Source organism: Drosophila bipectinata, chromosome XL (genome assembly GCF_030179905.1).
Source record: "Drosophila bipectinata strain 14024-0381.07 chromosome XL, DbipHiC1v2, whole genome shotgun sequence".
Taxonomy (NCBI): Eukaryota; Metazoa; Arthropoda; class Insecta; order Diptera; family Drosophilidae; genus Drosophila; species Drosophila bipectinata.
Genome location: NC_091734.1, coordinates 11,595,633 through 11,664,025, shown reverse-complemented (window position 1 = coordinate 11,664,025; position 68,393 = coordinate 11,595,633). Strand labels below are relative to the sequence as shown.

General features: G+C 42.6%; 9 protein-coding genes across 19 annotated transcripts; 5 read left to right on the top strand and 4 right to left on the bottom strand.

Annotated features, from left to right (window-relative positions):
- Positions 1 to 4,800: 4,800 nt before the first annotated feature.
- LOC108128465 (myelin transcription factor 1) lies at positions 4,801 to 20,230 on the top strand. 5 transcript variants are annotated; one of them, XM_017246072.3, is made up of 13 exons: positions 4,801 to 4,820; positions 5,807 to 7,051; positions 9,088 to 9,160; positions 9,300 to 9,340; positions 9,950 to 10,114; positions 10,387 to 11,947; positions 12,397 to 12,674; positions 12,772 to 13,000; positions 13,958 to 14,215; positions 14,285 to 14,397; positions 14,481 to 14,561; positions 16,351 to 16,664; positions 18,718 to 20,230. In XM_017246072.3, the coding sequence occupies exons 2-13, from the start codon at positions 5,851 to 5,853 to the stop codon at positions 19,615 to 19,617; spliced, it is 5,214 nt and encodes a 1,737-aa protein (XP_017101561.2). In that variant the 5' UTR covers positions 4,801 to 4,820; positions 5,807 to 5,850; the 3' UTR covers positions 19,618 to 20,230. The 5 variants fall into 5 exon arrangements, with proteins under 5 accessions (XP_017101561.2, XP_043065814.1, XP_043065815.1 ...); XM_043209879.2 differs by lacking the exons at positions 4,801 to 4,820; positions 16,351 to 16,664; positions 18,718 to 20,230 and adding an exon at positions 15,437 to 15,580 and having other exon boundaries at positions 5,721 to 7,051; XM_070278643.1 differs by lacking the exons at positions 4,801 to 4,820; positions 9,950 to 10,114 and having other exon boundaries at positions 5,728 to 7,051.
- A 14,311-nt stretch (positions 20,231 to 34,541) lies between these two features.
- On the bottom strand, positions 34,542 to 37,691 carry Cmtr1 (Cap methyltransferase 1). The gene is made up of 2 exons (XM_017246078.3): positions 36,866 to 37,691; positions 34,542 to 36,695 (listed from the first exon to the last, which is right to left on the bottom strand). Exons 1-2 carry the CDS (start codon positions 37,512 to 37,514, stop codon positions 34,978 to 34,980), a joined length of 2,367 nt encoding a protein of 788 aa, XP_017101567.2. The 5' UTR covers positions 37,515 to 37,691; the 3' UTR covers positions 34,542 to 34,977.
- Positions 37,692 to 38,935: 1,244 nt separating this feature from the next.
- Xpac (DNA repair protein complementing XP-A cells homolog Xpac) lies at positions 38,936 to 40,202 on the bottom strand. Its single transcript, XM_017246080.3, has 2 exons — positions 39,955 to 40,202; positions 38,936 to 39,891 (listed from the first exon to the last, which is right to left on the bottom strand). Exons 1-2 carry the CDS (start codon positions 40,179 to 40,181, stop codon positions 39,162 to 39,164), a joined length of 957 nt encoding a protein of 318 aa, XP_017101569.2. The 5' UTR covers positions 40,182 to 40,202; the 3' UTR covers positions 38,936 to 39,161.
- Positions 40,203 to 40,271: 69 nt separating this feature from the next.
- On the top strand, positions 40,272 to 41,441 carry brn (beta-1,3-galactosyltransferase brn). The gene has a single exon (XM_017246079.3). It carries the CDS (start codon positions 40,272 to 40,274, stop codon positions 41,235 to 41,237), a length of 966 nt encoding a protein of 321 aa, XP_017101568.2. The 3' UTR covers positions 41,238 to 41,441.
- Positions 41,442 to 42,966: 1,525 nt separating this feature from the next.
- On the top strand, positions 42,967 to 48,260 carry cib (thymosin beta cib). Its single transcript, XM_017246086.3, has 4 exons — positions 42,967 to 43,192; positions 46,838 to 46,976; positions 47,040 to 47,153; positions 47,303 to 48,260. The coding sequence occupies exons 2-4, from the start codon at positions 46,838 to 46,840 to the stop codon at positions 47,440 to 47,442; spliced, it is 393 nt and encodes a 130-aa protein (XP_017101575.1). The 5' UTR covers positions 42,967 to 43,192; the 3' UTR covers positions 47,443 to 48,260.
- A 1,698-nt stretch (positions 48,261 to 49,958) lies between these two features.
- Nsun2 (tRNA (cytosine(34)-C(5))-methyltransferase Nsun2) lies at positions 49,959 to 52,513 on the bottom strand. The gene is made up of 3 exons (XM_017246081.3): positions 52,331 to 52,513; positions 50,440 to 52,267; positions 49,959 to 50,381 (listed from the first exon to the last, which is right to left on the bottom strand). Exons 1-3 carry the CDS (start codon positions 52,388 to 52,390, stop codon positions 50,074 to 50,076), a joined length of 2,196 nt encoding a protein of 731 aa, XP_017101570.2. The 5' UTR covers positions 52,391 to 52,513; the 3' UTR covers positions 49,959 to 50,073.
- Positions 52,514 to 52,555: 42 nt separating this feature from the next.
- On the top strand, positions 52,556 to 53,787 carry dgt4 (dim gamma-tubulin 4). The gene has a single exon (XM_017246084.3). It carries the CDS (start codon positions 52,667 to 52,669, stop codon positions 53,216 to 53,218), a length of 552 nt encoding a protein of 183 aa, XP_017101573.1. The 5' UTR covers positions 52,556 to 52,666; the 3' UTR covers positions 53,219 to 53,787.
- On the bottom strand, positions 53,256 to 55,395 carry Tip60 (Histone acetyltransferase Tip60). 2 transcript variants are annotated; one of them, XM_017246083.3, is made up of 5 exons: positions 55,248 to 55,394; positions 55,056 to 55,182; positions 53,793 to 54,999; positions 53,459 to 53,671; positions 53,256 to 53,393 (listed from the first exon to the last, which is right to left on the bottom strand). In XM_017246083.3, coding segments are annotated over exons 1-5 (1,608 nt in total). In that variant the 5' UTR covers positions 55,308 to 55,394; the 3' UTR covers positions 53,256 to 53,392. The 2 variants fall into 2 exon arrangements, with proteins under 2 accessions (XP_017101572.1, XP_017101571.1); XM_017246082.3 differs by lacking the exon at positions 53,256 to 53,393 and having other exon boundaries at positions 53,455 to 53,671; positions 55,248 to 55,395.
- A 378-nt stretch (positions 55,396 to 55,773) lies between these two features.
- Positions 55,774 to 67,930, top strand: tyf (twenty-four). 6 transcript variants are annotated; one of them, XM_017246067.3, is made up of 8 exons: positions 55,774 to 55,994; positions 57,108 to 57,573; positions 57,663 to 58,372; positions 59,358 to 59,486; positions 59,708 to 60,511; positions 60,579 to 61,061; positions 61,127 to 64,754; positions 64,822 to 67,930. In XM_017246067.3, exons 3-8 carry the CDS (start codon positions 57,731 to 57,733, stop codon positions 64,884 to 64,886), a joined length of 5,751 nt encoding a protein of 1,916 aa, XP_017101556.3. In that variant the 5' UTR covers positions 55,774 to 55,994; positions 57,108 to 57,573; positions 57,663 to 57,730; the 3' UTR covers positions 64,887 to 67,930. The 6 variants fall into 6 exon arrangements, with proteins under 6 accessions (XP_017101556.3, XP_070138485.1, XP_070138478.1 ...); XM_070282384.1 differs by having other exon boundaries at positions 59,708 to 60,520; XM_070282377.1 differs by having other exon boundaries at positions 59,708 to 60,523.
- The last annotated feature ends 463 nt before the right edge of the window (positions 67,931 to 68,393 follow it).

Below are 68,393 nucleotides of genomic sequence, written 5' to 3'. Positions count from 1 at the left end.
TAAAAACCAATTCTTTATGCATTTTACTTCAAAAATGCCTTGAAGTTGAAAAAGTCCAGTGATGAACACAGGAAAAGCCCATAATTTTTAATATAGGTTTTAGTGACGAAAGAAGTTTCCTTTAATATTTAAAGACTTATCCAAAACTAAAGAAAATAAAACTAGACTTAAAATCTTTTTTTTAATTAAGCAAAACAATATATAAAATTAATATTTTCTTAATTTTAAAATTAAAAAATAAACAATACCACTGAGTTTCACCATTAAAATTTCAAAAAACTCTATACTTAGTAACTCCTACTAATTATAATTAAAAACCTAATAGTAGCCACATAAGCATCCTAACTTTCTTTCACTGTAAGACCTAGACATGCAAATTTTGACTGATGCCTGGAATAGTAGTAGCACCCCCTCCCCCCAAGGCACCCCTTTCCTGGTCCTTTTTTTGGAGCACCCTTTTTTGAGATAACCGCGACCGCTTGGAAATAAGAGAAATCATTTGCGTTTTCGCGTTTACGAAAGACACTGGGGGCTCCAAGCTGCTAATCCCCACAGCACCCACAGCCTTCACCCACTAGCCTTAACCCCTTCTTTGAGGATGGGTTGCATCCCTTTCCTGATCCTGTATAGCTGGAGATTCTCATCAGGATTGTGTGCGTTTCGTTCGTGTTGACTTTTCCATTTGCCTTGGCAATTGCTGGCACTGTGTGTGGGTGGCTTTTTTTTCCTCTTTTTCTTACTTTCTTTATTTTCCGCTTCTTCAGCGGGTTTTCTTCAGATTTTCTATATGTGTATACCCTAAAAGAAGGTATATCTAAGAGGTCCTTTAAAGTATTTCGAAACTATTGAACTTTTTTCCATGTCAGACATGTGAATAGAGATATATAAAAACTGAAAGCTATAAGCTTATTTTAATACCTCATCTCTTAAGATATCAAGCTGAAACTTGGTACATGCTCTACTATACATATATTCTCTTTATAATATATATCAAAATTATCCAAATCGTTCCACTAGTTAACCCATAACTAAAATTTTTAGAAAACTCTTCCTTAAGAGCTCATTTTAAAAAAAGTTTATGTATAGAACCTTCGGTTTTTTTTCTCATTTATTTTTCTTATATATATACATATATACATATATTTTTTTTTTGTGCCTGGCTTTCTTTGAACCCGTCGTCTTCAACTGGTTTTCTTCAGTATCCTGTGCGCGTATCCTGCGGGCTTTGTTTGTGCGCGTATTTGTTTAAGCTACACATGTCTATATCTATGTGTTTCTATGGGTGTATGTGTGTATATGGATGGTGTTTGCTTACATGTGTAAATTACTTTTCAATCTTGTGATTACTTTTTTCCACATTTAATTATTTTAATTACGGCCCAGTGCACACACACACACAGTGACTTTGCATTCGCAACCAAAGCCCTTTCCTTGGAAACTAGTTGAAAGAACCTCTGTTCGTCTGTGGCGGCAATATCCGCTTTTCTTTTCTCCAAACTGGATACCTCGGAAATTAAGAAAGTCTTACTAAAATCGCAACAACAAAAAAAAGCCAAAACAATGTCAAGGAATTATAAAAAATGGAGAAAAGAAACATGCGGATGTTTTACAGGATATCTTAGCATCAATGTCTTGAGAAGAATTAACTTTTTATTTTTAATGAATTATTCATCAACTTCTGAGGAAGGACGTTCCAGGAATATTACATTAAATATTAAATATTATACCTTCTATATTTTATGCGATATATTAAATATAGAATAAATATATTAAATATATGTTGGTGTTGTATACCTTTTTGTATCAAAATATTAACTACATAAGTATTAAAAATGAAATAATACGAAATCCCTTTAAAACTTTAGTGTGTCATAGGCCTTTTTTCAAAAATTTCTTAGCGAAAAGTTCACTTTAATTTTCCATAATTATTTATTTTTATTAATTATCTATATAATCTATGCAATTTATAATCTCCTTTATTATCTATATTTTTTATAAATTAAGTAAGCAAATGTTACTATACTTTTATGTAAAAATAAATGCAATAAATAATATTTTGAGTAAAACGATGAGCTATAATATCTTTTGAGGAGGAGAATTTTAGTGTTTATAAACCTTTATTTTAGTAACAAATATATTCTATAATTTTCTTAGTTTATTTTAATAAAATTAAATCCCCCTTTTCTTATTAATCTCTATCTCTAGTACCTTCTTCGTCATTATGGGAAACCCCTATCGCTGAACTCGGAAAAGTTTAAAAGTTGGAAAAGCACTCCATCGATGATTCCTAATGGCCATGATTATGCGGATCGGACAGCTGCTTCGCGGCTCCTGAATCATCAGATATATGTATATTTTAAATATATATATAAAATGCGTCAGGGCACTGATAAGGCACCTGGAAATGGGCCAGGCGCCACCTGTCGCAGAACTGGGCTTTTGGGTTCGGTCTTGGAACGGCACTTGCGTCTGACATCTGGCTTTCGTTTTTCTACTGCGATCGTGAAAGTAGAACGGACAGGTGCCGATTTGATAATTTCTTAAAGAAAGTCACTAGTTGTTACAAAATATTTACCTTTTTTATGATATTTTTGTAATATTTGGTTTTGCTTTTAAAATCTTAAGTTTTCGATCATCGACATTTGTAACGATAACGAAAACTTAGTGTTGAATAACGTTCACAGGACAACGGACAACTTCAAGTCCGTGCTTGCTTTTTCCCCCAAAAAATCGATGTCTATAAAAAAGATATAGCCTATATAGTTCTTCTTCTTCTTCTATATAGCCTTCTTTTGAAACAAGGACCTTTCCAGTAACATCCTTAAACCAACCCAAGTTCTTTAAAGCGATCGTTGGCGGACAGCGGACAACGGACAAGTGCAAGTCTGTGCATGTTTCTCTGTCTTTCTTCTCCCAAAATCTCTAGATGTAGATTCCTCTGGTTTTTTATACCAAGTCTTTAATATTATTCTTGCAACTAAGCCAATATTTAAGAAAAAAATGCGATCGTTGACGGACAGCGGACAGCGGACAACGGACAAGTGCAAGTCCCTGCACTTGAGATAAGCCGGATTCTGCTTCGGTCAACGTCGCAGCCTGCTCCGAAAAATCTCTCCCTATTTTTTTTTTGGGACCCACCATTTTTTTTTTTATTCAACGAATTTTTTTCTGCTGTTGGCTTTTTTTTTGGGGGGAAGGAGCCCACAAATGACGGAATGCCGCCCTTTTTTCGGACAAATTGTTGACCCGAAGCTCTGCCTCGTCCTCGGCCGCTGCCGGCGTCGCAGTCGGCCGCGGGGGTGGCAGCGATTGCGCCGACTCGTCCAACTGTTATACGCCCTCGTTGCGAAACTGTAACTGTTCTACGTGAATTTTTCGGTGAAAGCCGAAGCCAGCGACTCCGAAAAATGACGACAGCCGGCAGCGACGTCGACAGCGACGCCGGACGTACTTTCGGCTGCAATTCTGCCGCTGCCGCCGCCGCTGCCGCTGCGTTCGAGAAAAGTTCGACAACTTTGGAAAACTGTCAGTTCGCAGCGAACTTAGAACAGGTAGAGACGCTCACGTTCCGCCTGGAAAACGGGAAAACGTAATAAACGGAATAACGGAACAGGCTGAAAAAGGAACACTGACTGAAAGCCCCCCCCCCTTCCGGCCCGCTAAGGACCCGAAGTTGCCACGAAGCTCGTGGGAAAAACCGAAGCTAGTATATACCGTACATGTATGTGTGAGCGTGTGTGTGTGTGTGTGCGTGTGGTTTGGATACCAAGGACCTGGGCACCGATTTGGCCGAAGTTGAAGCGTTGCGTTGACGCTGGCCGAGGGCGCTGCTACCGCCGCTGCTGTCGCCGCCGCTGCCACTGCCACTGCCGACGATGTAAAATTTTATTACCCCAAACGCATCGAGCAGTCGGGTTTTGGACGTCCGGACTTCACCGCCGCCTCGCTGCGACGCCAGAAACTTTTCATCCGACTTTTTCAGTATTTTGTACTGATTCTGCTACAACAACCCAGAGCTACACATAGCTACCCAGAGAAGACAGCCCATAAGCCGTTCTTTTTTTTACAACCCAAAAAAACAACAACAAACAAACAAGAAACTTGGAGAATCGCAAAAAGTGAGACACAAATAAAAGTTTTCGCGGAAAAACTAAAAAAAAAAAACTTTCTAAGGTCGCGATTGTTGTGCCGGCTCTAAACAATAAAAGTGCAACATGCAACATGCTATGTGCAACATTGCAAACAACACGAATCCAACAATAATATTTTAAAAAAGAAAGCTAATAGTGCGCGTTTCAAATATCAAGTATACGCCACATAGGCCAACCCTAAAAAAAAAAACTAGAAACTGCAACCTGCAACTAGCAACTTGCAACACTCTTTTGAAGACAACGCCGTCGTTAATATTTTAAAATAAAAAAAACGTGAGTGGCTAACAAAAAAAAAGTTAATTGTTGTTGATTTTTTTTTTTTTTTGTTTCTATTTAGATTGTTATTGTTTTTGTTTTTTTGTCGTGCTGTTTTGTATTGGTGATCTCCGCAAAACGGTAAACATATATACATGTATATACATATAGATGCACATGCCAGTGTGTGTGTTTAATGAGTGTGTGTGTGTGTGTGTGTGATAGCAACTTGCAACCTGCAACCAGCAACCTGCAACATCAAAACCCGAAATCCGAAAAAAAATTAATGGCATCTCAGCCACCAAAAAAAAGTGGCAAGTGTTTTAAAAATAAAAATTAAAAAAAATATATATATCAAAACGCTAAACCTTGAAACAAAATCGAAACTAAAGAATACAGATATTCAGCAAATAGGTAAAGTTCACATATAAGTTTTAGATTCTTCTTTATAATCACTACCACTAGTTCCTCAAATTTAAGTCTCTCTTTAATCTTGAAATCTTAAAACAAAATTAATAAAAAAAAAAAAAAAGACCCCCAAAATTTCAGTATTTGTATATATCCACTGCTGATCCTTCTCACCCAGACCCGACCCCTGCAAAAACCAAACAAACAAAAAAAAAATATATATATATATATTTATAAACAAAAACCCAACTTGCAACAAGAGCTACTGAAAAAAAAAAAACAAAAAACAAGAACTAAACTATAAAAAAAATATACCATATTTGTTTATACAGATAAATCGAATATAATTGAAATTACAAAAAAATATTAACAACAAACTAGAGGAATTAAAAAAAATATCAATGTACAAGTATAAGAAATTCAATGCAACAAGAATTAATCACATTGAGAATTTAATAAACAAAAAAATTATTGACAAATCGAGAAAATCGAGAGTCGATATCCATTATATACATTCTAGATCAGAGGTACTATATATATTAGAGGGTTCTATATGCTTAGGGTCCTTTAAACAAGCTTACAATTTTTCAAAGCCTACTTTTAGGCGTAGGGTTTAGTGATTTCAAAACTCCAATTGTAGGAATTGCAGAAACAAAACTCCAAAAACAAAACTTCATTAAGTTGTCTTTATTGAGGTAATAAACTATATATTTTTATGAGGACATTTTTATGAGGATCTAGGTGAGAAAACTTCTACCTTTTATATGACTTCCATGGTGCACTAGTTTCGATTTTGTTTAGTCTGGTTTCTCAAAGATATAGGTCCCTGAACTCTCGCTTTGTAGTTTTGGATTTCGGGAAATAGGTTCTTCTGATTTTTAACTTTTTTTTTTTTATTTTAGTTTTTTTTTTTAGTAGAATTGGACTATTTGTGTCGTCAGACATTGGATGGATGATTTTTAGTTTCAAAACAAAATTTCTTCATTGTACAGCACGCTGGCTTTGAAACAAAATAACAAGAGTAGAGAGTAAAGCCATGGCGCTATCGAAGCGTCCCCTCACCAAGGACACCCCCCTGGTGGAGAGCAACATGAACACCAATAATTCCGGTAGTAATACCCATGGCGGCGGTACTGGCACCTCTGATCACGAGACATCCATCAAGCGACGCAAGCGTTGCAGTCGCGACGAAGAATCTAACAATAATAACAACAACAACAACAATAATAATATGAATAATAACAACAACAATACCAACAGCAATAATAATAATTTACCGCAAAAGAAGAGGAAACAGGGTCATATAACCGATAGTCCCGATAGCCCCATGTCGGGGGGACTGCTGCCGAATCCCAATGCCCAGGCGGATCAGGACGATGAGACCCTGATACGGGAAACGCAGGCGGCCCTGAAGAGCCTGTCGGGCAGCTGGCCGGACTCGGGTCGCGGGAATCTGTACAGATTGCAGGAGCAGGACGAGAATCCGCCTCCCTTCCAGAACCTGTTCGAGGAGAAGCAAAAGTACGAACTCAACTCGGCCAGCACAAGTCCCAACTTTTCCCGGTTCCACCGACAGAAGGAGAACGATCAGGCCCGTCTCAATGCCAGTGTCGGTCTGGAGCGGAATCGCAAGCCAGTCGCCGGAATCGCTGCCTCTGGCCTCAGTCTCAGTCCCGAGGAGCAGGACCTCGAGGACTCCTCCATATCCAGCGGAGGCTACGCCCAGGCGGCCTCTGCCTTCAAGCCTCCCATTGATATTATCAAGAGGAACTATTATTACTCTGCTGCGGCGGAATCTGCCGCCGGATTGGCTTACTACGGCTATGCAGCAGCTGCAGCGGCAAGTCAGCAACAACAACAACAACAGCAGCATCAGCATCAGCAGCAACAACAACAGCACCAGCAACAAATGCAACAGCAACAACAACAGCTGGCCAGTCTTGAGGCCACGCCCCGCAATACCGCCTTCGATATTGCCAGTCAGCTGGGCGAGAAGCCACGTACACCCGGAAAAGAACCCCTCGCCGATGGCAAGCAGTATACCATATTGCAACCGGCGGGTGTGGGCAGTCGGGCGGCATCCGTAATGCAGGACATTGCCTCCAGGGAGGGCGGTGTTGTGGGCGTGCCCCTTGTATCAACGCCACCCACAACGGCGGCCAACAGTCCGGCGGGGCCACCCACAACTCCGGTACCGGCACCGGCGCCCAGTTATTCGCCCGGCAGCCAAAATCGTGGTAAGTTTCACCAAAAAAACAAAAAACCTAAAAAATAAAATAAAAACAAGAGAGAGTGATTTTTTCCCCAAATGACTGTGAGTTGGTGTGTTAAAAAATAAAAAATAAAAAAAAAAAACTTAAAAACAGGCTGTGATTTACTGCGATTTGCTATAAAAATAATTAAAAAGCTATAAAAACAAGACTAGTCACGCACTGTACTTGAAACAGTGTTGTAAACATGTCTTATGTCAGTGTTGTAAGCTGGCTTTTATAAAAACAGTGCTGCAAAGCACAAATCAAAGTACAGATCACAGTAAGTCCTGCAAGAAAATAAAACAAAGACAAGTGTTGTGTAACGTTGTGTGGTTCGGTTTTTGGTTTCCGGTTACCGATATCCGTTTCCGTTTCCGGTTGCAGTACGATCGGCTGATGTGCGAGACTTCTTGTTGCATTGAGTTTACCACTTCAATTGGCAAAATCAGAACAGAACAAAGCCCTCTAACCCTTGACCCTCTATACCCCCCACCCTCTATATATGTTTAGCCCCCCCTGAGACAGAGACAGAGTGCATTTGTTGATCTACTGTATGAATGAGACAGAAAATGCCGACCAAACAGTGAGACAGCAAAGAGAGAGAGACAGTAAGACTGTCTTTTGAAGCAAAAAAAAAAACCTCGCATTTCCTTTAAAATAAAATCCTTTTCAGCAGCCAAAAAGACATTAAGCGATTTTGTCGTTTATGAAAATGGAATCGGAATGGGGGAAAGGGGGGTGGCAACAACTAATGGCTTGTAAACCCTTTATGCCACACAGCAGTAGCAACAGCAGCAGGAGCCCCCATCCTCGAGGCCAGACACAACACTCACTCACAACATAGACATCTTATGGTTGAGTGCCTGAGACACTGCCTTTTACTAATTTTCCTCCACTAGAATGGTTGGATGGTTGGCTTGATGGTTGGGGGCATGTGGCATGATTAGATATAAAGCATTATGAGCACGTTTTCCTTCGAAAAACCACTTTTGCATATTTATTTTGTCATTATGTTTTGGCATTAATATGCTGTGTGGTATATGTGTGTGCTTGTGTTGTGTGGCTTTTGGTATTCATATAATTTGAATGACTTTTTAAATAGTTGACACACACACACACACACAAACATACAGAAGGATATAACCCGCCACAGGATCTCCCTAAAAACTCAAGTGTGTGTGTGTGTGTGGCATAATAAGTCATTAGCGTGCCTCGTCCTTGTTATTGTTATTATTTTAGCTAATGTGGCTTATTAGGCTTAGTCCTTAGTCCTTAACCCTTGTGTGCTTCAACTCTACTATAGTTCTATGTACACATCCTTTATTTTTTGTTTTTTTTTTTGCATTATTTTAATTAAATTCTAATTAGAGACATACTCCTGGAAACTCTGCTACTGCAGCTTGACATTTCGCCCGGCCACGTAATAGACAGGAAACACACGAGGCGAAATATTTCGAAAAATATTTCATTAACCAACCCCCCTTAACCCTCTTCTTTGGGGGGGAATTTTCTCCAACATATATCACACACGAGTAAGTGAGTAGGGGGGGCGGGGGGAGTCTATCTCTATCTTTCGAGGAGTAGAGCTTAGAAAATGGCCAAGTTTTTCCACTGGGTCTGGTTTTTGGTTTGATTTTTGAAGCTGTCTGACAGAAAAGCCCTTCTTCTTCTACCCGCCCCTGGCTGACATGTGTGTTCATATTCGTGCGTGTCTGTGCGTGTGTATGTGTGTGTGCTTTTTAAAGTAAATAATGCAAAGCTGTTTTCCATCAAATTTTAATTAATTATTTAGGGTAAAAGAAATTCCATTTGCTGGCGTACTTTCTTTTTTTTTTTTTGATTTTGTGATTTTTTGACAAGGGCCTGAGGGAGGGGGTAGGGATACGTCAAGTTGTCTCTTGCCATATAATTAATTAGAAAATATTCACGCACTTACTCACTCCCACTGTCTCCCCACGCTGTGTAGCGTCTCGCTCACTCTTCGTTGAATTTTACTTTTACTGTTAATTGGTTAATTGTAGATGGCGCCAAATGCCCCACACCACACTGCACGGGCCAAGGACATGTCACTGGATTGTATTCGCACCATCGCAGGTACCCCAAAAAAAAAAACAAAAAAAATAACAATCGAATAAGATCCATTAAAGTCCAGTTATCGAGTCTCTTGTCTCTTTTACTCCATCTCACGCTCTCTCTCTCTCTCTCTATAACAATACATGCATTTCGATGACAGTTTATCGGGTTGTCCGAAGCGCGATAAAGTCACCACAGAATGTAAGTTGCCCCCCAAAAAATGACATTCCGCATGCCCCATGTATGCATCGTAGTCGATCTATCTCTGTCTGCCACTCTACGGCTGTCTCTCTCTATCCACTCCTATCTCAGACTGTCAATCTTCTGTCTCATTTCCTTTCTGTGATGTGTGTGTGAATGTTTGTGGCAAACTTTCAACAGACTGTCAGTTCTTTCTCTTTTTTAGTTATATTTTTTAATTATTTATTTTCTAACTGCACATTTAATAGTTATAGATCATAGTTATAGTAGATTTTAGGAAAAACAAGACAGATAGACTACTCTTTCCACTAACTGCATGATCAAACATGAACCTAGAAACAAGTTCGATCTTGTTTAATCCTGTCTTACCAAGTAGAAACTGGTGTGTGATAGAGAACTCTTCTTCCTGTCTCTGTCTCTCTCTCTCTCTCTTGCTCTCTTACTCTCTCTCTCTCTTCTTCACTCTGTCTCTCTCAGTGTCTCTGTCTCATGACTGTGGAATGCCTTGTTGTTGTAGTCGTGAGAACCTATCGCTGAAAGTCGTTAATCGATAATCGTTAATCGCTCGTTTCACATCCCTTTTGCCTTCGATAACACTTCGATTTGCAGTGCTGGCTTTGCACGAGCAGATCCTGAAATGCCCCACGCCGGGCTGCAACGGTCGTGGCCACGTGCAGCCGCACCGCAGCGTGCACCGTAGCCTCTCCGGCTGTCCGCGTGCCGTAAGGCGTTCCGGCGGAAGACTGCGTAGCGTCGTAACCGTGAACCACACAGGTGAACCACCGAACCACTTAACCACTCAATCAATCAATCAATCAATCATTCAATTGTACTATGAAAACTCTTATAATTATGATATACTGTGTGAATGTTACTTGAAGACAGCTCTTCTAATTCTTCTCAATATCATTTCTTCTTCTCTTTTACACAATCATTCTTCTGTTCTGCCTCACTCTCTCTCTATCTCCCTCACACACACACTCTTTCTTCTGTGTGTCATGTCTCGCTCTTTCTTCTATCTTTACCTTCTATCTTTGCCCAACTAGCCGATCTGGAGAACAAGCATGACAAGGAGCTCCATCCGCTGGACAAACTCAAGCTGGCCTCCAGTCATTATCTCAACAACAACAACAACAATTGCATCAACAACAACAACAATAGCACCTCCAGTAGTGCTGCCAGTGGCGGGAGCCACAAACTGAACTCTGCCCCGACAACGACAATGCCGATTATTAAGTCGGAATACAGTCCCGTTGCCAGCATCAAGTCGGAGTACAACAAAAGTCCCATGCACTCGTATCTTTCCAGTGGCGACACGGCCGCCACCACGCCCACCGCACCCTCTGCCTCGGTGGCCGGTGGCGGGGGTGGCGCCTCCGGTCGAGGCTCCTCCGGCTCGGCCAACGGCGCCGCTTCGGTGTCAGCCGCCTCGGCCGGTCCCGAGAATAATCTGCACGCCCCACATCTCAGTCGATTCGTGGGTCTCCAGAGTCCACCCGAATCCCATCTCAATCCACATCTTGCCAACCACCAGCAGCAGCAGCAACAGCAACAACAACAACAGCAGCAACACACGCTGCACCAGCAACGCGGTCCGTTCATAGAGGGTAACGATGTGCCCGATCCGACGGCCAGTTACCACTCGGAGCACCAGCAGCAGCAGCAGGCGGACGAGCGGCAGCAGTACGAGCAGATGCGCTACGCCCAGAGCCACGAGCTGATGGCGCCCAACGGTGTTACCGGCGTGGCCGGAGAACTGTCACCGGGCACGGCGAGAAGTGCCTACGAGGCGCATCCCGGCCATCCGGGTCACCCGGGCCATCCAGGACATCCCGGCCACCCGCATCCCATACCCAGTTCCCCGGCCTTTGCCGTGGATGCGGTCACGGCGGTGGGTTACGATCCCAGCGGCGTCTGCTGTCCCAGCAACGGACAGAGACCGACGGCGGCCACAGCCGGAGGACCCGGCGCGGGAGCGGGCACCGGAGCCAGTTCGGTGAGTGCCTCGGCAGCGGCGGCGGCCTACCACTACCTGCCACAGACCACTGCCGATGCGGAGATGCAGGTGCAGCAGCAGAAGTATCTGCAGGAGCAGCAACTGATGCTGGCCAAGGCCGAGCACGAGGAGCAGCTGGCCAACGGAGGACAGCCCCTGTACCCGCGGCCGATGTATCACTATGACCCCACTATGGGTCCCCTGCCGCCGGGCTTCTCGGCCATCAACCTGTCCGTAAAAATGGCCGCCGCCCAGGCAGCCGCTGCTGCAGCAGCCTACCAAAACCAGCAACAACAACAACAGCAGCAGCAACAACAACAACAACAGCAGCAACATCATCAGCAACAACAACAGCATGGAAAGCAAAGCACCTCACCGGCACCGCCGAACGTTGGGGGTGTGCCGGCGGTGGATCTGAGTGGATCCACATCGGTCACCAGCAGCAGTCCGCATCATGGTTTCAACTCGCCAGCCTCCCACAACCAGTACACCGCCCAGCGGATGGGGAACGGCAGCCCGCAGCCGGGCGCCAGTCCGAACATCGCCAGTCCCCAGGTGCCCAGTCCCCAGGGACAGACGCTGGATCTCAGCGTTACCAGACTGCCACACAGGTGAGGCTGCCAACTGGGCGTTAACTGACAAACACACACTCTCATTTAAGATATATATATTTTTTTAAAATTTAAAGAATTATTTTAAGTCAGTTTAAAAAATAAAGTGTGGAAAGTGGGTGTTTCTTTAGGGAGAAGTTGTATGAGAAACGGACACACGGACATGCGGACAGGGAACTAGAACTAAAATATGTTTGTATGTGTATATAGTGGATATAGACTCCCGATCTGAGAATCTTTACAAAATAGAACCAAGAGACAAGCTACTTACGGACAGGCGGACAGACGGACAGCCTAACGGACAGGTCCTTCTTCATTTTAAAAATTAGTTTTGAGGCTTAAATATTATTTTTCAACAAAACAAACGACAAAAAAACAAATTAAATAATTAATATTGAAGTTATTTAAATTTTTTAACTAAATTTAAATATTTTTTCTCTATTCCGTAGTATTATTACCAGTCCCCAGTACGGTGCGGATGGTTTAGTGGTTGGCGTCGGTGTCGGTCACGCCCAGGGCTTTGGAAGTGGAGCGACCGGACCTCTGGGACCTGGTAACGGTGGTCCGCCGCGTTCGCCCCAAATGGAGCCAGTGGACTTCAGTGGACCGCCCCGACCCCTGGGCTTCGGTCTGGTGGGTCACATAAGCGGACCCCGGCCATATAGCCGGGAATCGACGCCGGATAGCGGTGGTTCGCACTACATCGAGACTTACAGGGATCCTAGTGGTAAGTCACCTGAAACCCATCGATGATTATAGTCTTTACTTATAATGGTATTTAATATTTTATTAATTTTCTTAATTTTAATTTGATTTCTTTACAGGCTACTCCCCGCATCCTGGGTATGGCATGGTGGTGCAGTCGGACTACCCACCCGCTGGCTATCACGGCTATGGACCAGCCGCCTATCAATGCAGCAATCCCTATGCCACGGCCGTCGGTCCTGGTGGCTATCCCACGCCCGTTTCCGGCGGCTACTCCCCCAGCCCCGCCACCTGCTACTCGATGCCACCGCCACAGCACATACCGCAGCACGACAAGACCAAGGATGGGTAAGTTCCACCAAGATATATCTAATTTTACAAAAAAATATCTTTTAAAGGTAACTGATGGTGTGATTATTGTCTTAAATCCATCTTTGTCTTGGGGAGGTGTCTGCTCTGTCCGCGTGTCCGTGTGTCCGCTAACACAGATGCTCATATCTCAGAAACCATAAGAATTATAGGTATCAAGGTCTTATAGGTCTCTTTATATTAATTAATTCTTCAAAAGTAGCTAAAAAATATGTTAGAAGCCAGCTTTAAATACTTTCAAACTTCATAATCTGTCCGCGTGTCCGTGTGTCCGCTAACATTAATGCTTATATTTCAAAAACCATAAGAGTTATAGGTTTTAAGTAACTTTTAACTTAATAAATTATACAAAAGTATTTTAAAGTATGTCGCAAACCTCCTTTAAACACTTTCTAACCTGTCCTAACCTGCTTTCTAACCTGCAAAGAGCAGACCTGGACGTGTCCGCCTGTCCGTTAATTAAAGTCTTCATATCTCAGAGACCCTAAGAGTTAAACCTCTCATTTTTTGTACATGGGCTTTATTCTTCAAAATAGTTTAAAATACAAGTCCCTTTCCACCTTTAAACACTTTCCCATTTTCCAACCCACCATATGACTAGTTTTTACTTAAAAAAAAAAATCAAAGCCTGGGCCTAAGCTGGCGAGTGTCCTTAGCCTGGCCAGGGTCGAGAGACTTTAATATTTATGATTACGGCTATGAGTGGACGCAGAGCGGTCATAAAACCAGCCCCAAAGCCACTCAACCACCCGGCATTAGCACCACACACCACACACACTACCTACACACATCATCCATCTCTGAGGCTTTGGGCCTTTGGATTAAATGAAACTTTAAAACCGAAAGTTTCAAGTCCGAAGAAGTCTCTAGGCCGGTACTCTTATCTGGCCAAGACCACTTGGCGAACAGGACTAATCCTGGGGAATCCTTTTGCAGATTGACGGGCTGTTCGCGTTCGGACCGCAACCATTTGCAGTCGCACTCGCAGGAACTGAAGTGCCCCACGCCCGGATGCGATGGCTCCGGCCACGTGACCGGCAACTACTCCTCGCACCGCAGCCTCTCCGGCTGTCCCAGGGCCAACAAGCCCAAGAGCAAGCCCCGCGATGGCCAGGACTCGGAGCCGTTGCGCTGCCCGATACCAGGATGCGATGGCTCCGGCCACTCCACCGGCAAGTTCCTTTCCCACAGAAGGTGAGTGTCAGGCAAACTAAGGGCTTAAGTTTTAAGAACCAATCTAAGAAATATCCTTATCCTTTCCAGTGCTTCGGGCTGCCCGATTGCCAATCGCAACAAAATGCGAGTCCTGGAAGCCGGCGGCACTGTGGAGCAACACAAGGCCGCTGTGGCAGCCGCCACGGCCATGAAATTCGATGGTAGGTTGACGAAACCCTCTCTCTCTCTCCGAAAAAGGACCCTAAAGGACTCTAAAATATTTTTAATTCTTTAAAAATTATAGCCTGCACTACGGTGGGTAGCCAAGGCATCAAGAAACCAAAGTTCGACGAGGTCACAATGGTCTATCCCAAGGGCTATACAGGTGAGTCCAAGTCTATATTTTTTGTAAATCCCAGTCAGGATTGTATTTCTATATCCATATCTCTATCGCGCTGTCTCTATCTATCTCTCATTTTCTGTTATGAACTGGGCATAACCCCTCCTATATATTTTATAGAAAATAGAAAGGGGTTGGGGCACAAAGTGTCCATTTTTTGCAACAAAGAAGAAAAATATTTAAAATCAAAAAAATAATTAAATATTATTATGGTTTTCCTTAAACCAAAGCCCGAAATCATTTCTTCATCTTTGATTCGAACCTTAAAAAATGATGTAAAATTTTTTGGAAAAATTTCTTAAAAATTCTATTCTTCTTCTATGTTGTTGCTTAAAAATTTTCGGTTGGAATTTTGTGTGCGTGTGCTAAAGTCTAAAAAAAAAAGTCTTAAAAAAAAAACTTAAACAGAAAGTCAAACAATAGACAAAAATATTCAACAAGAAGAACCTTTATTTTTGGTTTTGGTTTCGGAAAAATCCAACACAAAAAAAAATAGATGAAAATTCAAAAAAATTAAGTCGAAAATGTTAAAAATTTTTGCGTTCAATTTCCAAAAATTGAAGACGGAGCCGGAGCTTTAGGGAGAAACCCCTTCTACTTCCACCAACACACAACCCCAACCCCAAAACCAATCCAAAATCCTCAATAAACCCGGTACATAACAAGAACTAAACAAGAATGAACATGAAAGAACACGCACAAATGCGCAGGACATTTGTGGGTGTGTCTACTTACACAAGAGATATAAAGTAAAGAAATTTATAAACAATTCAATTCCTAGTTTTAATTCTAATTTAATTCTGTGTTCCTTCTTTTCCGTTTCGTTTCATGTCTGTGTTTTTGTTGGCGTTTTCTTATAGATTACGCAACGTTTTGTATCGGTGCCGAGTATCTACTGTAAATAGAAAACGAAACCACTGAATCGCAGTCAAAACAGTCCGAATCGAAACCACTGAAACCACAACCAGCAACCAAAAATAAATGAAATGCAAAAAAAAACAAAATACCAAAAATGATAAATCGAAACTAAAAATGGTGCAGCAGAACCCAAATACCAAAATACAGAACCCAAAAAAAAAAAATATTTATATAGATATAAATAAAAACAAAAATATCGAATAAATGGCAGAAAATACCAAAAAAATAACAGACCACAAATTGTCATACAACTCACACAAATCAGAGATACCAAATATACAAAATGTACATACAGTAAAAAAAAATACCAGAGAGAGTCTGTTGTGTCGATCAAGGTAAGCCCCCGAAGATAAGTGATTTAAGAAAAATAAATACACTAAGCCACTGTCGAAAAATATACAAAACTCACTCACAATATACACAATAAACTATATTATGCTTTCGTGTTTCAAATACAGCATTGGTCACACTGTGGTTTACTTTTGTCCAAAATTGTTCTGTGATTTGATTTTTTGTGTTTAAATACTTTGGTAACACTGTAATCGGTCTTATTTCAGTTAGTTTTAGTTTTACTTTACAATCATTGCTTAAATCATTTTATTATAAGTTTCTTTTTATTTCTAAAGTTTGTTGCAAGCATTAACCTGGTCACACTCATTACAAAACACAACTTAAACACAGCCACACTAGTGCCAATTGAGTTGCTAGCACACGCGCACATGACAACCCGCGAAATGATCAGATTTGAATCAAGTTTGAATCGAAGAGACAAACAGCAGTGTAGTGTATACAAAGTCTATGTCCTTTCGAAGGATCAAAACCCCGACTAAATGGCAACCGTAATTGTGATTCGCAGGCGGCAGCGGACTGGACATCGTGATGGGCGGCGGCGTGGGTCTGGGCCTCGGTCTCGGGGTCACCAGCAGTAGCAGCAGCAACAGCAGCTCCACCAACAACACCACCACCGGCCCCGAAAAGAGTGTGACCGGGAGTGCCGCAGGCGGTGGTGTTACCTCCGCCCCGGTCGGCGCCACTGGCAGCGATGACCTGAACACCTTGGAGGCCGAGATCTCCGAGCTGCAGCGGGAGAACGCCCGCGTGGAGTCACAGATGATGCGTCTGAAGTCCGACATCAACGCCATGGAATCGCAGCTGAGCACCAGCGATCGGGTACGTAGGCTCAGGTTCGTTGACGCAAACAACAAATTATGAGAACAACTTATATTACTACCCTACTAGACTAAGTGCACTAACTTCCCAGACGATGGTCACACTAAAAAAAAAAGTTTTGCACCTCCATCACCCCCCCACTTCCCTCTAAACAAAAAAAATATACCAAAGTTGAGGCTGAAAAACTTTCAACTCGAAACGAGACTTTTAGTGGAGTTCTTTTGTCCGTGTTTTCATGTCAGAGCCACTGTCGTCACCTGAGTTCCGAGTTCCGAGTCCCGAGTCTTGAGTCTTGAGTCCCGACTTGCCACTTTTCAAGGACGTCTCTAAAACTCGGCGGGCAAAACGGCAACAAAATAAAAAGAAATCGAAAACAATGAACAACAAGTGAAACACAAGGTACTATATATACTATAAAGTATAACCCAACTGAAATAAACTTGGGCCGAAACTTTGATTCGAAACTGGGCGCGAAAAGTTTTATCAGCCAAGGGAGACATCATCGAAGGATCAAGGGGTTTTTTCTGCTCTATCATTGTATTTCCCTCATAAAATAAAGGGGGGTTTCAAGGGGAAATTTTATTAAAGGAGAACTAAGTGAAGGTTAGCTTTAATGATTCCATAATTGTGGGAAGTTTTTGGTTTACAAGAAATGGGGCTTTTTTTGAAAATATAGGTTAGGATTTAGGTTTTAAGAAAATACTGGATATTATACTAAAGTAGAGTATAACTAGACTATAGAGACTATACTATACTAGACTATACGCTACTAATACTAGACTAGATATACTAGCTAGTGTTAGATATAGTATTATATAGACTACTAGAGGATACTATACTATACTATCTTGGTTTTAGGTTAGGTTAGAGCATATTTTAGGTTGTAGAGCAGAGTTGTAGTGTTGTAAAGGGGTATAAAATGCTTAAATCCTATATAAATATAGGCAATGGATTTATAAAGAGAAAACTTTCTTGAACATCAAATAATATATTAGGAAATATATTTTATGATATGTTTTAAAGATTATAGATCCTTTTAAAAATCAAAGCAATAACAAGAAAACTCTAAGCAGCTTTATAAAAATTAGCCAACAATTTTACTCTCAGTGTAAATAGTGTTGAAAAGCCAAAGGTCCTGTGTGGAAAACCACCCGAAATGCAGTTTGCAACCCGCATTCGCCAGTGAAGGCAGCCAATCGGTGACGTTGCATCCTTGCTGCATCGGGCAGCGAATCAGAAGGAGGCAGGACACCCCTAAGCCCACTCACACACGCATGACCCTAGAGTGTGAGTGCGTGTGTGTGTGTGTGTGTGTGGGCTGGTCATGCGCAGGCAAAAGCAAACGAGGCGCCAACAAATCGCAGGACTCCATTCGATTTGCTCCTAAAACTCGACAAAAGAAAAACAAACGTATGGGGGAGTGTGAGGAATGTGGGGTGTGGGGGGGCAGGGGCAGGATACAAGGGGGAAAAAAAAGAACTGTTGGGCGCCAACTGTGCTACAGCGACGTCGACAGCGGCAGCGCAGTCGGCAGCCCGAGGCCCCAAAGCCCCAAAACTCCGAAAAGCAGTAGGACACAAACGAAAAAAAAACCGAACCACCCAGCCTCTCTCACTCGCTTGCTCTCTCTCTTCGACCGTGGTCTCCACCTATAGCTTACCCCCTCTGGCGCCCATAGGCCGTCCCCCTCTGGCGCTTTGTGTCGGCCTCGGTGTGTCTGTTCCGTTCGCTCTCATTGTGTGGTGACCCCTTCGTGCGAGTTCGTTCATGATTCGTCTCTGTGCTTTGGTCCTTTTTTCTTCCTCCTTTCTTTCACCTTCCCCATACCTCTATTTTTTTTTCCTTCTGTTGGCGTGTTCTTATTGGAATTTCAATACACATATGTATGTGCTTGTGAGGGGAGGGGGGTCATGTGTAGAAAAAGAAAAAAATAAACACCATCCCCCTTTTGTAAATTGAATTCCAATTCGTAGACCATTGTCTGGGTTTTTTTTTTTTTTTTGATTCTGATAACTTTACTAACGAACTGGTAACCCCCCCTATTTGATTTTAGGAGGCTTCTCCACTGAGTGCCCATCAGCAGCAACAACAACAACAGCAACAACAACAACAACAGAGAACTATGACCTCGCCTAGCGGTCAGTCGCCATTCGCCAGTGTTAGTTCCACTAGCGGTGGTGCTGCCACAAATAACGGTAATCCCAACAATAATGCCAACGATCTCGGTCACTCGATCAGTAATCTTGCCCCAAGCTCCACCGGCAATAACAACAACAACAATAGCAATAACAATAACAACAACAATACCGATCATAATGGCACAAATCCTGCTAACAGTAATCTGAATAATTACTACGAGAGCTTGAGGAATAATGTGATTACATTGCTGGAGCATGTGCGTCTGCCGCCGCCACCCCCACCCCCGGCCGGATCATCCTCCACGGCACCGGGAGCGCCACCACCGCCAACAGCCACATCGGTGTCGGCGGCCAGCAGCTCGACTGGCGGTCTGGAGGGATGCACCAGTCAGCTGGGCGGTGTGGTCACTGGCGTGGCGGAGCATGCGGCCGCCTACTCCACCCTGCTGCCACCGCCTCCACCCCCGACCTCGGTTGGCCAGCAAGGCGGAGGCGGGGGCAATGGCAATATGTATGTGGGCAACCATCAGACGGGACAGCCCGTACCGCCGGTGCCCACCCATCATCATCATCATCCGTATACCGTTCATCATCCGGTCAGCTACGGGCATCCGCACACCCATCCGCACGCCCATCCGCACGCTCATCCGCATCCGCACGAGCACTTCGACTCGTACATCTCGAAGCTGCAGTCGCTGTGCGTGCCGCCCGACGTCTATGCCCTGCCCGGCGATGATGCGGAGAGGCCAGTCTACAACTCGGTGAAGCCGAGCATGCACCAGGACTACGGCAAGCTAATGCCCACACCCATCTAGAGAGAGGGAGGCTCCCATCCGTACCACCACCACCACCCACCCGTCCATGGGCTCGAAACAAAAAAGGAATAAGGATGTAAATAGTAAAAAAAATTAAAATATTAAAAAAAATAATTCTTGATAAATCGGGTGGGTTAATCCATATATAGTATATATATATAAATCATAGATGATAAAAAAAATAGAAGATAATAGAAAAAAAGAAAACCAGAAGCATCTGAAGTTAGTTTCTAGACCTTAGAGCTGTTCCACATCCTAGATCCTAGACGCTTTCGTCGTGTTGATAGCCACTGTATAAAAACTATAAAAAAAAAAAATACACTGAGAGAAAAACAAAAAACAAAAAGTATAAATGTGTAATTGGTTTAAAAAATGCAATTTTTTTTTTGTCTGTATCAAATACTACAACTAGAAATTAATGAAATACGAATATGAAAAAAAAACCACACATATATATATATATACGTTTAAATGTAGGGCATTTGTTTGGTGTTAATGTCTGGTCAATTTTTTGCATAAAAATCGGAGAAAACTACTTAAATATATATGTAATCCCCAAAGCTCCCCCAAAAAGCTAAGGTTAGTTTAGTGGCAAAGTCAAAGAACACCAAACAAAAAACAAAAAACAAAAAATATATATAATACATAAAATACATGAAAATATAATCAATATTAAAATTAGTAGATGTAATCGTAAATAATTTTTTTTGTTTTTTTTTTTAAATGTGTAACTGTAATACTAGAATGGAAATTTAGTAATATCAGATGAGAATATCGGAAACTAAAACTGGTAAGGGTTAAAAGACATATACTATACTATATGTAGGTAAACTCGATAGTAAACTCGAAGCAGACACACACAGACCCTTGTATACCCTTACGCGTATCTCAGCGTATATCAGCATGTGTGTGTGTGTAGGATCGTAAGTTTTAATGTTAACCCTTAATGAGATCGGGAAAAGAGGCATTAACCATAATACCAGATACAAATTGAAACATAGATTAGACTTCAGTGCAATATAAATTCAAAAAAAAATTAAAATTAAAATAAAATTGTGTAAGAATAAGTAAACCAAAAATAAAACAAAAAAAAGAAAGTAGTTGAACATAAAGTCACCGTTTTTTTTTTGTATCATCATACGTCTAATCTTAAACTTAATTATAACTCAATAAAGTATGGGAGGGTGAGAAATCCCTCTATGAAGGGGCATCCAAGAACATAAAAAAAAAAACACACACACACACACAACCGCAAGGTAATTTAGACGAATTTTAAAAAAATAAAATCCAAAAAAGTTTAAAACAAAAGCAAAAACGATATAAAAATTAATAGCAGGCTTAAAAACAAACATCATTGTATTTAACAAAATGAATGGAATGACTTACGATGATTAATATAATTACATTAAACTAAACATAAATCTAAAATAATAAATATATATATATATATATATATAATATAATATAATATAATATAATATAATATAATATTGTATTGTATGACAAGAAAAAAATTCTGTAATTTACAAGCGAAAAATATTTTATGTGATCATTGTCTTTTTTTTTAATATTACAAGAAATAAATAATTCGAATACCAAATAAAGGATATACACAATAATTTTTTGGATGTTTTTTATTGAAAATTTAGAGATTTTAAAACGCCTAAAGTGGTGCCTAAAAGTAGGCAATGAAAACGAAAAACGACTGGTTTCAAATGTACTTTTATTTAGGGAAGACTTACTGATAGAATTATTAAGGTTTTTTTACTTATTACGGTAGTATTTCTATAGATATTAAAACCTTAAACATTGCATAATTTTATTAATATTTTAGGCGTTTTCAAAACTCCTTTTTTGGGAAGATTTACTGTTTGAAATCACAAGATAATGATAATACTTACTAATTATGGTAGTATTTCTATAGATATTAAAATATCAAACATTTTATAATTGTATTAATATTTTAGGCGTTTTCAAATCTCCTTTTATTTTGGGCAGAATTACTGTTACAATTCTTAAGATTTTCTTACTAGTTATGGTAGCATTTCTATAGCTATTAAAACCTTAAACATTGCACGTTATAATAATATTTTAGGAGTTTTTAAATCTCCTCTTTTTGGGAAGACTAAATTCTTCATTGTTTCCTTTCCAATTTGAAGTCACAAACCTCTGGATTATCTAGAGTCATCCTTGCATTAGCATAAATCAGTGGTAAATGGTAAATTGAGTGAAAAATGCCCAACGATTTCTTGGCAACGTTTTTAATTTCAATTAGCCCTCTGGACGCTCCTAGCTGGACGGACGGATCAAACCAAAACGATGAAGGACCTTGGTCAAGAACGGCCCCTGGTGAGGATTGCAATGTTCTCTGGTTTGCTGCCACTTGATTTATGTGGCTTCATTAGACATTCCGCACATTTTTGGCGAGTGGGGGGGGTAGGGTCTTGGATGGTGGATCCCGCAGTGAAATGGGCTAAGTGATTGCCAAAAACTAAAAGCGAACACGGCCAAAAACACAATTAGAACCAAAACCAAAAACGAACTTCAATGAGGGATTTTTTGTGTTTAGTGTTTGTTATAGAAATTTTTTTTTAAATACTCTTCAAGAGGGTATATCTATATTACTATAGGGTATATATATCTAAGTTTTGGCTCGTTATAAGCTTGTCTCTCTCTAAGATTTTAAGAATCTCTTCGCTAAGATTTTAGTTTTTAAGATAGAGACTTTAATATTAGCTTGTAAATTTCTTGGTTTTGTAGGGATTATAATAATTAAAGTTACCCGGATTTTTGGACTATAATATATAGCTGATATATAGTTTAAAAATCGAAAAAGTCTTTACTTCGTTCCTTTATTTTTTTTGAAAAAATTTTCTGAAAATCCCTTGTTTAAGTGATGGTTTTGTGTAAGAAACTCCTTTAAGGATATTTCTATATAAAAAAGAGTATTTAAACTTCTTTATAAACCCTATCTAATTTTTTGAGATTCAAGTAGCTCTCTTTTTTATTTTTTTTTTGAGTAGAAAATTTTGTAGTTTTTCGATTGACCAGCATGGAATATTTTTGGTTACCACCTCAAGCACTCAAAGGACGATGACGGTCGCCGGGCTTCCGAAAAAGGGTTCCAAGGGTCCGGCATTTGGGACCCCCATATGTATGTTTGTTCGTGTGAGCCGCAAAAATATTTGCATAGTTACCTTTAATGTGGTTCGACAGCGTTTTCCAGCTCGGGCACGGCTTTTGGTTTATTTCAGGTCGTGGTGTCAGTTCGTTTTCGGTTCAGAGTTCGCAGTTCGCAGTTCACAGTTCACAGTCTCGATGCAAAGTTCTTCAAAAACAAACGAACAAAAGTTTCCTTTTGCAGACAAACACACACACACACACACAACACACATATATCCTGGCATGTAATTTAAAATGAAAAATTCTATTCTTTTGACGCAATCACACACACACACATACATCGTTGAAAACACACACCCATACTCATACGTCAACAAGCATTGATTTCATTTGCATAAATAAGGAAAAACTGGAAAGGACTGGCCCCAAGGAGGCGTGCCAGGGGGTGGCAGGAGCAGGAGCAGGAGCGGAGACAGGGTGGCTGGGTCTTAGAAGCACTGCAATGTTGATAAAGTGCCTCAAAGGAAACTATTGCCAACAATCTTGTACATACACAGTGGTTACCTTAAAAAAAATACTTAATAAACTAAAAAAATATTTAATTTTTTCATTAATTTAAGTTAAGTATCATAAAATAGCTAAACTAATCAAATAAAGCTTAAAATTTAAAGTACAATGCTTCTCAAACTGCATGGTTGCAATGGGCTGCCCAAAATAGTATGCTATACTTTTTAGAAAACCAACTCCCTGCCTAAAAATCGAGAAATTAAAGTATTTTCTGAACAGAAATCTGTATAAAAACAAACCTCAAGCCATCTTAAAGCAATCAAGATTATAATAAAGCAAAATCCATACCTGAAATAAAAGTAAAGCTAAGAACAATGAACCAGACTTCACAATACATAATCCCCCACTCGAGTGGCTAAGTAATTATAAGTAATATGGCCACTGTGCCACGCACTGTCACTCCCCCCATCCATCCAGAAGCCCCAGACCTCCCAGACCCCCTTTTTTATATACCTCCACCCATGCCTCATGCCTCTAAGGGCGACGGCAGTCAAAAATCGCATAAATTAAAAAACTGCACACACTCACGCACAAAAAACGCATGGAAGGGGTAGGGTTTGGGGTTGGGTGTGGCTTGGTGGGTGGGGGGGGCGGTGTAAAGGCAACCCTTTTGCGCCATACCGACACCCCCTCCCGCCTCCAGCTGTCGCTCACCACCAAGGAAGTAATAAAGTATCTCGAAAGTAACTTATTAACCATGCTGACAACGCTGCCAGCTCCTGGAGCTCCCGTTGCTTCTATTGCTCCTGCAGTCAGGATATCAGGATGTGTCTGTAAAACTCATACACACATACACCAAGAAAAAAAATACACACACACACACACATTGAAACAGGTTTGTGGAGGGTGGGCAGGATGTAGTCATGTTTCATGTTTGCTAATTGCAAGTCGATTTTTCATTTCGCATTTCTCTCCAGAGTGTCGTAGTCGTAGTGGACCTGGGACCTGGGAGCAAGGACCAAGGACCAAGGACCAAGGACCTCAACCTGGACCCCAACCTGGAACTTGGGTCCAAAGCAGGCACTGAAAGAAAAATATTAAAAGTAGGATTTCAGAGGGAAGACTATATATTGTGTATATAAATGATAAAAAATATTTAAAATTAAAATAATTTAATAAAACATTATATCTCTTTGTTTTAAAATTCTAGTTTTAAGATATTAGAGGTTTAAGATTTAAGAAATAATATATCATTAAAGAAACCCCAAGAAAACCATAGGTATTCTTTAATTTTCAAACTTCCTCCAGTTCTTTAATCTTTAAGGTTATTTTATTTTTAATATTTCTTCTTTAAACTTAATTAATTTTTTATAATTTTTCATTTTTTTTAAAATCATTTATTAACTATTTAAAGATCTTTTAAATAAATCAAAGCCGAGCTTTGGAAAATATTTTTGCGGTTCGAGGCAGGAAGCCCGAAAGGATCCAGAGTCCAGGAGTTTGGAGACCAAAAGCTGGACAAGGAACTGATTGAATCCAGGACCCTTGCACCGTGAGTGGAATTTGTTGGGGTTTCCTTCCGCTGACCCACTCAACTCCAGGACTCCAGGACACCAGAACTCCAGAACTCTGGCCGCATCATTCCGGAAGGGACTTGAGAGTACAAAAGGCAAAAATATTTAATTTAAAGCAGCATAAAGCACAAAAACCAAGGAGCAAGGATAATGGTGGGGGGGATGGTGGGCAGGATGGTAACTGGGAGGTTGACAGGATACCCGTGTGACTGAGTGAGATGGAGCATCGGCAAATGGTTAATTTAATTACAAATTCTTTGCTTTCTTTTTGCATTTGTATTAAAATTTTATGGCTCCTGACAGCGTGTGTATGTGTGACAGGATGTGCGTGCCTATATATGTGTGTGGGCGCATGTATGTGTGGATGAGTGGCAGGACATGTGTGGCTGGGTGAGGCACCTGCTGTCGTTGCCGTCTTTGTAACATTTTCGGCCGCTTAAATACCCAAGAGATTTCACGGGACATCCTTGGCCATTACGAAGGGGAGTCGCCAGGAGTCGCCAGGACTCGCCCCACTCGCACGCGCTGATTGTCCTTTCAATGAAAAATAGCGCTCATTAATGTTGCTCATTAGCAGCCGCAGGACCACAGAATTACAGAATTTCAGCTCTTTGACTTTTTGTCCCGGCCCGAGTGTCCTGCACGAGTGTCCTGACAGCGGCATGGGGGAAAAACTCCCCAAGAGTGTCAACTGGCAAATGATTTGCCATTATTTACTAATAAAACTCATCGAGTTTTCGCTCCCTTTGCTAATCGAATGTGTGCTTAGCAAAGGACATTCCCCCTCTATCTGCACCATCCGAGCACTTTGCCATTCATGCCCTGCCAGGACATTCGAAGGACTCTTAATTCGAAGCGACGACTCACACGTTTATGCTCGCAAATGACCTCAATCAATGGGGCCCAGAAATGTTTAGCAGAAATTGCGAACTTTTACGGGCCAAGCGGTGAGTTAAAGTCCTTTAGGATTCAAAATATTTATATATAACATTTTAGTTGTAGTAGTCTTTTAAAATTAAAAAAATTCTGAGACTTGTGTAAGTTTTTTGTTAATAGTGTAAGGTTTGAAAAACCATAATCTGATATTTAAAAACAAATCTGACAAATCAACATCAACTTCTAATTTTCTACTTCTAAATCGAAATAGCTTCGAAGAAAACTTTTTTTAAAATTTTTCTATTTCTTTATTTACTAAAAACATTATTACAATAAATATATATATATTTTTTTATCAACAACTAATTTTAGGAGCTCTTAGTCTTAGGGCTCTATTCTTATGGGCGTATTACTTATTATTATACACTTAAAAATGGACAAAAAATTTAAAAAATATTTCGTCTCAGGATTTCGATGAGGAATGGTGGAGAATCGATCCAGAAATCGTTTAAGGTACTCCGCTTGAGAATCGGATAAGAATTGGCCAAGATATAGCCATCCCTGTGGGCCCTACAGGGGAAACCTCATTTTCAAGGGATCCCATCAGGAAAAATGGACAAAAAATCTAAAAAATATTTCGTCTCAGGATTTCGATGAGGAATGGTGGAGAATCGATCTAGAAATCGTTTAAGGTACTCCGCTTAAGAATCGGATAAGAATTATCCAAGGTATAGCCATCCCTGTGGGCCCCATAGGGGAAAACCCCATTTTCAAGGGATCCCATCAGGAAAAATGGACAAAAAATCTAAAAAATATTTCGTCTCAGGATTTCGATGAGGAATGGTGGAGAATCGATCTAGAAATCGTTTAAGGTACTCCGCTTGAGAATCGGATAAGAATTGGCCAAGATATAGCCATCCCTGTGGGCCCTACAGGGGAAACCCCATTTTCAAGGGATCCCATCAGGAAAAATGGACAAAAAATTTAAAAAATATTTTGTGTCAGGATTTTGATGCAGAATGGTGGAGAATCGATCCAGAAATCGTTTAAGGTACTCCGCTTGAGAATCGGATAAGAATTGGCCAAGATATAGCCATCCCTGTGGGCCCTACAGGGGAAAACCCCATTTTCAAGGGATCCCATCAGGAAAAATGGACAAAAAATTTAAAAAATATTTTGTCTCAGGATTTCGATGATGAATGGTGGAGAATCGATCTAGAAATCGTTTAAGGTACTCCGCTTGAGAATCGGATAAGAATTGGCCAAGATATAGCCATCCCTGTGGGCCCTACAGGGGAAACCCCATTTTCAAGGGATCCCATCAGGAAAAATGGACAAAAAATCTAAAAAATATTTTGTCTCAGGATTTTGATGCAGAATGGTGGAGAATCGATCTAGAAATCGGTTAAGGTACTCCGCTTGAGAATCGGATGAGAATTGGGGAAGATATAGCCATCACTGTGGGCCCAAGAGGGGAAAACCCCATTTTCAAGGGATCCCATCAGGAAAAATGGACAAAAAATCTAAAAAATATTTCGTCTCAGGATTTTGATGCAGAATGGTGGAGAATCGATCTAGAAATCGGTTAAGGTACTCCGCTTGAGAATCGGATGAGAATTGGGGAAGATATAGCCATCACTGTGGGCCCAATAGGGGAAAACCCCATTTTCAAGGGATCCCATCAGGAAAAATGGACAAAAAATTTAAAAAATATTTTGTCTCAGGATTTTGATGCAGAATGGTGGAGAATCGATCTAGAAATCGTTTAAGGTACTCCGCTTGAGAATCGGATGAGAATTGGGGAAGATATAGCCATCACTGTGGGCCCCATAGGGGAAAACCCCATTTTCAAGGGATCCCATCAGGAAAAATGGACAAAAAATCTAAAAAATATTTCGTCTCAGGATTTTGATGCAGAATGGTGGAGAATCGATCTAGAAATCGTTTAAGGTACTCCGCTTGAGAATCGGATGATAATTGGGGAAGAAATAGCCATCACTGTGGGCCCAATAGGGGAAAACCCCATTTTCAAGGGATCCCATCAGGAAAAATGGACAAAAAATTTAAAAAATATTTTGTGTCAGGATTTTGATGCAGAATGGTGGAGAATCGATCCAGAAATCGTTTAAGGTACTCCGCTTGAGAATCGGATAAGAATTGGCCAAGATATAGCCATCCCTGTGGGCCCTACAGGGGAAACCCCATTTTCAAGGGATCCCATCAGGAAAAATGGACAAAAAATCTAAAAAATATTTCGTCTCAGGATTTTGATGCAGAATGGTGGAGAATCGATCTAGAAATCGTTTAAGGTACTCCGCTTGAGAATCGGATGAGAATTGGGGAAGATATAGCCATCACTGTGGGCCCAATAGGGGAAAACCCCATTTTCAAGGGATCCCATCAGGAAAAATGGACAAAAAATCTAAAAAATATTTCGTCTCAGGATTTTGATGCAGAATGGTGGAGAATCGATCTAGAAATCGGTTAAGGTACTCCGCTTGAGAATCGGATGAGAATTGGGGAAGATATAGCCATCACTGTGGGCCCAATAGGGGAAAACCCCATTTTCAAGGGATCCCATCAGGAAAAATGGACAAAAAATTTAAAAAATATTTTGTCTCAGGATTTTGATGCAGAATGGTGGAGAATCGATCTAGAAATCGGTTAAGGTACTCCGCTTGAGAATCGGATGAGAATTGGGGAAGATATAGCCATCACTGTGGGCCCAATAGGGGAAAACCCCATTTTCAAGGGATCCCATCAGGGAAAATGGACAAAAAATCTAAAAAATATTTTGTGTCAGGATTTTGATGCAGAATGGTGGAGAATCGATCCACAAATCGTTTAAGGTACTCCGCTTGAGAATCGGATAAGAATTGGCCAAGATATAGCCATCCCTGTGGGCCCCATAGGGGAAAACCCCATTTTTAAGGGATCCCATCAGGGAAAATGGACAAAAAATTTAAAAAATATTTTGTGTCAGGATTTTGATGCAGAATGGTGGAGAATCGATCCACAAATCGTTTAAGGTACTCCGCTTGAGAATCGGATAAGAATTGGCCAAGATATAGCCATCCCTGTGGGCCCTACAGGGGAAAACCCCATTTTCAAGGGATCCCATCAGGGAAAATGGACAAAAAATTTAAAAAATATTTTGTGTCAGGATTTTGATGCAGAATGGTGGAGAATCGATCCACAAATCGTTTAAGGTACTCCGCCTGAGAATCGGATAAAAATTGGCCAAGATAGAGCCATCCCTGTGGGCCCCATAGGGGAAAACCCCATTTTCAAGGGATCCCATCAGGAAAAATGGACAAAAAATCTAAAAAATATTTTGTGTCAGGATTTTGATGCAGAATGGTGGAAAATCAACCCAGAAATCGTTTAAGATACTCCGCTTGAGAATCGGATAAGAATTGGCCAAGATATAGCCATCCCTGTGGGCCCTACAGGGGAAAACCCCATTTTCAAGGGATCCCATCAGGGAAAATGGACAAAAAATCTAAAAAATATTTCGTCTCAGGATTTTGATGCAGAATGGTGGAGAATCGATCCAGAAGTCGTTTAAGATAAATATATATAACACTTGTAATAAATAAATACTTACATATATTTTAGTTCTCCTCTTTCCATATTGAATACTAATATGATTAATTTCCATTCAAAAACCCAAACATGAATATCCCGTTCAAGGGAATCCCCTGTTTCAGCTCCCACCCTTCCATTTCGATGATTATTTTTGTGGTTCCCCCGTTCCCAAATCATTATTATGACACATTGGATGACCGGAGTCCGAAGACCGAAGTCCGGAGACTGGAGACCCTTTTACGGTCAAACATCGCATTAGAATGTGTTAGAATGTGGAGTAATCTTTCACGTATCGGTCCACAGATGGCTTCCAGTTCGATTCCGGGGGCTGTCAATCAAGAGCAGGTCCCACATGGTTTATTTGGGAAGTGGCATGGGGCATGGGGCATGTGGCAAGTGGCAAGAGGCAGAGTAGTCCTGTTAGGGGGTCCTGAAAGTAAAACTCTTTTTGGCTAACCAATTCTTTGCATTTAATTTCGTTTATTCATTCGAATGACCACAAAATGACATTTGCATTTGGGCCGTGGTCGAAAGGAAAAACTCCGTATCCGTATCCTGCTCCTCATCCGACTCCATGTCCAAGACTCTGGCCTCCGGGGAAATGGGCCGACAGCTCGTTTTATACCTGGTACTTCTAGGGGTTAAGGGTATGTTGGTTTTGGGGTTAGGAAGAGATGTGTTTTATAATATATGGTATTATACGATTTATATTACTTCTTCGTTATGATCTTAGAATATATAAAATATAGTGTTTGATTTTTGTATTTCCTTTATAGGATTTTGTAGAAACTCTAAAGAAAAGCCTCTTTAATTCCTTTAAATTTATTTATTTGAGAGTTAAACCCTTTTAGTCTTGTCCGTTTTTTCGCTTAGATCAGAGAACCAATAAGATATAGGGTGATATATTATAATTCTTATATAGAATTGATTCTATTCTTTAGACTTGATTAATCCCAATATATTATATATTTATGTAAGTCAAACAGGTACAAGATAATGTAGCATCTTTATCTCTATAAAGCATCTAGATAGAGCGTTCTAGACCCAACTATCCTTGTCCGTGTGTCCGTCTGTCCGCTTGTTTAAATAAAATCCTAAATCTCAGAGGTCATCAGATATAGAATCCTCACTTTTAAGATACTAGATCTTCCATCATCCCATCGTATAAAAATTTAAAATAAAATCCCCCTGTACCGGGTATCATACAGTCTTGACCAAATCCTACAACCATCCCTTCAAAATCCAACTCCAATGGTAGAGGGTGGTAGAGGGCTTTATAGGACTGGAATGGGATGTCTCCAGGGCCGGACAAATGAATGGCACATTTGCAAAAATTTGTTTTGACATCTGAAGATGCCTTCTCTTAGCAGCAAACGGAGTGCAAAAAATGTATAAAACACAAAAGTGCGAAAACTATCAAATGTGTTCATTTTCCATAAGTTTGAGTGTTTCAATGTGTGTGTGTGTCTTGGTATTTGTATGTGTGTGTAATTAATTCTACGCTGAGTCGGCCAAAAATTTCAAAAAATAAGAAAAAAACCTCGGGCCCAAAAAAGCACAATTAAATGGCCAACAAAAACAATGCAAGCCAGCTTGCCTGGGAATGGCATGAGTCCCAGAACACTGGATTAGGGTTTCATTATAAAGTAATTACTAAAATTATATTAGAAATTATGAAAAAATTAAATACTTGCTAGGTTATAATTTATTTTATATTTTTAAGGGATTTTTAAGAACGACTATCTTCATGAAAGGGCCTTGTTTGATGGAAAACTTTGTATTTCATTTTTGGGTTTTTACAGTTTTTAAGAATTTATTTTTGATGTATTCCTACTATTTAGGTTAGTATAAATGTTAATAAATTATAATATATTTAAATATAAAATACTAGAGATTATAATAGAATAGAAACAGAATAGAATAGAGATTATTATAAATTATTATGAATTATTATAGATTATTATACATTATTGTAGATCTCAAGGGGTTAATGAAGAACATTATAGATTATCAGTAGAGAGTTTGATGGATAATAATGGAATATTATTTAAAGATTAATATAAGAATATTATAAACTATATTAAAACTAATATTTAACTAATTTAGTAACCACTGTCTATGCCCACTGAACTGAACTGCAAATGGATAACTACAATTTTTCGGATCCTGTAACTGGAGTCTGGTCGTCAACAGGATTGCCAGTGCCAGTGCCAGTTGGAATAACTATAGCCAAGGCTATATATCTATGGCCCTTGCTCTAGACGTGGCCAAAAAGCAATTAGCAAAGTTTTCAGTCTCCAAAACACTCACTCCTCAGGGGGGCCGGCCGGGTGGACGATGATGATGGAATCAGGATTGGAAATGGACAAAAAGAGAATGGGAATCGGATTCGGAATGGTATGAGAATGGATGTGGGATTGGTAATGGGTATGAGGGTGAAGGACATGAGGCCTTAAGGATGTGACCATCATCAATCTAGTGCAGTTGCGCAATCCATCCGATCCCATTCAGATTGCATTTTGGGGTCGAATGTATTTAGAAAAATATTTTTTGAAAAACTATCTTTTTAATATTGAAATATATAATGTATACTCTCAGTTTTTATACTTTAAATACAATTTTTTTGTTTGTTTTTTTGGTAAAAACTTTACAGTACAAAGTGTAAATTTCAAATCCCTAATTCTTTTTTTAAATCTTACCAATTTTGAAATTTTTTGAAATTGTTTTTCAAAAAAAAAATAACTGTTGAAAGGACTTAAAAGGAAAGAGGACAAGTTTTGCATTTTAAGATTATTTTTTACGGTTCATAGAAATATTTATGTATCTTCAATATTTCCAAAAACATTTTAAAATACAAAAATTTTTTTAAATACCAATATTTGTAGGATACTTTTAAGTTTTCAGTTTATATTAGAATATTTCAGAGTTTTTAAAGATTATTTAGAGAGTCAACAGTTCAGATTCAGTTTAGTTTAGTTCATTTTATTTGAAGACTAAAGAGTTTTATTCAGTTTCAAATATATTCAAACATTTTTTGAAATTTAAAAAATGTCTAATGAACTTTCAAAACCATAACTATAATCCTAATTAGCAAACAATGGCTTTTTTCTTTTCTAAAACTATTTCTAAAAATTAATTACAAGATCTGGGTATAACCTATTTGTAAAAATTAGAAAAGATGTTAGAATTTTCTTTAAAAATGGCAACCCCTCGTCGACTATCGCAATTTCCAATTATTCATGGATAATCTAACCCAAAATGGGACGTTAATTACTGGCGCATGTCAGTGGCATTTGCCTTCCACCACGCCCCCGCCCACAGGGCCACTCCCAACGACGCCCCTGGCCCAGTGCCACTCCCACAATTTGGTGGCGCCTCCAACGATTTGTAACTGTTTTGTGCGGCGTGAATTGCAAAAGTACTCCCCAGAAGCCCCAAAGAAGGGGAAACTATTTGCTTTTTTGTTCAACTGTAAACAGCTCCTGCTTCCCTTGCCCCTCTCTGGACCCAATCCGTAGTCCAGAGTCCTTAGACCTTAGTCCGTAGTCTCCGGCCATTTATCGGGTGATTAATTAAGCTGCAAGGACCTGCGAATGCAACTTCCTGCCGCTGACAACTCCCGATGGAGAAGGCTGCCTCCTGCCAGGGCTCGCCGGCATTAAAGATTTCCGCAAATTATTAAATTAGTTAATTACTTGCCTAAAAATACAATAAAATACCTTACAGCATAACTTAACTTTTCTTATAAGTTCCCTCAAAGGTTTTATGACATATCTTATATATGTATATTCCACAATAAATATCATTTAGATTTAGTAATGAAATTAAAACATTTGACTAATATTACCTTCTTGAATGTTTGGCTATTTTTTCTTAACAATTGTGAAAATTATTTTTTGAATTTTGTATTTAATTGTATTATTTTTTAATAATTTATTTTTTGAAATTTGATACCATTTCTTAAAGCTCTCCTAGAAAACATTAAACTGAGTAGTGAGGGAATACATGAGCGTTAAGGGATCTATGAAGCAAGACTCTCTAGTTCGAACTTTAAAAAGAAACAAGAAAAGCCTACACTGAATAAAAATACTTATATAGTTTTAAATAGACCATGGAAAAGATATATTTTTTGATTTTCAAGGATGGAGATATTTTAACGCCGATAACTAATGAATAAAAATAATATGAAATATGATATGAATGAAAATAATATTTCCAATTCATTGGCATTAAGTACTAAAAAATAATAAAAGTATTAAATAGAATATATTGTATTACTATAACCAGGGCCGTAGCTAGCATGGGGCAGGTGGGGCGGTGCCCCAGGGCCCCCGAAGGGAAAGGGCCCCGCCGGGGCAAAAGACTTCCGTATAGGGGGCCCCAAATTTACTTGTTGCCCCAGGGCCCCCGAGGCTCTAGCTACGGCCCTGACTATAACTACAATTTTTTTAAAATTTGTGATTTTTTTTAAATTCTATCTGGGTTTCTATAAAAAATTCTTTCATAAAATTCAATCTATTTAGGCCTAAAATTAATATTATTTTTATTTTCTCCGAGTGTAGGCTTCTCTCAGCTCCGAAAGATAAGAAAGTCAAGCCATGAGAGTGGCTGAATGAGATATATATATAGTATATATGTATATAGTAGGAGTTTATTCAAGATTTGGTATATTTATTAATTTATTAATACTAGAGACTAGAGAGATTAAAAAATATTTTACCTACCTGTAATTAAAACTATAACTATTATAACTATAATATTTAATCGAAACCAGGCTTAAGTCAAGCTGTTTTGATCTTTGGATCTAATTTTAATCTTCTTTAATTTTTTTCACTATAAGATTAGTATTTCTAACACCAGTATTAGTATTTCTATATAAAATTCTCTTTAAAAAAAAACTTCAAACTAAACAAAAATGAACTCTTTCGAGGGAATTGCTTTTTTTTAGCAATAATCTTATATTTATGTTTTTGTTTCCAATTCCGAATCGAGATTATCAAAACACTTGGCTTGGATCCATCGCGAAACTGCCGCCAGAGATTAGATTACCCACCGCGGGCCAGCTCCCATCCGTCCCAGCCGGGGATGAGTAATGGTGTTTATACAACGAGGGGGTAATACGATCGAGGGGGTAATACGATCGATCGATAACGATCCGATCCCTTTCCCTTCGAACTGTTTGTTTGGAAAAGGCAGAGTTTCGTCGGAAAATGTGCCACTTGGCGACACGATGGAAAACCAAAAAATAAAACACAATTTCTACAGTTTTTGTTGATTTTTTTTTGTTGCTTAAGATCTTTAGAATTAGAACAGTTTACACACTCAAATGATTAATTCTTAATAATTGTCAGAAACAAAATAGAAATAATAAATGAAGGCATTATTATAGTTCTAAAATGAATCCCAGTTCCTGCAGACATTTCGTCGGATACTTATGTTGGCTAAGTAATGGGCAGGATCTGCAGTGAAAATTCCTGGAAAAATCCGGAAATTCAGGAAAAATGTGCATATATATATATGTAAGGTTTGGGGCCTCATTGTCAAGGGTTGTGCGAGGATGTATGTATACTCTGGGGGGGATTTACAATGCAAGGGGGGGCGGGCTCTACCATTCGGGAGGAAAAAAAAAAAATCAAACACAGTACTACTAGTATGTGCATTTGAACCTAAGCCTACGATTGTGTTTTGCCTATCAATGGCCAAGCTTTTCCGCAATAAAACGCATAAAGTCGCTGCGGAACAGGATCTTTGGATTCTCGTCGGTGGCGTGCTCCTCCACCTGGCGCAGGTTCGTCCACTTCCAGAGCAGGCGGCGCAAATAATTGTTACGGAACGAGGCGAAGATCTCGGCCGCCTTATTGGGCTGTACTTGATCCGTGAAATACGCCTCCCGGTTGGCCGTATTGAAGTAGTACAGCTGGCCGCGGGACTTCGATTTGGCGGTCACATAGTGGGGGGTTAGTTCGCAGAACATCAATATGCCGCCGGGCACAAAGAACTTGTTGTCCTCCAGGGCATACCCGAAGCGCTGTGAATTATCCTTGAGGACGTAGAGCCGCATCTCGGCAAAGAAGTTGCCCATATCCTGCAGCCGGAAGAAGGGCTTGCTGCGCAACGGTCCGCAGGTGCGATCCTTGCGATACGGCTTGTTCAGGCTCCGGGCGAACTTGTCGCACATGCTGACCCGTTCGCGGAACGGCTTGCGCCGAATATCAATGCCGCCCAGGCAGATGCCATCGATGATGTGTAGGGCCGCCACCCGCTGGATGGTCCTGCCCTCGCCATAGAACTCGTACACGATCTGGCCAAAGAATATGGAGCGGGGCTGCACCTCGAAGGCCGCCTCGACCAGTTCCCACTTCTTGTGCTCCGTGTAGCGCATCAGGCTGCCGCGCGACTTGCACAGGAACATGGTGCAGGCATTGATGTTGGTCTCCTCGCGGCCCACGGGCACAAAGTACCAGTCGGCCACGTTCTGTATGGCCGTTTGCAGGTTGGCCCGGCTGGTCATCTCTGCGGGCGGCTGATTCAGCCAGTTGCGATCCTTGCCCCAGTCGGCCAGCAGCTCCTCCAGCAATCGGTCCGTGGGCTTGATCTCGGGCGCCTGGCGCAGCTTGTCGGGCAGGCCCCAGCGCTTCAGGCACTCCTGACGCACCTCCGACTGACGGGTCTCCTTCAGCTCGGGATTCTGGGCGAAGGCGGCTATCTTTTTCAGGCCGACGATCTGTTTCTTGCCAATCGAGTTGTTCGAATCGATGATGTAGCGCACAAAGTCCTCGTCCTCCGCCAGTTCGGTGGCGTTGAACACCTCCAGGATGTCGAGTTCGCTGTCCTGCGGATACTCCTCGTTGATGATGACATTTATGGCGTTGAGGTAACCAACTATGCCGACAATATCCGCCTCCGGACGCTTGTACTTGCACACCAGATACCGCTCCGAGTTGGCCGGCCGACTGCTGTTTGGCTTGATGATCGATATCTGATGGAAGCACTTGTACATCAGATACACCAGTCCCACGCTGAACGGCGTGAACAGATCGAACACCTTGCACACAAAGTTGCCGTTCTCCCGCAGGATCTTCAGGGCGGTGAGAAACTGGCAGAGGTACAGTTGCTTGGAGAGGATCTCCTGGATGTTCTCCTGCCCCTCCACCGAAAAGCCACCATCGGCCATGGCAAAGTGCACACCCTGCGGCGTATGCCTACGGATGTAATCGTTCAACGAATCCTGGTTGGCCTCATCGAAGATATTGCCATCCTCCTTGACGCCGTAGAAGGCATCGAAGGGCTCGGGCGACGCCGCAAAGAACTTGTCCAGCTTAAAGTCGTTGGCACCGCGCAACGTGAAACCAAAGCCCTTGGCCTGCCATGATTTTCGATGCAACACGTATTCCGAGAAGCCGCCAGGCCCTATAAAATACAAGAGAAACCGAATCATGTTACGTTTACACCACTCGGGTTACGTTGATAAGAACAAGGCATTCGTCTGGACAACCACATTGATGAAAGTCGATGGGGTGTGGTGTCTTTGTTACATAAATTATGGTCTTATCTGTCAAAGGGACTTCCCCTTTACTCACCTGCACACATGTCCGTAAAGTAGAGCAGCTCATCATTGGCCACCTGCGAGTGGCCGTCAATGTCACGGGGATTGGTAAACATAAAGTCGCACATGGAGTCTATATTGGCCATCTTGACGGCGGCCCGATTCAGGAAGATGGAGCTACGGATGATCTCGAACGGATTGCAGCGGGAGCGGGCCCTGCGCTTTTCGTTGTCGTTGAGATCGTCAAACACCGTCTTGGCATTGAGGATGTGGTGCAGAATGGTCGGATCGCAGTAGCGAGTTTCTCCGTCTAGGGTTCTCTGACGCGGTCCCGTCACAATGTGGCTCATCAGTTGATCCTGCGAGTAGCTGGCCGCACCGGCTCCCAAATTTGTCAGCCACAGTACTGGTTCTGGTATCTCCAGTTCCTCCATACTGGGATCCCATTGGCCAGCCGCTGACTGGATGGAGTCCAGTTTCAAACCGAATCCCCGACGGCCATCCTGCTGCACAGCGATGATGGGCTCGAGACGACCCTGGTTGGTCTTGCCCAGACCCTTGTCGTTCTCGTAGCCCATCTTCTTCATCATCTCCATGGCCTTGTTCGAGTAGCTCTTCACCCATTCTCGCTTGATCTTCTTGGGCGTGGGCTCGGCGTTCTCATCGTCGGACGGCTCCTCCATGCTGCTGGCTGCGAGGCTAGCCTCTGGATATCGATGGGGATCAGCCAGCTTCTCTTATCTGCTGCAGTGCGGTTGTGGAGTGGATAATTTGTTTATTTAATTGTTTGATATTATTTGTTTATTCATTTGGTGCACCAGAGTTGCCAGTACCCTGAATCAGTGCTGCCAGAACTTCATTGACAGGAATATCTCGGCCAACGTAAAAATCTATGTTCTAGAAATAGTTTGACGCAATTTTCAATGAATTTTATGAAGCAAATGGTGATAGTTTTAAATATACTAACTGCCAGCTTCAAATCTCTGCCCACAGCTCTGATGTTCTTGTTCTAGTTTCCCAATTTTTTTTAAATTTGTGTTTTCGCGCCACAATTTTAAACTCATATTTTTTACTTAAATATTTCAACATCTCTATTATTTTACTCTTTTTGTGGTCTTTTATTTATTAAAACCATTAAAACATTTCAAACCGACAAGTGTCCTAGATGTTATTTTCTATTTTTAATCTAATAGCTTTATCCTTTTCTCGCCAGATCTAGCACTATAACCGCTAAAATGGCAGCCCTGCCGTATCCGCCACAGCTGCCTGCAGAAGTAGCTTTTGAGTTGCCAGACTGTGGTGTTTCAGCCGCAAAAATACCATAAAATACTAAAACTTGTTTATTTAAATTAAAAAAAAAAAGGTAAAACTAATAAAAATAGACAGGATTTGAGTCCATTTTTTAATTAATAAAAGCAGAAACCTTGTCTTGAAACTTTTAAAAGAATAATTTAGTTGTAGATAGTCGAACCTTTTATTTTAAAACTTTTTGCAAATGTTTAGATAAAAAATATCTAATAAAAAATATTACATTTTTATTCAAATATTATAATTTATTCATATTTTGACTATATTTGGCTATATTATAGGACCTTCCTAGTGCTAACTTCAGCATGGGCTTCGTCACCTGCACTCGTGAGAATGTCGTCCACACTGATTCAAATTAAAATAATAAATAATAATAATAATTATTAAAATAATAGATACTCTTTATAGTTCTATTTAAAATTGGTTTTAGGTTATACACCTATTAGATTAGATTAGGTTAGGTTAGATTGGTGTATAATTCACATCTCCGTCCTTTCTACGGTGTGACCATCGTCACCTAAGCAGGAAGCCATCCACAGTGGTTTTAAATATTATATAAAATAAATAATAAATATTAAATATATTTATAGTTCTATGAAAATGTTCTAATTAAAACCTTTCGATTAATGTATAATTCAATCAGATTCTCAGTAAGTGCGTGCGAACTACAGCGTAACCTTCGTCACCTACATAAAAATTTCCTCAAAGAAACATAAGCTTTATTAACTATTCTAAGCTTTTAAATTATAGTTTTTCATTCAACTCCTATAAGCGACAAAAAAAAGGATTCTTAATCTGAAGTCTATAACTTCTTTATAAAATTATTAATATCCATGCAATTTTCTTCTTAATTATTAATTTTTTGCTTAAAACTAACATGAAGAAAGATATATTTAATAATAAATGATAGCCTTCATGCAAAAATTCATTCAAAAACTAAAAATTTTAAGAAATAAACTGGATTTTCTGAAACTTGAAGAAAACAGTATTTCCAAAAAAAAAAAGGTGATCCATGGTGATGTCTACATCTTTTCGTAGGTCTCGCTATAGGGACAAGAGAGGCAGGTGTGCGTGTAGGTGTCCTCCTCCTCATTGTAAGTATCCGGACCGAACTCGTGCTGGTGGATTTCGTGGGTCTTCTTCGTATAAATACTGCTGCGGACCTCCATGCGGAGCTGCTTCATCTGCTTGTTGTACTTGCGGGCCTTGCCCACCTCACGTTTGTCCTCCCTGGCCTCGTGCTGGCGCACCAGCTCATCCTCGCTGCCCCACACCTCCATGGCCCGCTTGAGGACCTGCAGATGCAGGTATAGCTTCATCTCGCCCCAGCGCACGTTGTGTGGATTCTTCCGGCTGATGTATCGCAGCGGGGGCTGTCGCTTATCAAAGTCACAGTCCTTCAGAAGGTACTCTGCCTTGGCCTCGGTCCTGGTGATGAGCGAGTGCTTCTCCTCGTTATCCCGACACTTGTCGCACACGGAATGATCAAAGTTACTGAACAAATAGGAATCTGCGAACTGGTCGCCGCACTCCAGGCACTCCTCATAGTGAACTGGGATGGCGATAGCGTCGTCCTCAATAACAGGTATACCATCTCCGGATGCTGCTGCCGCTCCAGCTGCCCCGGCTCCCGGAAGCACAGGCTGTTCCAGCAGAAAGCCGCCACCGCTGTCTATGTACTTGGTGCCCTGCACCTTGATTACGGAGGAGCTCTGGCTTAGAACCGCCTCGGGATGGCTGCCATCTTTGTTGCTGCAATGGAATCAAACACTTCAGTAACCAATTCTGGAGGATTGCCCTTCAAATAACCCTCACCTGGCCAAATCCTTGTAAGGATGCGCCACCAACTTGGCCTCCCGCAGCTTCAGGGCCTTGGCCTGATTCCGTTCGATGCGAGCCTTCTGGGCCGTGGTTAGCGTGGATCCAGTTGGGGCCACTGGAGCGCTGGCTACTTCCTCGGACATCTTAATTTCACAATTATCAACTGCCCGCTTAAAGTCACTATTTTGTAAACAATTTCTTCTTCTTCTTGGATTTGACATTCAGTTCGAAGAGGGTTGCCAGACCTTGGGATTTCAAGCTGCGGCCGAATCGGGCACACTTGTGTTGTTTTTGTTTTTGTTGTGGCCGGAATGCAGGGTAAACTCTGCAAACTGCTGTTGAAATGCCTCCTGGCGCTGCCCCTCATCCTGCTGGTGGACTACTGCGGCCTACTCACCCACCTCCACGAGCTGGACTTTGAACAGCACTTCCACTATCCGGTGAAAGATGACGGCCGTGCTACCTCTGGAATCGGCGGATACGCCTTTTTGCGAATGCCCACATTTACGGGCGAGGCCGCGGCGGATCCGCCCCGGCTAACGATTCTCGTCAAGAGCGCCGTGGCCAATGTCCGGCGCCGGGATGCTATCCGACGCACTTGGGGCTACGAGGCCCGCTTCTCGGATGTCCAGCTGCGACGGGTTTTCCTGCTGGGCACGGCGGAGGAGGGGCAAAAAGACGTGGCCTGGGAGGCGCGCGAGCACGGCGACATTCTCCAGGGTGATTTTGTGGATGCCTACTTCAACAATACCCTGAAAACCATGTTGGGAATGCGGTGGGCCAGCGAGCACTTCAACCGGAGCGACTTCTACCTCTTCGTGGATGACGACTACTATGTGTCGATGAAGAACGTGCTACGGTTCCTGGGCAGAGGCAGACAAACCCACCAACCGGATGTATTGTTTGCCGGATACGTTTTCCAGACCTCTCCGCTGCGCCACAAGTTCAGCAAGTGGTACGTCTCCCTGGAGGAGTATCCGTTCGATCGTTGGCCGCCGTATGTCACCGCCGGCTCCTTCATCCTCTCCCGCCAAGCTCTGCTTCAGATGTACACCACCAGCAAGCGGATACCATTGTTTCGCTTCGACGACGTCTACCTGGGCATTGTGGCGCTCAAGGCGAGGATTCCTCTTCAGCACTGCGATGACTTTCACTTTCATCGACCGACGTACAAAGGCCCGGATAGCTACAGCAGCGTGATAGCCTCCCACGAGTTCGGCGATCCCGACGAAATGATCCGGGTGTGGAACGAGTGCCGGTCAGCCAACTATGCGTAGCACCTGAGTAGCTTTCCCATAAAATAAGCTATATATTTAACGACAAGAGATTGTATATACGAAAGTGTTTAAGACCTAGATCGAAGCCTTATGAAAGTACACCTAAAATAAGATATATATTTTTTTTTTGTAACAGCCAGCATGATGGACAAATAGCTATAGCTTTTCTTGTAACTAAAAATAAGATGTAATTATAGTTTGTTAGCAGAGACCTCTATAATAATAAAATAAATCTAAAAAAGAAACTGAAGAACAAAAGATTAGTTAATATTTTGTGTGGCTTTTGGCACAAAACCTGGCTTTAAATTTAATTTTTTTTTAAATAATTTTAAAAATAATACGACAATAAAACTGTTGCAATTAAAAGTTACTCGTATATTACTTTATTTATCATTTAGTGGGTTTCCTAAAAGGGTTATACCTATAAACATAGATTGGTTTCTATTCGAAAACATAAAAAAAAAGTGTTTTCCAACAAATGCCTTGAAAATAAAGACAATTTTTAATTTAATTACAATTTATTTTTCAAAAAACATCTAAAAAGAGAATGTAAATTATACTATTTTTTATTGCATTACTCATTAATTGCTGATATCATGAGGAAAAACATAAAATTCAAATAGTACAATGTTTTACAATTTAAAAATTTATTTTTAAGATTGCGGTTATATTAAAAGGAATTTGTCATAATAGTTAGTACACGTCATTTGCTGATAAATTTGGTAGATTAATCAAATTTCTCAAATTCATGGGACTAGGATGACGTCATTTTAAAGAAAAGAGAAAAATTGATACCTATAACTAGTATTTTTTTTTCTTTAAATGCTTTTACTGGGAATCCCTCAATGAGTTTTTCAATTTCCGATCAAGTAACCGGAAAAGTTATGGTCGTATCAGGCACCATTTGTTTTGTTATTATTACTTTAATTCCACTAAAAGCCACTCACGCAGCTGCTGTTCTCTCCTAAACGAGGTACAATTAAGCAAAATTGTGACTGCCGCCACGTATGGCAGCTTATTGTGTTTTTCATTTGAAAAAAAAACCCTTACAGTATACTTTCCTTTAAAACAAGGTTTCAAATTTCACGTTCGTAACGGGTCGGCTAGAGTTGCCAGCTCGCAGAAATTCGGGCGCTTCGTCTCCAGTTACTCTCTTTTGGCTCAGGAGCTGCCAACTCTGATGTTAAATAAAGCTAGATTTAGGTAATAAAAAAGCTAAAAATATATTCATTATGTAAACAAGTTTAACATTTATTGATTTTTAGCTATTAATTTTTAAGATTTAAAAAAATTTATTACTTTATTTTATTACTTTGTAACAACTGGCATATAAAAATGTCAATTTCGCACCATAATTGTCATAAAAACACTATCTTTGTTTATTTTTTTTAATAAATTTATATAATTTACGTTAAAATCTATTCACAACTACATAATATAAAATTCTTTACAAATGGTTTTTTTTTAATATTTTAAAAGCTTATTAATTAGGAACTAAAAGCTAACTGAAAGCAATATGAAACCCGATTTTATAACTAGAATATAGATAGTATTTAAAACTACAAGTTTTAAAAAATTTATATTAAAAATTTGTTTATAAAACGCAATAGCTTTCAACTTAATTTAGTAATTAAAGTACAAGCTAAAATTCCCGCTAGCAGATCTAGCCGGAATAAAGCCAGTCCGGCAGCACTACGCACTGGGGGTATATAAGAGGAGTTTTCGCTCTCCGCTCAACTTTTCGCAGCAATTCAAACTGAAAGTAACGCCGAGCCAAGACTTAGTGCGCTTCGCCAGGAATCAATCCGGGTATTTTTTTCAGAAAGTGTCAAATCAAAATCCTAGTGTATACCAATATATATATACGATAGTATATATATATATATAAACCCACCCAGATCCAGCTTCCTGTTTTTTTAAACTCCAAAACCAACGCCAAAAAAACCAAATTTAAGGTGAGCCTAGCTTATAGCTTGATTTTTCTTTTTCAATCTGCAAACCGGCAATTTCTTTTCTTCGAAAAAACTGTTGGTCGGTGGAGGAGGAGGAGGGGGGGCGAAAAAGTCTGCAAGCCAAAAGAAGTTAAAGAAGAGGAAGAAGATACCAGTTAACTGGTTTTTTTTTGTTGACTGCGCTTCTTCATTGATTGCAAAAAAACGGCAGTGGCGGATTTGTTATAAATATTTATTGTGCTAGTCCGTTACTTTTTTTTTTCTTCTTCTTGATTGTCCATTTCATTTCTATCCATCATCATCGTCACTTCTTTGTAATTTTCTGTGGCACAAGCGCAGCTGTTAAAGCGCTTTTGTCGCCGTCTGCTTTTGTTGACTTTTTTTTTTTTTTTTTGCGCTGGAGTCTGGTGTATGTGTGTGTGTGTGGGGCTTGAACTTCAGAGCCGCTGCGGCTGCTCGTTACCTATCCCCCCCAATTTATTTTTGGCGTACGTGCGTGTGTGTGAGTGCCGGCCGGCATTTTGTTTGTGTGTGTGTTTGGGCGGGGCACACGTACTGTATATCCTCCCCACGAACGGCGCGCAAGTCATGCACTTGCATGTCCATGTGTGCCTCTGTGTGTGAGCTGCAAAAATTTATCTGGGCGTGGCGGCGGCATCATCACCATTGCTTCATTGTCACAAAAAAAAAAAATATATCCCAGTATCCAGTATCGAATATATCCAATTTTGAAATAAAATATGTGTAACTGCCGCCTGCATACAATGTGCCTGGCTGCCTGCATACTTAAAATTCATTGCGAGTCTCAGCCGCTCTCTGGCCGCCCTCTCTCTCCTTTTTGCGTCTTCTTCTGCCCACCCCCATCACTGACGCAGACACTGGCGCTGCGAGAAAAGGGGATCATTTTTGGGGGTTAAACGAGCCGGATGACTAAGGGTTAACTGATATTTTGTTAAATTTTTAAATAATAAGCTTAAGGTTGAAATAGAAATTGAAATCCCCTTGAAAATATCCTCGGCACTCCCCTGACACAGCTGCATGTGTAGGAGTTGAGGGTGTAAAGCGGACGTGTCTGTCATTTCTCATTTCTCCTGCCGCCGCCGCCCCCTACTCCCCCTACTCCTTTGCCGCTTTCGCTCTCTCCTTTTGAAACTTCATTCTTCTTCCAGTCTGGTGCCACGCATCAGCGGCTTTGACTCATTTCTCTTGGCCTTAAAAAAAAAAAAATTATGTCTAAAAAAAACGAAATTCTACTTTTTTTTTTGTCTTGAAGTCTTGAATTTTTTGGATTTTTTTTTTTTGGCTAACGGCTGCTAGGCGCCGTCGGCAACGCCTCACCGACGACCCCCTTGGCGCCCTCCCCCTTTAACAGCCAAGTCATAAACCCGAAAAAAACAAAATGTAGATATAAAAAAAAAAAAATTAACAAAAACAGGAAAAAGAAAGAGGAAAGAAGAAAAGAGCGTTGAGCTGTGGAAAGCTTACACAAGTCAGGAGCAAGAAGCAGCACAGCTGTGTGGGCAGGGTAAAAAGCAACAAAGCAACAAAATAACAAAAACAACAACTACAATATAGCAATATAGCAGCTCCGTATGATTCATCGGTGGCTTTAAAAGCGGGGTGACCATATTTCGAAGTTGGAAGTTGATTCATGGCAAACACCCCCCTTCCACCAACCCATCCAAAATCAGCTCATTTTGTATGTATGCAGAGTTGTTGCATTGCACATATGTACATTATTACATATATGCTTGTTTTTGGCCTCTCCTTTGTTCGCTGGAAGGAGCTGCTGACACCCAGCTTACATTGGCAATTAATCGAATGTAAATTGAAAGAGAAAGAAAGAGAGCGGGAGAGAGAGCCTAAGAGAGCTAAGCTTAATGGTACATACAATGTAAAGATCGCGATTACACGAAAAACAAAGAAATACCTAAAACCCTTTCTCAACCCTTACTAATTATGTATTCATACTTATATACATAAAAGCTATATACAATAAAATCACGTATTGCCCATAAATATGTAATTACACTTGGTTTCCCCGCTGTGTTCACGATAAATGAGACGCATGAACCAGCTAGAGATTGGAAGGAGTTGCCTGCCAGCTAGGCCGCCGTTAGTCAATCAACTTGAGGCTCGGCTTTACGACCATTTATGGCCATAAATGTGCAAATAAATATAGATTTGCGACTGGGTACGTTTTGGTTCGGTCGCTGCCCTTGTAACGGATGCAATATCGATGATACGATACACACAGTCATATGGCGCACTTGACTGGCAATGCAATTTCCAATAGAATGCCAATTCTTTGTATTCCAATGGCAATTCCAGAATGGAATACGATCGTGTCGTGGAATGATGGGGCACGCAACTCGAATTTTGCAACTAAAAATAAACGTGATAAAATGCAGTTGAACCTCAAGAACACCCGTTTAACGCTGATAAGGGGGTACGAGCGTTAAAACAAAGACGACCAATAATGGCTTTTATAAAAATAAAAAAAACAAAAAAAAAAACAGAAACAGTCACTTGGAAGAATTTGAGACTTAATCTCTTCCCGCTGGAAGGTTCGCTGAACTCTTTCTTTGCTACTGCATTCTCTTCTGCGGTATCTCGCTCTCTCTCCCCCGCATTCCGATTAAGCTTAATCATTAAATAGGGGGGATGTCAATTAAAATGTTAAGAAAATCAAAACTATATTTTCTTGCGAAAGTTTTTAAAGAATATTATATATAATTAAAAAAATAATATTTTATAAATATTTTTTATTATTTTTTTTTAGTAGTAGCCCCCCCTTAAGCCTCATCATCATTGTTGTCCTTGCTGCGCATTTATTTGTGTGTGTTGAGTCATCCTTATCGGCCGTATGATTCGTATGATTAACTTTTTTTTTAGTCAGTTCGACTAATCGAATGAGAAACTCACAAAGAAAATGAATAATTTATTAAAACACGTCGTCATATGAAATCGGCTATCAGATCGGCTATCAATGATGTTCAGTTTCCGCTATAGCTGATTAGTCATCTTTATCCAATATCCAATCTCATGTAGTGGCTCTGCCTTTATAGTTGGGCCCCCCAAAAGGATGGCCTGTTGCTGCTATCTTTCCACCAATAAGTCAAAAAATAATCACCCAAAGATTGCGGGTCTTAGCTATTTCTGGGGAAAATAAATAAAGAAACCGCTGTTTGTGGCATTTTTGCAATTTATTTTGTTTGCCAAAGTGGTGTGTTTATCAATAAATGTATCGTGTTTATTTATGGTTTTATCTTTATTAACATGCCATTGATTTTTAAAGGCAGTTACAAAGTTTATTACAAAATATATAAATATTATAGGTTAGTGGGAAGGAAGAAAGTAATAATATTTTAGGAATGTTGGATAAAAATTCAAAATTTATTAAGTGGAATTCCCTTCATAACTCCAAAAACCACTCTTCCTTTTGTTTTGAAATTTTATCCATCAACAATATTCACTTTATTATAAAAAAAATATAGCTCTTTTTTTAAGAAGCTTCAGAGTAAATGGGGGCCATCGCCCCATTTGTTTATATTTCTTCATAAAAGCTATACTCTTCTATAAATAAACACAAAAGTGAGCGTATTTTTCTAAGAAATTAACCACATCCCCCCCTCTTAATTATTTCAGATGGCCGCCCCAGCTGCACCAGCCCTTAAGGACCTTCCCAAGGTGGCCGAGAACCTGAAGAGCCAGTTGGAGGGCTTCAATACGGAGAAACTGAAGAATGCCAGCACCCAGGAGAAGATCATTCTGCCCACCGCTGAAGGTGAGAGGTTGCCCTATCAGAATCTCAGCTAACTATGTAACCCAATCCCTTTCTAATAAATAGATGTGGCTGCCGAGAAGACCCAAAAGTCGATCTTTGAGGGAATCACGGCGTTCGATCAGAACAACTTGAAGCACACGGAGACCAACGAGAAGAACCCGTTGCCCGATAAGGAAGGTGCGTTTCTGGCCATAAAAGCCATCTGGTCTAGCCCGGTCTGGCTCAGTCTGGCCGGGTTAACAAGCTACCCTAAATGGCCAATGTCACTGGCCAATTGGTAGTGCAACTAGTGCACGCAATCTACAATACTGTTCTTTTCTTTCTAGCCATCGAGCAGGAGAAGGAGAAGAATGAGTTCATCGCCGGCATCGAGAACTTTGATGCGAAAAAGCTAAAGCACACCGAGACAAACGAGAAGAACGTGCTGCCCACCAAGGAGGTCATCGAGGCCGAGAAGCAGGCTTAGATCCGATCCATATCCAGATCCGATCCGATCCTTCCCGTCGTCGTCATCGTTTATATTTCTCGTCTCGCCGCATCTCTCACACTCTCTTACCACACGCTCTTTATACGTATAAAATATATATATTCCTTGATTTTTAACCCTCAAAAACTGCTAAAATGCATGAACCACCATTCTGAAGTCAAAAGTCGGAAGTCGGAACGAGGAGTATAACCCAGCCAGCTGGCGCACACTAGTGACGAAGTCGTGATTTTGTGATTGCTGCTGTTGCTCGGCACCTCGTCGCTTGCAAAAGTATTTTTATATTTTAATCGTATTTCGTTTGTTTTAAAAAAGAAAATTCTTTTTTTTTTTTATATATTTTATTTTATTTTATTTTATTCTGTATTATTAACAAAGCTGCTGCTGCCGCTGCGGCGAGTAAGTCTCATTCCTAAAAGCGTAATTAACATAAAATAAACATTCGTCTATCCCCGTATATATATTATATATAAATATATTTCTGTACAACAAAAGCAATACGACAACAAGAACAACAACTCACTCGGAACATGGAATGCATTTAAAAGGCAGAAAAAACAGCAAAAATATTTGAGAAATACTTTTTAAAAGACATGAACCACGTAAAATGCGTATAAAACATAAAAACAAAAAAAACAGACTAAGAAGGCGATTAAAAAAAAAATAAGGAAGAACTCCATCTATATAAAGAGTATGTGTAATTTTTTAATAAACTTTTTTTTATATACTTTACATACGATATATTTATACTGGGAAAAATAAAAAAACAAACATAAATGTAACATTTTATAACAAAATAACTGGCTTTTCTTGGGCGGATATCGAGGTTGTTTTCAGGAAATCTAATCTTTAAGTTTTTTTAATTAATTCCATATATTTTGTCACGATTTTTGTAAATTCTTGCTTATAATGTGCTTTAGCGAGTTCGTGCCAAGCTTTGGTGATAAATATTTGTATATGTACATCGGAATAGGAACACAAAGGCATTATTCGTCAGACTTTTGTGTTTTAATACCTTATTCGTCACCAATAACTTTACCCAGTCAGTTTTAAATAAAACTACTTTGATAAATATAATATATATGTATACATAGGAATATGAATACAAAGGCATTTATCGCCACATTTTCGTTTTTCAACAGCGCGCTCGTCACCGATTTAGAGCTTTTTAATAAATATTGGAGGTACGAGTTCGTGCTAAGCTTGATTTCAGTTTTAAGTTAAATTACCTTTTTTGAGAAATATTTGTACACAAAGGAATAAAAATACATAGGCATTATTCGTCACATTTTTCTGTTTTAACACCTTGTTCGTCACCAGTAATTAACCCAGTCAAGACTTCATTTTTTTATTACTACGAATGTGAACTATCAAGCTTGATTTCAGTTTAAAATAAACTACTTTGATGATAAATATTTGTATACATAGGGAAAGGAATAAATAGGCAATTATCTTCACGTTCACATCGTGTTTTATTACCGCATTCGTCACCGGTAATATTTGTACATCGTCTACAGCCTTTTTAATAAATGTCGTAACTAGGAGTTCGTTCCAAAATATTTTTACACAAAGGAATTTATTATAAAGGAATATATTTAAAAATACATAGGTCTTTTTCACGTTGTTGTGTTTTAATTTATCGTTCGTCACTAGTAATTTAACCTGTTAAAAGCCACAAATGTATGCCGAGCTGATTTTAATTAAAAAAAAAAAAACTACCAATATGTGATATATTTTTATTCTAAGCAGCATATTTTTCGTCACCAGCAATCAAGATTTTCATTTTACAAATTTTGCAAACTTTGTGCCAAGCTTGATTTTAATTTAAATTAATACCCCCTTGATGAAAAATAGATTTTATACATAGGAAGAGGAACATATAGGAACTATTCGTCACTTTTTCGTATTTTATTACCACGTTCGTCACTGGTAATTTACCACAAGAGTGGAAAGTACTTTTATTTTATATATTTTTTTGAATTAAATAGCAAGACAATTTTTATTTTATGAGTTTCTAATAAAAAAACTTTTTAATTATTAACAAATAATTATTATTTCATGAGTAATAAAATAGGCTCATTAAATAATTTTTGTTTTTTGATAAAAATATATAAACCTATAAAACAAATAAATGATTCTCTAGATGAATAATTATGAAGCTATTTTATTTTTATCCTCGGGAACGAAGCTAAAAGTTATAAAACGTTAAGGAAAAATGCATAAAGCACTTTTATATTTTAGTAAATATATTTTATTAAAAAAAAAAACATATTTTATGTTAGTTTACTTATTTAAATGTAAAATTAAAGTATCCCGTTGAGAAATAGTTCCATAATGTGAAGGATACATGGGAATCTTTCGTCGCAAAATTGATATTCCCTTCAGTGCATTCGTCACTGAAAAATACTTTTTTTTTTTAATTTTTCTAACAATTCTTTTAAAAATTGTTTTAAACTTTATACCAAACTTGATTTAAATGTTAAATAAAAGGTCCTTTAGATAAATTTTTTAGCATAATAGTCTATGCTTGGAAATTTTTTATAGGATTTTGATTCGTACTATAAAAAATCAACTTAAATACTAGGTGTGTGCTGGGAAGTTTGACTTTATAAACTAACTCTCCATGGGCGTGACCTCAGTGGATTCGGCTGCCACACCATCCCCAGCGGACTCCGATTCAGATTCTGGGCCGGCTTCGCCTTCGTCACCTTCCTTGGCAGCTTCCGCCGCGGCAGCAGCGGCTGCTCTCGCCTCCTCGTACTTGTTGGTCTCGAATTTGCTAAGATCGGCGCCCAGCAGGCGCAGGATGTGGATGGTCTCGTCCTTGTGGACGTAGGCACGCAGGCTGGAGGTGCCGCGCCAGCCCACCACAAACAGGGTGAAGCGTTCGTCCACGTACTTCAAGATGCAGCTACCCACTCCTGCAATTCAAAGGATTCATTAATTTCGAAAATAATGAAGGATGTGAAAAGTACTCACCCAGCTCCTTGCAGCGCTGCTGGGTCTCTGCTTTCAGTTCCAGCGTGGAGGGCGGCTTGGTGGGATCGGTGCAGTTAAGGAGCAAGACCAGGTCGTCGCGCTCGATCTGGATTCGCCTGCTGTCGCCCATGAAGGCGTTGGAGGTCTGCAGACCCTCCTGGGCCAGGCGGTAGGGATGGATCGTGTGCCGGTTCTCGCAGCGCACGAACGTCTTCACGCCCGTGTTGATGATCTTGATGTTGTGCTCGTTGTTGATCACCAGATCCCGGATGGGATCGGAGCAGTAGTAGATGTTCTTTTTCTTGTCGGTGACGCAGCGCGTCAGGAGGCAGCGCTGGTTGAGGGAGCCGTCCAGCTGGTAGAACTCCTTGATGGACTCGTAGTCTGGATCGTTCTCGCCAAAGAACACGTACGGATCCTCCTTGTAGCCGTGCAGGCGCCTTCGTTTCCGCTGCGGTCCCCATGGCACGGACTTCTCCTCGATCGGATTGCCCCTCTCGTCCAGCTTCGGCTCCGTCTCCACCGGCTGCTTCGCCTTCTCGTTCTGCTCCACCAGCTCCACCACATCGTTCTTCTCGAAACTTAGTTGGCGTCTCTTCTCGAGAACGGCCACGAAGAAGCCGCCACTGTCTTGCAGATGTGGCAGCACACGAATGCACTTCTCCAGGCCGATCTTGGCCATTTCGTCGGCGGGCAGCGGGAACATGCCCGGCCGGATAATGGTGTGCAGGCTCTCCGGCACCTCGTCGAAGCTATCGAAGATTTGGTCAACTTCCTTGGTGGCCAGCTTCCAGTACGTCATGCCAGGCTTGTATTTCAGTCCCGGCACCAAGTGCCCGGCATCCACCAGCTCCAGAGCTCCGTCCGCATCCTTCAGGATGCGTTGCAGCACTGCCTCATTTTCGATGGGATTCAGGGAGCAGGTGGAGTACACGAGACGTCCACCGACTTCCAGCATCTCGGCGCCACGTCGCACAATCCGGTACTGGATGCCGTGCAGGTTGTAGGCCTGAGCCAGGTTCCATTTTAGCCAGATATCCGGGTTCTTGCGGAGTGTGCCATCGCCGGAGCACGGCACATCGCACAGGATCTTGTCGAATTTAAGGATGGCCTTGGAGTTGTCCGGCTTGGTGACCAGCAGGTTGGGGAAGGCGCTGCTGTCGTGATTCGTCACCAGCAGGCACGGAGAGTTCAGGCGCTTGGCCTGGTGCACCAGCATATAGCACCGATTGTTGTCCACATCGTTGGCCAGCACGAAGCCGGGCGGAATCTTGTGCTCCTCGGGAGCGGCGTGCAGTGCCTCGATCAACTGGGCCGTCTTGGAGCCCGGAGCCGCGCACATGTCCAGCACCTTGTCCGTGGGCTTAACGTCCAGGACAATGGGCGGAATCATAGAAACGGCCTCCTGCCGACTAATGCCACCGGCTGTGGTCTCCACTATCAGGAAGTTGTGCAGACGATAGAGCGGCTCTGAGCGACGGATATCCTTGCGGGTGAGATGGAGCTGGTAGGCCAGACCATTCGGGTACCAGGGGAGGCATAGTGGGCGCTCCACCTCCTCCGGCTGTTTCTGATGCAGCTCAGCCACCGCACGCACATACTCCGTGAACAAAGTCGTCTCTATGATGGCCAGCAGAGCTTTCGCCTCCTCCCTGAAGCCAGTCACGCGGAAAGTGGTTGGCAGATTGTCTCGGATGGACTCGAGGAACTGGGCCCATTCCTCCTCGGTGGCGCAGATTTTTTGCAGGTTGTAGTACTTGATGAAGAAGGCGTTGTCGCGCTTAATCTCCTCATAAGGCAGAGCACGACGATCAGGCCTCTCGGGTCCCTAAATCAGAAAATATACAATATACAATTGGAAAGTGTCATTTGGGGGCTTCAAAATACTTACATTTTCGCGTTTTTGTCTTTTTCTGGCCGCAAAGGGATTTCCTTTCTTATTACGCCCCATTGTCAGTTATGTTTTAGCTAAATAAAGGGTAAAAACTAAGAAACTGACGTTTATTTATTTTCCAGCGCGAAACAGCCGGCAACACGTGCTTGGATGATGGGTGGCAAGTCCCTAAGAGAAGAGTGGCCAGACTGTCAGGACAGAGTGGCCAGTACCTTCCCGATAATATTATCGATAAGACTTTTATATCGAAGCTCTAACTGTCGAATATATCGAAAGCAAAGCCACAAATCAAAAACACCGCGGAAAAAGTTGAACCGAAAAGTACCATCTAAAATGGAGACACCACCTGTACAGACCATGACCAACGGAAGCTTGTCCGACATACAGATGTACCTGCACCTGGAGGCGTTGCGGCGCTTCAACGAGGATGCCCGGAACGTGAAGCGTCAGGTTGCAGAGCAGGCACGGCTCTGGTTGGACGCCAAGTGCGAATACCAACGGGAATATGCCCGCCTGGCCAACTTAACCAAGTGCATTGCCATGCGTGTGGCCCTGGACGCTAAGCGCCAGCCAGACGTGGAGAAAGGCAACCAGGCACTGAAGGATGTGGCCTACATGCGTGCCAAGATATCCAGCGATCAGCGTCCATCCGCCATTGACACCAAAATGGTGGAACAGTGCCACCAGCAACTGGAATCATCGCACAAAAGCCGCCAGAAGCTCAGCCAGCAGCAGAGAAACTTTGCCGAGAGCCACGAGGCCCTCCGAGCTCTTCGCATTGCCGTGGACACGCTGGAGAATGGCTTGGAGATCGCCACCGTGCAGGCCATGGACCAGCTAGTGGAGCAGCTCCTACCCCGCCCGGAACCAGCCAGACGCGATTAGTCGTGTCATATATATATTTGGAATATATACGCCAGTTACACAATTATAATCGATTTAAAACTAATTCCAATTATATTTTCGGTTAATTCTAGTTTATAAGCGTGATAACAGCGGAGAACGACTGGCTCATCCGGTGATGCTCTGCGGGCGCAAGCGGGTTACAAGCGGCAGCATTCTGCAAACATTTAAATCTTTATTAGTTTAGCGCACAAAGCAGCCGTGCAGCCGATTAGCAATTACCATTTGGAGCGCTTCGACCAGTCTTTGGGCGTCCAGTGGAGGCACTTGGAGTCGATTCGAATCTTGCGCTTCTCCATGGCCCGACGATGCTGTTCAATGGTGTCCCGATTGATGCACACAATGTACTGGCCCTTGTAGTAGTTGATCAGGTTGAGGTTCTGCAGAGTGGAGATCACATCCTCCTTCTTGATGGAGGTACACTCGCAGATGTCGCTACAAGTTGATGAAATGTTATGGTTTTTAATTCAAATTTTGTTTTAAACTAAGCTCTAAACTTTTTAAAATATATACTAATTGTAGTATAGTGTAATATACTAACTAATCTCTGACTTACTTGATCGTTATGGTTGGCTTCTCGCCGTCCGTGCTCGGATTCTGGCTGATGAAGATCTCCAGTATCGTCTGCGCCCAGTACGAGCGGTACGACAGGAGACCCAGATCCGATAGCGGCTTCTCCGGCGACCCGGTCTTGCCCTCGAACTTGGACAGCTCGTAACTGAACTCGATGAGGAGCTTTCCATAGCCCTTGCGCTGGTACGGTGGCATCGTGAGAATACAGGCCACGTTGTAGTCCTCGGTGCTCTCCTTCTCCTTGGAGAAGTAGCCCACAATATGAAAGCCCCGGGAATCAAACTCGGTCATGACGTAGAAAAGAAAGGGATCGGTGTCATAGTAGAGGGTCTTGTGGTCCAGAAAGAGCTTGGCCAGGAGGCAGAGGTTCTGGGCGTAGACCTTGTTCTTCCTGCCGTCGATCTCGAAGAAGGAGATGGTGTGCTTCCGGTAGATCTCATTGCCGGGAGGATGGCGCAGATTACACTTGGACAGGTGCCGTTCCAGGCACTTGCGGCTCTTCCGGTACTTCAGGCAGAACTCGCAAATGTAGATGCAGGACATCTGGCAGAGCTCTTGCGGGTACGGCGAGAAATACCATGGCTTTATCCGATGCCTGCCGAGCTCGATCATCTCGACGTTCTTCATGCGAGTGACCACGTCGTCCTGGTGGGTGACCATGCTTCCTGACTGCCGGGGCGTTGGAATCTTGCCATCCTGCGACCCATCCCCGTCCTCGTTCGCTGCCCCACTGATCAGGCCATCGCCCGTCACGTGAACGGGCGTGGAGGTGGGAGTCTGGGGCGTCTGTGGGTGGGCATGCTGCTGCTGCGCCTGGGCGGCGTGATGTCCGTGCGCCGATCCGCCGTGCACCTTACGTTTCCGGTTGATGCGCTTCTGCAGGGCGGCCGCTAAATTATTTCCGTTGACCAGTTCGCCGCCACTACTCGGCACAGGAGTTGCTCCCGCCGCCGTGGACGTAGCTGCTGCTGCGGCCGCTCCAGCTCCTCCTGCTGCAGTTCCACTGCCCGCACCAGACGCAGGATGTTGGGGAGACGTAGGCCTGGAAACGCTGCCAGCCAGGGAGTGATGGCGCTGCGGGGTCGTCACTCCTGTACTGGTGCCAGTCTGGGAGCCATCTCTCCGTGGGAACTGTACCTTCCGGGTATACAGATCCTCCTCGTTCACCCACTCATCCAGACGTTTGTTGACTGCGGGATTCCAGGACTTAGGATTAACCATACTTTGCAAGCATATCTTTACTTACAGTCCACGTAGTGCACATAGAACTGGCGCCGCCCGTCCAGCTCCTTGATGCTCACAATCTCGGCCAGCGGCCAGTCCTCCGTTTTGTGCATCCGTACGGGTAAGCGACAGCCCTCCGTTAGGGCGGCCTGGAATAGTAATAATTGTGGAATGTTTAGTCTTCCGGGAACACGCAGCTGCAAGGCACACCCACCGTCGACTCGCATATGGAGGCCGCATCGTCGTCGAATTCATATTTATGGTTAATTTTCATTTGTTTTGTTTATATTCTCGTTTATTGTAACAACTCGGGGACAAAACACAAGCAATCTAGTGATGGAACTATCCCGTAATGAAAGTTCTAGGAATATCGGTAGCACTGGCTAGGATATTATATCAAAAGTTAATTGTTATTTAAATATAAATTTTTATTTATTATGGTTGGTTGTAATTTTATATTTTTTACATTTCGTAATGAGATTTTTTAAAAAGTTGCGAAAATACAACACATTAATGTTAAGTACTTCTTCTTCTATTAAACTGTAAGTTTATTGTAAATTGTTAAAATTAGCTATATTCATAAATATTAGTAGGGTTCTGATATGTCTTTCTAGAAATAACTATTTTTAATAACTACTATTTGTTTGATACATCAGTATCGATAGTTGTATTCCATCCCTAGTGACATCAGAGGTTTAAAAATATCGATGACCAGTGCTGCGCAGCGTCGCCTGGCAAGTGCTGCAAAACACAACAACAATTCCAAAGAGTGTTCTGTTCGGTCGGAATTTTTTCATGTGCCCGTGCAATTAAACAAACCTTTTAATAATTCCCCATTGCACGCCCTCATACGCATGTATGTCGCGGGGATAATTAAGCATTTTCGATTATCGAACTGTTGCAGTCGTTGCGTGAATGTCAAAATTCAAGTTGTTCCTTGGTTCAAAACGTCGCCGAGAAGGTCAGAATCAGAAAAATGTACACAGTTTGTGTGCCAGTGTGTGTGTGTGTGTGTGTGCGTGTGTGACAACGATGTTGGGTTGAGGAGTGGGGAGGGGGGGGAGGAGTGCGATTGTGTGAGTGCGCAGAAAGTTATACAGCTGGCGTATGTATCAGCGAAATCAGTAAATAACAACTGTGATAAACGGAAAAAGGCGGCTTAAACGCCTCCAAAAACACGCCCATCACCCGGCCCCAGTATCGAAACGCTGCAAGGGTAAAATAAATTTGAGAATAAGAAAAAAACTGTGTGGCAAAATGACGTGTTTTGCGCTAGTGTTGCCACTGACAACAGCCGCAGGGTTGGTTGTCACAGCTCTGCTTAAAATCCCCTCTAAACGTCGAAGAACCTGGTCCGGAATACCATTTTTAAGTGATAAAAGCTTCTGAACTTTATCTCGACTGGAATGGATGCATTTTTAAAGTACATAGTGACAAGCATTTAGCCTAATATCCTAATCATAGCCGCCAGTTGGCAACCCTAGGGCTCAAAGGCCTCGGCGCACTTGGCAACTCTGCGCGGCTTGTCAGCCAAAGGAGAAAAGAAAAAAAAAAAAGTTACAAAAAAAAAAAAAAAAAATGAAAAGCAGAAAGCGCAGCTCTTTTGCGAAATGTGAAGCCACAGGCAAATATTCCAATCTAACCAACAGCTAGCTTCCCCATCCCGGCATGCCACTCCCCCTGCTGCTACCACAGCTGTCCGCATAACCGCAACAACAACAACAACAACAACAGGAATAACAAAACCAAAAAGAAGACCAAAATTTAATAAAATCGAACTTGTGATACCCTTTTTTTTTGGTTTTATTTAAAATATGTTTAAAAAAAACTCCAATAATGCTTCAGAGGTGTAGGATATAGTCTTTCGGTTTTGGTTTACTTCCCAAGATCGTTTTAATTGCGTTGTTATCAGAGTATTCCAATAGTCTCTATAAGATCTATCTGGTCATATGGAATTTCCATATTCCAAACCCTTCTCTAAACCCAATAGACCCTTAGGTCCTTTAAAAATGGCATCCTGCTGTGCAGCAGCATAGTTTGTACACATGTCCTAACTTGCCTTCCATTTCGACAGCCCCATGAGCAGGAGAGCCGTAGCTGTGACAGAAAAACGCATCAGTGACTACGCCGTGACTAGATATTCCGTGGTCCGGTAAGGAGCGTATTCCGGGTGCCAGTCCCCGTGCTCGCAGGTGCTTGCAGGACGCACTTAGATGCCACGGGCGGGTGGGCGAGGACGTGCCCAGGACTAAAGCTGTCACCAGCAGAAGGATCACAAACTGAGGCACAATAGAACGCCACAGCACGCCACCCCTCTAGTCCTCTAGTCCCATCTGCGCTACGCAGATACGTAAAAAAATAAAATAGAAAACCTCCAACGTATTTGGAATCGGAATCGGAAGCAGCAGCAGCAGCAGCAGCGACTGGCCAGTTTCCGCAGAGCAGTTGCAGGCACAGTGGCGTCCACACGGCGCCTTGGCAGCTGTGCTACCTGAGAACTTTGCGAGGAGTGGGTCGAGGACACCGGGCAGCAACAGTTTGTAAGTATATCGTATGGATCTAAGTGTAATCCGAGGGTAATCCGAGAAGCTCAATGACGGCTAAGCCCATTCATATGTTTTTATGGCAGGTTCGAGGAATTCGAATGGCATTTGGTTGTTTCGCTAGCCTGTTGCCGCGTTGCATGCCACACAAAAGATGAACAATGAACACACGCCGTCAGCATCGGACATATCGGCGGAGCGGATTGCGGCCACGGGCACAGGATCAGGAGCAGGAGCTGGAGCAGGTGCTGGACCAGGAACTGGAGCTGCAAAGCTGCCCATTCCGGACACGCCCATCGTCTCGATTGCATCTGGGACGATGAGCGAGAGCACCACCACAACCACCGCAACCAAGACGACGCCGACGCCATTCTCCCAGGAGCAGCTACTGACCATGATGTCTCACCATGTCGCTAAGGATACCGAAGCCGAAGCGAAGGAGGAGGCAGCTGCTGCTGCTGCCGGCAAGGAGGCCGAACAACCATCCAAGTCTACAAAGGACGTAATCCAAGGAGAAGCAGCACAAGCTCCAAAACCATCTCCAAATCATGTAGAATCCAATAGTAACAGCAATGGCAGTAGTGACCCCAAGAAGTCAACCTCCCCTAGTAATAGTCATAACGCTAATCACGCCACCAGCGATTCGGCGCCGTTCTCGCAGGTCTTCGCCCTGCTGGGGGAGACACCCGGCGCGGAGCTGACGCGGCCGGAGCTCAGGTGTCGTCAGTACGGGGCCACAGCCAAGGGCAAGACCCAGGATGACCAGAATGTCGGCAAGCGACAGAAGAAGAAAAAGGTAAGTCCAAAAAAAGGAACAAAAATTTAATTATTTTTAATATTTTTATTTTTTTAATTAAATAAATCAATAAATATAAGTTACCTAAGTTAATAATTTTGTATTTTATGTTAAAGTGCTATTGGGAGGGGTTTTAGTTTTAAGATTTAAGAGGTTATATCATTTATTTAATCATTACCTTAAAAAGGGAGCTTGGTTTTAAGTTTAAATATTTATAATCTAAGAAATGGATATTTTAATTGTAAACTAACTATAACTAAAAAAAAAGATTATTTAAGCTACAAAATAACCAAACTAATCCATCGGCAAAAAACTATCGCATCGCTAATCATTCCATAATCCATGCCGATTAGTGGGGACACAACCCATCCAGATTGGAATGACAAGCCGTTGGCGCAGTCGTGGAAATGTACCGTTAGGGTGCGCAGGCTACCATCCGCCGGCACACAGGCGCAGCCACACGTTCTTGTAACCCTTGGAAAGAGAGTTCAGTTCCAGTAAGGCGGCCCTAAGTGTGTTTTTCTTGTTTTTTTTTTTCGGTAAATTTTTTTAAAATAAATAAAATAATTACTATATCGGCGAAGCTGAGAAGCCAGAGCATAGCCATAAACCGCAAAAGTAGCTTTATCTAACAAACAGAGCGCATAAATGACGAAAAAAAACCGCACGGTTCCCGATTTAATTCCCCATTTCTTGGTGGGGTGAAGGGGGGAAGGGAGCATACATTTGTTTTTAATATTTTTATTTTTTTTATCACTAACATTTGAGTTTTTGGTGAGCAGTAGTTGGTGGCAGGGCATGTGTTTTTTTTTTTTTTTTTTGCAACACCCAGTTGCACCGCTACGCCCATTTTGAGGTTAGGTCACTTTTATTTGTTGGTGTGAGTGCCATTTTTGGCAGTGTGGCTGTGTGTGTATGAGTATTTGTTGTTGTTGTTGTTCTTGTTGGAATTTTAAAAGAAAACTTTTTTCAAAATTTTTCACAGACAAAAAACCATGCTTGGGAGGACAGTGATTTTAATGATCTCGACGACGCATCATTGAAGAAACTACTCGAAGAGGCCTACTGGTATCGCAATCCTGGCGACAGAAAGAACAAAAGTGAGCGTTTTCTGGTGAGTAGAGTACCCCCCTTACCAGACCCCCCTTCCGGTATCGGAATCGATCGAAGAAAGGGGGGCGTATCTCTCAAAAAAATGGGCTGATGAAGCAAATCGTGTAAACATTTCGGGAATAGAGAAGAGAGCTCTTTTTCAGAATCAGTTTAGAGTCCAGTATAGTCCAGACCAGACAGAGTTCTGAAGCTTATCTAATATCCAATTCTCTTCCTCAACAGCAAATGCTCAAAAAGGCTGAGTACGACGAGGAGATCTCTTATCGTGCCATCAAAACCTGCCTCACACTCAACCCATCGGCACTAGCGTCCGGCGTGCAAGCAGGCTCCAGTTCCGCCGGTGGCAACAATAACAGTGCTGGACACCATAACCACCACAATCTGTACCATCACCACAATAATCAACACTACAACCACCACGCCAGCATCAATCACCGGTCGGGGGATACACAGACAGGACAGGCAGGGCGGCACAAGCAGGGCGGCTCCCTGCAGGATCTCGTCGAGGCGGCGCACCGCAGCGAGCTGGCCACCACATCGGCGGCGGCGGCGGCAGCGGCAGCGGCGGCAACGGCAGCAACCCAACGTTTCAACTGTGATTACCAGCTAAGTGGCCGTTCCAATCGTCGCCTTCAAAACCAGAACCAGAATCAGCACAACCAAAACTCGACCACCACCAACACCTCATCCAGCAACAACAACAACAACAACAACGGTAGTAACAACACCTCCAAGAAGATCAAGAACTCGTCCGTTTCGGGACGACAGCGTGAAGGTGGTAGCCTGCCCAGCAACGTCAACAATATTGACGCCACGGCCATGGACTCGAAGCATTCGAAGCCGCAAGAGGTGGGCGGTGAGGCGGGTTCCTCGCAAGGATCGGCAGGGAAGCAACAGAGCAGCACTGGCAGCTGCTGTAGCTTGCCCAGCCAGCTGGGCGAGGTGGATACTTGTTCGCTGACAGCCCAGTTCCTGACGAACGAGGACGACAGCGGCAAGCCTGTGAAACGCGACCACCTGCTGGAAGTGAGTCAAGTGGCGAGTAGTTTCCCCATCCCCTACCCCTAATATACTAATGCCATTCTTTTTGCAGCACTTGGAGAAGCATGCTCCGCCGACGCCTCACTCGATGACCTTCATGGGCGCCAAGCTGCTGCGCGAGAGCATGGAGCAGGAACAGGCCGAGACTGCTGAGGCCAGTGGCTACAAGGAGGCCTCTGTCGAGGATCCGCTGCGCTTTGCCGTCCTGGAGAACACGCTGCAGCAGCAGGCCTACTATCTGGCCGCCCTGACGGGTCAGTTCGGGCTGGGCATAGAGCAGGAGCCGAAGCGCAAGGTGGAGGCGGGCTATGTCTCCCTCAACGACAACTACACGGCCTGTTCGTCGGTCTACGGCGGCGGTGCTGGATCGCTGCCTGCCCCCGAGTCCGGCAAGGCCTCCACTTCGTCCTCGGCCAATTCGGCCTCTCCCTCCGAGGCCGTGGGCGGCGGTGAGCTGCGTCCGGCGAAGATAGGTCGCATGGTTTCGGCTGCTGCCTCGGCGGCTGCAGCCTCTATGGGTGGCAAGGCCACCACGGTAAGTTTGGCTTCTCTACAAGAAACCAGAGACTGGATAGAAGTCTAAACATCTCTCTATTCCAGCGCCAGTTGGACGAGAACGGCAATGCGTTGGGTGAAGGATACGGCGGTAATAATGGCAACGGCAATGGTAACGGCAGCTCCTCCAATGGCAACGGTAATGGCAATGGCAATGGAAACCAGTTCACCGCTCTGATCACTACCACTGTGGGCGGCAGTGCCCCCACCTCGTCGGCCGTCCACCGGCAGATGCTGTCCACGGGCTCGAACACCACCACCACGGCCATGGCTGCAGCGGCAGTGGCCGCCTCCTACAGCCAGCTCCAGCAGGCACCGGGCAGCGGAACTGTATCAGTATCGGGCGCCGGATCGGGCCTCGCTCCGCCCAGCACCAAGCTGAAGGCCAAGAAGAAGTCGCAGCAGGACCGCAACACCAAGACCGTCGACGTGGAGTCGCAGGCCGGCTACCGGGGCAAGGATCCCGTCGAGCAGCTGGTCAAGTACATTGAGAACGACGGCAACGGCAGTGGCGGCAGCGCGGCCGCCCAGCAGAAGAAGAAGGAGCGCAAGAAGCAGAATAAGCTGAAGAAGAGCAACTCGCTGGAGGAGCTGCGTAGCTGCTCCAAGATGGAGGTGGACGACCTGAAGCGACAGTCGGCCACCACGGAGATGATGCGTCAAAAGAAGGGCTCGAACAACGGTGGCTCATCCGGTTCCACCGGCTCCGCTGGCTCCTCCGCCAGCGGCAAGCACAACTCGTCCTCCGTGGCCGACATCAGCAAGAACTGCAGCAAGGAGCAGCAGGCCCAGCCGGCGCCACAACCGGTCCAGGTCCAGGTCCGTTCCGGCAACTCGGGAACGCAACAGAGGAAGGGCGAACGCCGCTCCTGGGGCACCGAGGAGCTGCAGTACCTGGGCAATGACCAGGAGGTGGCTGCCACTTGGTCCGAGCCGGAGAGCCTCGGCCAGAAGCTGCCGCTCGCCCTCACACGCATGTCCGAGCTGGAGGCCCTCAATACCGTGCTCTCGGAGACGGCCGAGTTCCATGTGGTGACCAAGAAGAAGAAACCAAAGAAGCAGCGGGCAGGGACCATGGACGATGCTGCCGTGGCGGCCGCCGCCCACACCGGGGGCAATCTTCAGAGGATGCAGCAGATCACCAAGTCTGCCTCCTCCAACATGATGTCCCAGCGGATGCACTACTACACCCCCTACAACAACAACAACAACAGCAACAACAACAACAATGGAGCCGGAAATGTCGGAAACTATTACAAGCAACAACAACAACAACAACAGCAACAGTACCAGGAGCACCACCAGCCGGGCCAGCAGCACCACCATCACCATCATCATCACCACCACCATCACCACCACAGTGGATCCGCGGTGGCCAACCAGGTGGACAGCTCCCGCCGGAAGTCCACGTCCTCGATGCCGCCCTCCGAGAAGTCCGATTCCAGCGACCTGGACTCGGTCCACTCGCTGCCCATCCAAACGGGCAAGAAGAAGAGCCTGGGCGGCAGCGGTGGCGGCACCAACAAGCCGAAAGGCGGAGCTGGCGGAGGACAGGGCGGCTCCAAGCAGGGAAAGCAGAACAGCCCGTCACCGGCACCCATCTCGTATGCGGACATTGCCAGGAACAAGCAGGAGGCGATGAACAATGCCATTGCCAGCGACACCGAGCTGGAGCTGGGCAAGAGCAGCAAGTCCAAGACCCGGCCTGATTTCCCAGAACTGCCGGGACCCGCCTCGTCGGCGGTCAGCAGTGCCACCCAGTCGGCCGCCAATCCCGGCCAGACGTCGGCGCCGTCCTACTCCCAGAGCCTGAACGCCACGCCCGGCAGCAGCAGCAGCGATGCCGAGACCAGCTTCGCCTCCCCGGAGTTGCCCTCGCAGGCCCAGATCCCGGCGGAGATCGTCAACATTACCAGCGCCAGTGCCGGCAGCACCAATGGCGGAGCAGCATCGATGGTTAGCTCCGCGAGCTCAGGTTTCACCCCGTCACCGCCGGCGCTCCAGAAGTCCAAGAGCGTGGAGCACGACGCCAGCTACAGTTGCACCAGCAGCAACCTGGACCAGCAGTACCCGGCGCTGGAGAAGACCGTCAAGCGGCACAGCACCAACAACGTATCGCTGGCGGTGTCTGCCACGCCCACCACCTCCGCACACGCCTCGACTCCGGGCGGCTCCTCCTCGCTGTACAACTTTGCGGCTGCGGCCAAGCAGTCAGCCATTACTACCTCAGTTCTAGCCGCAGCCTCGTCTGCCTCGTCGTCCACGTCCACGTCCACGTCGTCGTCGTCCAACGCCTCGACCACATCCTCATCGTCATCGTCGTCGGCCTCCATCGCTGCCGCCGGCAAGCTCAAGAGCAAGCCCAAGGAGCTGTCGCCGAGCAGCAAGAAGTTGTCGCCGAAGCCTAGTCAGGATGAGACTCTGGGGGCCCCGAAGGCCACAACCAGCACAGCCACCAGCACGACTCAGAAGTCGACGGCTGCCACCCAGACGGAGGGAGCCAAGAAGCTGACGATGAAGCCCAGTGGCGGAGCCCTGGAATCCACCGCCGGACGACGGGCAGTGATCATCCTGAACGATGATCGCGACGCGTCGGGTCGGGGCAACAACGAGTTCATCTTCGGGGACTTTAACGAGGACGAGCTGAAGCTCTTCGACGACAACGAGGAGGAGGAGGAGGAGGAGGAGGACGACAAGGAGAAGGAGAAGGGCAAGGGTTCTTCCAACAAGCAGCAGCAGACGGAGACGCAAACCGAGCCAGAGGGAGAGTCCAACGAGACGGAGCTGGAGGCAGAGGACGATCCGGAGGAGGAGGAGGATCGGCAGCCGCGGGCCGAGAAACGAAGGCCCAACGACCGGGAGCAGGAGCAGCTGAACGACTCGGGCACTGCCTCGGATGTGGTCAACAGCTCCGCCAGCCTGGACATGCTGTCGATCTCCGCGGAGGCCGCCCAGTCGTCGCCCAATGCGGCGGCCACCGCCTCCTCCTCGAGCGCCGTCAGCCTCATTAACTCGTCCACGCCCTCGGCCAGCGCTTCCAATTCGTCGTCATCCGTTTCCATATCTTCCACCGCTTCCGGCTCGGCGTCCTCGGCCTCCTCGTCCTCCGGCAATGTGGGCGCCTGCCTGGCCTCCGTGTCCGGCATGCTGGCCAACCAGTCGGGCGACAGCGGCATCTACGCCGCCGCCAACACGTCCGTGAAGGAGCACGTCAACCACTTCCTGAGCAAGGCCAGCAGCAGCGAGGAGATGCTGCCCTCCAACGTGGCCATCTCCATGCAGCAGCTGGAGACGTGCAACGACATCGAGGCGGCCATCATTGCCGCCGCCCGGGCTGCCGCCGCCGCCAGGAGCACCAGCTGCAGCAGAAGCAACTCGCAGGAGTCCAAGCAGCAGCATCAGCACCACCACCATCATTACCACCACCAGGAGCGAATCAAGAATCCCAGTGGCAAGGCCGGCACCGCCATGCCCGTGTACATGGCCTACAACCACGGCGACGAGGAGGAGGATGAGGAGTGCCTCCAGGAATTGAGTTTCATGGCCGACCTGAGGAGCGACGCTGCCACGCCCACGCCCCCGGAGGGAGTCACTCTGCTGCCGGCGCAGGCCGTCTCCACGCGACCGGCGATGATGACCAACACGGAGCTGATAGTGGATTACATAGCCAACAGTGAGTAGCCCTGTTTGTCCTTTTTGGAGCGAGGATGCACTAAATACTTGACCTTTTATCTCTGCAGCTTGGAATGCCATTGCCAACAGCAAGTATGTGACCTACTACAACGAGCAGGAGCAAGAGACTTAGGCAGGATCGGGATCTTACCAGGATGATGGCTAAGATCGGTGAAGGAGAAGAAGAAGAAGCAGCTGCAGCAACGCCATCTATCGCAGATGTTATGTGTTTGGATTGCATGTCTGAATCGCGTTGTCTATTATTACTATTATTATTACTATTATTATTATTAATATTATTGCTATTTTTTTTTTTGTAATTGTTGTGCTGGGCCATCGTTTACACACACATATATATATATATACCGATTATGCGCATACATTATGAATAATTGCTATAACGATGATACGCTTTTATGCTAATTAAAGTAACGGTAAACAATTACGATAACGATAACGATTATGAGGAGCCTATTGGATGGCAAAAGAACGTTAATATGTAGATCTATCACAGTAATACCCCCCCTTTAGTGTGAGCTTGTGTGTGTGCATGCCATGTGTGTGTGAGTGAGAGTGTAAGTGTGTGTGTGTGCGTGTCTAGGATCATAGGGATATATCCATGCATAGGTCTAGGAACTATATAGAGAGAGACAGTCAGGATAGCCAGTTCTCCCAGCTGTGAATAATAGGGAAGAATATAACGGTCGAGCAGAGCCGAGTTATCGGATATCATCCGTATATATATATATTTATTTAAAAAAAGAAAGAGAAAGAAAAGGTAAAAGAAAGAGAAAGATAATGGAATCAAGCATTTGGGATCTGCTTTTGTTATTTTAAAACACACAACCTTCAGGCTCCTTGAAACGCAACGTTTTACCATAAACTACAACTATTACTATTAACTATTACTCAATTATGATTACTATTGCCTATTATTATTATTATTATTCTAATTATTATTGTAAATCATATAAAGATCTAATTTTTTTTTTTGCCTTTGTTTTATGAAAAGAAAGAAAATAATAATCGCGCGCGCGAAAGCTAAATATTAAAAAAAAAAAATGAAACTAAAAACTAAAAACTAATCTAAAGTCTTAGTTGATAGACCGAGTCGCGTGTAAATATTTAAAAAACAAAAAAATTAGAAGGGAAATCTTTGATATTTCGATTGCATTGATAAATATTAAAAAAAAATTATATATATATATATTTAAGAGTAAGTGGAGATGGCGAGGGTGTATGATAAAGTATCTTTAGCTCCGGCTAGCCATAAAGAAAGCCTCACGAGGACCGAGTATGTTAAAAAAAAATAATAATCGCAAGAAGAAGAAAACCAGATTCTAAAAAAAAAAAACTATTATGCACTTACGAAAAATGCCGCCGTTTAGCAGGTAGAGCCTCAGAAGGTCTCTGCAACAACAACAAAAAAAAAAAACGAGTTTAAAATTAAACACTTAACATACATTAATATTAATAATTTAAAAACCAGAAGGAGAAAGAAAATAAGCGTTAAGTGAACTCGTAGCATAAAAAGCGCCACTAAAAATCGCTATACTTCTAGGTACATACAATATATGTAGTATATATAAACGCGTATATATATATATATTATATATTTAAATATTACATATATATATTTTTTTTTTGATAATGCAACGTTAACCGTTTAAAATCGATTAATTCTAAGATGGAAACAATGTCAGAAAACCTAAAGCCGTTAAGCAGATAGAGAGAGACAGAGAGAGAGAGAGAGAGATCTTCTATTTAAAGCTAAAATCTAAAAACTAATCTGAAAAATGCCTAAGCCTAAGACCCAGAACTAAAAAAAAAATAAATACATATATGTTTTCAATTCAAGTTTAATATACCGCTCTCCCTTTCTCCTTTACAAAATATATACATATATTCTTCAAGTTTGTTGTCGTCTGTCCCTTTCTTAATCATGTCCTGTCATGTCAATGATCCGTTATGAAAAAAAACCACGTTGAAACAGAATCAAAATAAAGCCACAGAGAGAATAAATTTTTAACTAAGTTGCAGGGAGGATATATATATATACATATATATTAATAAATATATATATTTATTTGTACCACGCCTATTAAGGAGAATCTAAGCGCATTACATACATATATAGAAGAACTAAGTCAAGAACTAAGCCAATGTACACTGCAACAACTTTTAGACAATTGAAAAAACAAAAAATAACTGTAGCAACAACAACAACAAAAAACGCGATAAAAAAAAAAAATTTGAATTTAAATTGTACGCTAGTAACGTAACTAAAAACTAACACTAAAATATTAAAAAAAAAAAAAAGAATTAGTTGTATACCGAAAAAAAAAAACAAGAAAAAGCAAAAAAACAATGTTTCTTATGTGTGTGTATTTATGTAAAATATATATATTGTAGTTGTGTGTATGTGTATATAAAATAGAAAAATGTGACTCTTTAAAAAAACCAAAAAAAAAAAAGGAACAAAAAAAAATTACAGAGTAAGAGGATCAGATTGGACAGGCACATTAAATCAGGAATTATTGTTTTTTTTTTTTTTTAAATCCTCTCCCAAACTAAATAGTAAGGATCGTTTTTGTTTTTTTTTAATAATATCCTCGAGCTTGGTGTTTGGAGTTTGTAGGCCGGAAAACCAAACCAAACCAAAACTAGAATTGTTTTAGTTCCGAAACCCAGAGAATAGCCTTTGATTTTGCGTAGCTAGCGTATTTTTATCGAGAAACAATTATCGAATTATCGAAATAATCTAATCGGACAACAATCGGTTCAACTGGCATTATTTTCGTAATTAGTGCACTTGTTGAGTTTGGAATACAAGATGATAATTAATTAATGAGAGAAAAAAAAAACAATAAATAGTCGAGAGATCACGGCGGGAACTATAATCATAGATATATATACACACATACATATGTACTCCTCGACTACATACATACTACTTCTACCGACGAAGCAGAAAACTCAGACCCTCCCCCTTGGCCCAGATCCAAGCCCAGAGACCAACCTGAGGTCCTACTTTTCATCCTTGTCACCCCCCCAACCCCCCCCCTTAAACATAACTTATACATACCAATATTTGTACATGCGAATGAAAAAAAAAAATGGAAAAAATCGAAAAAAATTAGTAAGCGAAAGGCATTAGAATTTAAAAGGCGGTACAGTCCCCACAAAACAAAAAAAAAAGAAAAGGAAGGTCCGATTACCGCGATTACCCGTATCGATCAACTATCGATAACAGCAACCTATTTCAAAGGGAAATCGAAATTTAATTTAAAAAATGTGTTTAAAATATAATATACTGGAGAGAAGTGTATTTCTGTCGAGAATCGAAATAAAAATTAACAAAAAAAATGAGCAAGAGTTTAAATTATTTTAAAATATTGGGGGTTTGTATAAAATCCAGTGGAACTATAATCCAGTAGTATCACCTCTTTTAAATATTTCAATTTTTAACAAATCATGGGGAGGGTTTTGTGATTTTTTTAATTTTAAATTCATTAAATAAACACTGTTATTATTAATGACATATATCAGGAACCATTTAATACCACTTCGTACCACTACAAATTGGGAATTTGAATATAAGTAAAGCTTCTATTAATGAAAGAAACCAATTTTTCTATGG

Excerpts from the sequence above, each read along its gene's own strand:
- LOC108128465 (XM_017246072.3), top strand. The coding sequence starts at position 5,851 with ATGGCGCTATCGAAGCGTCCCCTCACCAAGGACACCCCCCTGGTGGAG. Across the intron at positions 10,115-10,386 it reads CGTAACCGTGAACCACACAG|CCGATCTGGAGAACAAGCAT; the intron begins GTGAACCACCGA and ends TTGCCCAACTAG. Across the intron at positions 14,216-14,284 it reads AAGTTCCTTTCCCACAGAAG|TGCTTCGGGCTGCCCGATTG; the intron begins GTGAGTGTCAGG and ends TATCCTTTCCAG.
- Cmtr1 (XM_017246078.3), bottom strand. The coding sequence starts at position 37,514 with ATGGAGGAGCCGTCCGACGATGAGAACGCCGAGCCCACGCCCAAGAAG. Across the intron at positions 36,696-36,865 it reads CTTTACGGACATGTGTGCAG|GGCCTGGCGGCTTCTCGGAA; the intron begins GTGAGTAAAGGG and ends TGTATTTTATAG.
- Xpac (XM_017246080.3), bottom strand. The coding sequence starts at position 40,181 with ATGTCAAATCCAAGAAGAAGAAGAAATTGTTTACAAAATAGTGACTTT. Across the intron at positions 39,892-39,954 it reads CCTTACAAGGATTTGGCCAG|CAACAAAGATGGCAGCCATC; the intron begins GTGAGGGTTATT and ends ATTCCATTGCAG.
- brn (XM_017246079.3), top strand. The coding sequence starts at position 40,272 with ATGCAGGGTAAACTCTGCAAACTGCTGTTGAAATGCCTCCTGGCGCTG.
- cib (XM_017246086.3), top strand. The coding sequence starts at position 46,838 with ATGGCCGCCCCAGCTGCACCAGCCCTTAAGGACCTTCCCAAGGTGGCC. Across the intron at positions 46,977-47,039 it reads CATTCTGCCCACCGCTGAAG|ATGTGGCTGCCGAGAAGACC; the intron begins GTGAGAGGTTGC and ends TCTAATAAATAG. Across the intron at positions 47,154-47,302 it reads CCCGTTGCCCGATAAGGAAG|CCATCGAGCAGGAGAAGGAG; the intron begins GTGCGTTTCTGG and ends TTTTCTTTCTAG.
- Nsun2 (XM_017246081.3), bottom strand. The coding sequence starts at position 52,390 with ATGGGGCGTAATAAGAAAGGAAATCCCTTTGCGGCCAGAAAAAGACAA. Across the intron at positions 52,268-52,330 it reads AAAGACAAAAACGCGAAAAT|GGACCCGAGAGGCCTGATCG; the intron begins GTAAGTATTTTG and ends TTTCTGATTTAG. Across the intron at positions 50,382-50,439 it reads GCAGCGCTGCAAGGAGCTGG|GAGTGGGTAGCTGCATCTTG; the intron begins GTGAGTACTTTT and ends TTTGAATTGCAG.
- dgt4 (XM_017246084.3), top strand. The coding sequence starts at position 52,667 with ATGGAGACACCACCTGTACAGACCATGACCAACGGAAGCTTGTCCGAC.
- Tip60 (XM_017246082.3), bottom strand. The coding sequence starts at position 55,307 with ATGAAAATTAACCATAAATATGAATTCGACGACGATGCGGCCTCCATA. Across the intron at positions 55,000-55,055 it reads CTATGTGCACTACGTGGACT|TCAACAAACGTCTGGATGAG; the intron begins GTAAGTAAAGAT and ends GGAATCCCGCAG. Across the intron at positions 53,672-53,792 it reads AAGCCAACCATAACGATCAA|CGACATCTGCGAGTGTACCT; the intron begins GTAAGTCAGAGA and ends ATCAACTTGTAG.
- tyf (XM_070282377.1), top strand. The coding sequence starts at position 57,731 with ATGAACAATGAACACACGCCGTCAGCATCGGACATATCGGCGGAGCGG. Across the intron at positions 59,487-59,707 it reads ACAAAAGTGAGCGTTTTCTG|CAAATGCTCAAAAAGGCTGA; the intron begins GTGAGTAGAGTA and ends CTTCCTCAACAG. Across the intron at positions 64,755-64,821 it reads AGTGGATTACATAGCCAACA|CTTGGAATGCCATTGCCAAC; the intron begins GTGAGTAGCCCT and ends TTATCTCTGCAG.